Below are 72,089 nucleotides of genomic sequence, written 5' to 3' on the forward strand. Positions count from 1 at the left end.
GACAAATTTTAACACAACTGGTTGATGTGCATGCATGGATGTTTGTACGTGCGCACGCCTGAGTCTCCCATTACTGCCTCTAATCAGCAAAAAATGCAAAATACGCATTCATAACAATTTAACAGTTCATTTAATCACTGCAATTTAGTTTTTCATCCATCACAGCAGCTGTGACTGACAGTGATGAAGTATGAAACGCGTGTCACTGCCGCTGCCAAGACCAAACTCCGGCTGAAGTTGATAGATCTATCTAGCTGTGGGCTGGATGAGGAGTACAGTGTACTGTTTACACATCGGGCTTGTCGAGCCGGCATGGCCCAGGGGCTGAGCAGCTAATGTATTCGCGTTGGCATCCCAGCCCCTCAGGCTACAACCTCGACCGACGCCGACCGAAGTCCCCGTCAGCCGGCGACAACACCACAACCAGGCCTGTGACGGCAGAAAGGGACACAGCCGCCGTGGCAGTTTTTCTCTTTTGACCCAGTTTGAAGCTGTATTTAAAAAAAAAAAAAAAAAAAAGAATTTCTCACACACAGTTTTATTCGCCAAACTGAGGACTCTCATGTATGTTTTTCTTTCAGAATCACCTGTACTGCACTAGTATTACAAAATATCCACCAGTAATTTTCAAACCACAGGTATTCTGCCATGCTGTCCTTGGATGCATGTCATGGCCAGTATATTGATTTCCTTGAATGATGATTTTTTTCACACAGTTTCACATAGCAGACTCTTGAATGACTAACATAAGCACTGTCTGACCCTAAAAGGAACTTAACCTCTAAAATGACGCCTACTGAGCTGGGGAATATATGGTAAAAGCATCGCCAAATATTGCAGGAACGTACCCCCAATCAGTAGAGCGGACCAAAATGTGAAAACCCCCTGTGGCTGGCCTTGGGCTGGACCGCGGTGGCGTGTTGCATACCTTTGAAAACACAAGTGAAACCTATTCTTCTACATGTCTGGGGCATTCGATAACCACACTGTAACTCGTAACCACAGAAGCAATATAAAAAAAATAAATAAATACAAAAGCACAGGATATGCGTTTTGCAGCATTTTCCAGTCTGAATGGCAGCCATGGTGGACAAACTATCCATCCTGCTTTTGCAGAAGCTACATTAGTGTAATAAGGCAAGGTCGCTATCACATTCCCCGCAGTCAATTCCCACTGTGAGTGTCCTCGGCCAGAAAAGGACAGCTGCCAAACCATCTCATCCAGTGGCTCCTCATGTGTCAGGGCCACGCATGATGGAATCGGATGGTTGTTGGGAAGGCGGGAGGGTCGGAGGCGGGCCGAGTTACCTCACTGGAAGGCATTCCCTGTACAATCACGGCGGGCCTTTGCTTTTTCACACAAACTACATACTGTACATACTCCATCAGCTCTTTGGCTGACAGCGTGTGTGTGAGAGTGTGTCCCTAGTGGATGAGTGGTGTGTGAGAAGGGAGACGGGTGGAGTTGATGTGTGTGTGTGTGTGTGTGTGCATCCATCCATGCATGTTTGTGTACGTAAAAAGCACAGATGGAGTTTTAGCAACACTTGCACACACTTTTCCTGACATCTATACATACACTCTCCCTCTCTCTATCTGTCTCTACTCTCCACTATCTCTCTCGCCCATGCTCTCCTGACAGATTCAACTTGGCACTTCGGACTTTGTATGTGTTTTTTTTTTTTTTTTTTCCAGAGCCCAAGACGACTTTGTGGTTTGCAGCAGCTCAACATGACCTAGAGAAATGTACAACATAAAACACAGGCTTTCAAGGCCCTGAAGCATTTTTCTTTGTCCACTTCTGTCTCTCTCTCTCTTTCTCTCTCTCTCTCTCTCTCCCTCAATCGTTCTACCCAATCCCCTCTTCTACAACTTAACGAGGTGTGAAAAAGTCAGGGTGTGTTAGCTGGTGCTCAGAGTGTGAGTGTGATTGTGTGTGTAAGTGTATATATGTGTGCATGTAAGGTGAAATACAGCAGTGGAGTACTTGTTATGACAAGGTAATGAGTGAGACAGGCCAGAGGCAGCCGGTGCCGACCAGCATGGAGAGTGAAGTACACTCATACACACATACACACACACTTAGACGCACACACGCCTGTGCATAGACATGTACATGCAAAAACACACACATTCATGTACGTACATACATGACAGACTCAAATCATGTGCCCACACAGTATGTAAATGATACTGAGCACACAGAGTAATAAATAAGAACGAATAGAGAGATCTGGGAGCAGAGATGAAGTTTCTCTAATGAGAAAGCCAATACTCTGGCTCTACATTCCAACATGGGACTGAAATATGTTATTCAGCTTTCCAGGAGGGTTAAAACAAAAATGGAAAAATGATCAAACAGAGGAGAAGCGATGTACTGCCAAAGCCAAATGCTGAGGTACAGCAAAGATATCATAAATTGTGTTGCTAACAGAACCATAAGGACGTGTTGCAGTGTGCATATCAGTGCTGCCGCCTGCCTCATATAGGATGCTGAGTGGCAAATTTCAAGTGTCATTCGATTCAACACGTACTGACCAAAATACAAAGTGACGCTCAATATCAGTTAAAGAAAATCCTAAACAGGGAGGCATGAAGAAGTACATGTGGCCTGTATTGACAAACACCCTCATTGATTCATTAAAGGCCACAGAGGACTGCGGCTCCACAGCAATCCAGAATGGCCACCGTGTAGCACAGCTCTCAGGAGAAAGTCAATGGGCTAATGAGAAGTGAAGGGTAAATAAACTCCCACAGCGGTGAGACAGGACAGACATGTTGTACCAAAACCACCGCTCAATTCCTCTTTCAGCACTGTGCACATCGTAACGAAGGCGAGTTACCATTGAAATCTGTCATCAAGTCTGTCATCCTCCTGCAGTCACTCGTCAAGCACGTGTGTGCTTGTAAAAAGCACATCTACACACACCTAACGATGACTTGATGATGGTAATGACGACCTACCAGACATGAAGTGAGAGAAACTGCTCATAACACACATACACATGCACAAACACATGAAACTCGTGCATGCAAGGGCACAAGTGCACACAGTCATATAATGCTGCACCTTCTCTCCAAACAGGCACCTACACATACATCAGATGTCATTGACACTGACGGAGCGGATGTGAGTCAGGATGAGACTAGACAGAGTAGCTGGCTCTCCCATTTGGGTAGCAGTGGAGGAATGTCAGGCTAAATAAACAGGGTGTCTGCTGGAGAACTGAACCAGCCCTCACAGCTCCTCTACACTCCATACAGCCATGAGGGGGAGGAGGGTGGCAAGCTGCAGGCTGAGAGTCACTTAACACTAAACAGCACTTCATATGCACACACACGTCTTCAAGCGTGTAGATGTATGTGCCAAGTCTTGACCGATATCACCTTTAAAGGCCAGTTATGCTATTTTCACAATGAGGTTGCTAAATAGACAATATTTTATATGAGGTGTTTCCTCAGCCTTCAGCTCCATGTTCCCTTATATTTCTTGTTCCCTCAGCCCTATGTTCCCTGAGCTCTACATATCCTCAGCCATCCTTCCTTCCTCAGCCCTATGTTCCCTGAGCTCTACATACCCTCAGCCCTATGTTCCCTGAGCTCTACATACCCTCAGCTCTATGTTCCCTGAGCTCTACATACCCTCAGCTCTATGTTCCCTTAGTTCTACATACCCTCAGCTCTATGTTCCCTCAGCCCTATGTTCCCTTATCTCTATATACCCTCAGCCCTATGTTCCCTGAGCTCTACATACCCTCAGCCCTATGTTCCCTTAGCTCTATATACCCTCAGCTGTATGTTCCCTCAGCTCTATGTTCCCTTAGCTCTACATACCCTCAGCTCTATGTTCCCTCAGCCTTATGTTCCCTTAGCTCTATGTTCCCTCAGCCTTATGTTCCCTTAGCTCTATGTTCCCTCAGCCCTATGTCCCCTTACCTCTGTATACCCTCAGCTCTACGTTCCCTCAGCCCCTTGTTTCCTCAGCCTTATGATCCCTCAGCCTCATGTTCCCTTAGCAGCAGAGAGCATTCTAACAGCTGATATGCAGTTCCACCATAGAAACCATTGCATTTAGGAGAAAATTACTTTAAACAGCTGTCCACTGTAGTGTCCGATATGCACCAAAGTGTTAAATGGTCTAAACTCTTGACCAAAAACTGGTATTTGTAGTAAGAGATAACATTAGAGTGTAATATTTTACACAGAATAAAAAGATGCACTTTTAATTTGTTTATAAGTTAGTGATTAGTTATAACAACTTCATTCCTTGTTACAAGCACTTCCTAACTCAAACTGAGAGAACTGAACCAAGAGAACAGTGGGCTGACCCCTTTTGAGCATTATATATCATTAAAATTGGCTCTGTTCATGCAAACAAAGTACAAGAATTTGGTGCTTCCCACAGAATTGCATTCTATTGTTGAAAAACCTCTGAAACAGCACTTAGACCATCATGGCACACTAAAACTCTCCAGACAAATTAAATTATGTTAGGTGTGCTAGCAGCTCATTAAGGCAGGGGAACCCACCACACAGATTCATTGTCAGAGAAACTCTGGGGAACCGTTGGCCGTTAAATGAAGAATTATATGACATAAAATATTACTCAACCATTAATTGGATAAATAAAATGTGCAAGAAAATACTTTAAGCAGCTGTGGTCAGGAAGGAACCACAATGACTGGCCAGTATCAGATATTTAATCAAAGCCAGTATCAACCCTTTAACCCTTGCACTAACACATGTTGTTTGAGATAAAATACACACACATTTCTGTGTATTGTATGTACATGGTTGAAACATGAGAAGACTAAGAATATGCATGTGAGCGCACTCCAATCCAAACCACTCTGCCACTACCATTCCTTCTAAGTACGAAATTGTGCATGCACTCGAGCCCAAGTGCCAAAACCAACCAGATTCCTACATTCAAATGCATTTGTGCATGCCCAAGAAAGGAAAACTCATCTACACACAACCACATGCACACAGGGAGAGAGACAAAGACACGCATGTATGCACACACAAATAACAAACCAAGATTAACAGATGTCACTGAACGCAATGGCGTGTTCAGTCTTTGGTGCATGGATAATGCTCCCATCTTCCAAGTTAAAAAAAAAAAAAAAACTAAAACAACATGCCTTGCCCTCAATACAGCAAATACATACTCCAGAATACACAGAGCACTACAATATATCACCCTGTATTGTTTTACAGTGCACATAAAGGGAGATGGCAGCTGCTCAGTAAAAACATAGCTGCAGATATCAAACACACATTTATCTCAAACACGGCGTCTGTACATTGTCTCGACCCAGCGGCTCAAACTGACTAATTTTACCAAGATAGAAAGTTAAAAAGACAGCTTACGTGCTCTGCTGTGAGAATATGTCGTCTCGTCATTGGACACGGACCTCTGTCTGTGTATGAATGCCTTAATGCATATGTGTTTACATACATATATGTAGTTAGGTCGGAGGTGCTTATGTGTGAGGTACATGTATAGGTTATCAGTGTGTTATCAGCATGTGTATTCTGGCCAGAGGGTCGCAGTTTTCTCCCTGTTCAACTCCCACAGGACCGGCTCTCTCTCCCCTGCTTCTGCTTTGTGTCTCTCTGCCACAGGCTGACATATTTAGGGAAAGTCATGACTAATCGTCTCCTTGAAACGTTCGCTGAAAGGGTGTAAAAGCTCAAGGCAGAAACATTAGGAGGAGGAAAATGAGGGAATTCACCAAAACACTGGAAACAGAGAGGTATATATGGATTTTGTTATGAGGCAGGGCGAGTGTTGTTACTATCCCTGCTGGTAAGTGCTTATAAGTGTATGTATATGATATTGAAAACTGTATCCATTCAAAAACATGTGAGCTCTTACAGAACTGTAGGTCTCTGTAAATGTAACGTATCGACTGCTGGCTGGGATGAAAAGCCTTTTTTTTTTTTGTCTTTCTTTTACTTGTAGCGTTTTTATTCTAATGTAGCTATTCTGTGCATTTGCCCTTTGTTGTTTTTTTTTATTATTTATTTATAGTTATTACTAAGATCTAAATGCATCACTACCTGTCTTCTCCCCACCATCTTGCAGGTATGAATGATACAAACAAAAGAGGTTAATATAGAAAAGTCGAGGATTTCTGCAAGTTGTTGATATATGACATTTAGAGGACAGAGAGCAAGGAAGTTTTGCCAACAACTAACAGTAAGCTGTAAGCATGTGTATTCTGGCCATCAAGCTGTAAGCATGATGGGATCTATGGCCTGTATGTCTCTCTGTGGAAAACTGGGCGGAGATTCAGCAACACTGGGTAAGTGTAGGTTAGAGAGTTTTTGTGCCAAAAAAAAAGAAAAGAAAAAAGAAAACAGGCCAGAGAATGAGTTCTGAAAATAAGTCTTAATACATGGTGATGTAATTGTTGCTTTTTGTACCACTCTCTGTGTAAAATGCCTAATTCGTTTTAAAGGTTTTACAAAACCAAACAGTTTGCCCTGCAGTACATTTGTCCATATGGTGATGAGAGGGACGCCAGGGATCCATGAGTAAAAAGTACAGGGCCATTTCTTAATCCCAGCCAAAGGAGAAGAAAAAAACAAACAGAGGAGAAGGTTAAAATTTGAACTTGGCTCAGACATGATGAATTCCAAGTGGCGACCGCCCTTCCTCAACTCCTAAATTAAGTCTTCACCTACAGTTTGCCTCGGACTCATCTTCATGACACTAAAACCCAGGACGAGGCGAGGCGGAAACACCCCTGAAGCGCACTTTCAGCTGCCTGCAATGAACAGATAAGCGAAAGTAAGGCCGCCAAAAGTGAAATATGGGTACAGTTGACATATAGGGTACAAAGGAGCTAGGTCTGCACACTGTTAAGCTCCCAATAAATCATTTTATTCACTTTTTGGAGGGCTCAGAAAAGAGAAAATTATTTGTTGGGAGTTTAACAGTGATTTTCTCTTTTTGGAGCCGCCAAAAAAAAAAAAAAAAAAGAATACAATTATTTATTGGGAGCTTAGCAGTGTGCAGACCTCACTCCTTTGTACCCTGCATTGAAACATTTTTTTTTCTCTTGCAAGCTGATTAATTTGCCTGAATGTGCGCACACTTGGTCCCTCATCTACAGTTGACATGTAACCTGAGCGAACGTCTCTGAAGAGCCCCGCTGGACCGCTGCCCCGGGCTGCACTCAACAAGGTGAATGGGAGAATCCTAATGAAGCTGTACTGGACTCAATCAATACGAGCTCAGGAAGGAGGGAGGAGGAGGGGGAGTCTGGAGACTGTGTGTGTGTGTGTGTGTGTGTGTGTGCATGCTAGGCAGTGTGCAGAGTAATGCAAAATGCAAAAAGATGGAAAACGAGCAAAAAGCAAGCAAGAAAGGAAAAGAAAAAAGCAAGAAAGAACAACACAGGGAGGCAGAGAGATGGAGAAAAGTGAGGGAGGGGAAGCAGGAGGGAAGGAAGTAGAGAAGGGGGGAAAGGCAGAAAGAAAGAACGAGGAAAGGGAAGAAGGAGGAGGGAGAAAAGGAGGGACCAAATGGAAAGGGAGGAAAAAGAGAGAGAGAGGAAAGGAAGAATGTGAGGAGAGTGAGGGAGGGAAAGTGAGAGTCAGTGAGAGAAGGGGAAAGAAATAAAGAGGAGTGGGGAAGAAAACAAAGGAGTGTGAGGAGGAAGGAGAGGTAGTGCAAGAGAGAGGGAGGGGAAAGGGTAAGAAGATGGAAAGGGGAAAGAGAGACAGAATGAGAGAGAGAGAGAGAGAGAGAGAGAGAGAGGCTCAATCGAAGACACTTAGAGAAAGCCCATTGATTGTGGTCATGGCTGGCTGGGCCCTCCTATTTGGTTAGTCATCTATTTCTCCTGTATGCTGAGATCAAGGCTTCCTCCTCCTCTCCTCCTCTTTTATCTCTCCATCAGAGATGACTGAACCAACTAGACCCGCAACTTTCTATGGCGAGGAGGGCAAACTTATAATTACTACCTCAAACTTTCTATAAGCAGTTCTGCAGAGTTCAGTCGAGGCCTGTGGAAGGTGAAGAATTCAACCAAACTGAGTGTGTCGGGTGTGTATAGAAACACACATTCACACACACACATCCATGCACAATCATAAATACACAGCGGGTTAAGACCAATATGCCATTAAGCTGATATGTGAAGACAATATTATGATAGTTCACCCCTTGTTGGTGGGAAGCACTTGGCCTGAAAATTTTGATCAGATTAAAACATGTGCAATATCTCTTTATCATTGTTAGAATTTATTTAAATTTTTTAGTAGTAGTATTAGTAGTAGTTTAAGTAGAGCTTTAGCATCTTGTGATATTGTCAAAAAGTGCTACAAAGGATTTTCACCCCTATAAATTGTATTGTATTTTTTTTTTTTTTTTTTTTAAAGAGTTTGGCATGAAACTAATGTTGGCCTTCATATGGGTTGACCCACACAGCATACACACATACTGCAAAAATGTTCAGCATTTTATCATGTGAGAGTCAGGCTTCCAAGCAGGCTCACAAATAACCAAGAGGAAGTATAAGAAGCCACTTCATATGTAAATTGAATGTCTTTATTTTGCTTATGAGCACTCTTATTAGGCGCATCACAAGCAAAGAACACAAAAAGGACGCTTTGTCACGTCCTTCTGCGTCTGACACCGAGACACAGTCAAGACACAACACACCGGGCTTTCTCGCTTTCCTCATGTCTCTGTGTCGCTTGGTTAGGTTTAGGCATAAAACCACTTGGTTAAGTTTAGGGAAAGGTTAGGTTTAGGCATATAATCTACCTGGTTACGGTTTGGGAATGGTTAAGTTTAGGAACTGACACAGTCCTGGTCACGCACATCTCTGAAATGGTCTCTGGAAATCAAACCTGCATCTTCTGCTTGAAGGTCCTGTGCCTTATATGCCTGCCGACCTTTCCAACCCTTACTTTTTACACCATGTCACCAACCCTACGTCTCATCGTGACCCCAAAGGTTGTCATTGGCCTCTAATAGTTGCCTCATTCGTCTGTATTAGACACCAAAGGGTCCCTTTGGCATCGGTATCTGATGCAGAAGGGGGTGACTGAGCGTGGGTGTTTGATGCCCTGAGATTGAGAATGCCCTGGCTTTTGTCAGCAATTCATTTCCTAATGTTTTTCTAATGTACAATAAATCAAATAGTTTCAAAAAAACAATAGAGTAAAGGGTAATTCTCTCAGTGGACTGACCTGCGCTATTCTGATTTGTTTCAAGATGCTGATACAATAAACTTCTCACAACTAATGACACTACCACTGGGAAATTGGCACTATCTCCCGCTTCTATCAGTTTTTTTCACTTGTAGGAAAAATGAGATTGTAATACGACTAAATGACTTGTTAAGAAAGGCACTTTTCACAGTGCAAGTGCAAACAAACAAATTAGAGTGCAGAGGCGAAATTAACTGTTGTGAATGAGAACATTTCAAATCACATATCCATAGACTGAAATGTTCCTGGGGAAAACGAATCACTGCTTTCCTGCTTCCGTGCAGTGATGTTTACAAAGGCAGATTGGGATCAAAGGACCAGAGTCCACTGTATCCCATCATGAAATCATCCAATTAACACCAACAGGACCCTGCGTTAGGCAAGGGGGAACGAACGGACAGAGGAAGTAAGATGGATGAGAAAAGACAAGTAATATTAAGAGAGTAAATACAGCAAAGACAGTCGGCAAGGGCACTTGTGGTAGAGTGGGAAAAACGAAGAAAGAAATTGAAAGAGAGACGCGATCAATAGAGGGAGAAGGTGCGAGATAAGAGGAGAGACTGGATCAGAGGAGGAGGAGGAACAAAGTCAACAAAGACGAAGAGGCGGGAGACAAAGTAAGAAAGAAACAGAGAAGGTGGGCAAGTACGACCGCACTACCAAAGTCCAATACTGAAAAAAAAAAAAAAAAAAAAAAAAAAATCATTCTTGGTTTTTTATTGCTCAAGAAAATTGAAGTGTCAGCTATTGAAGGTTGTCAATTATAGATCCCATCTTGACTTGACAGGTTGGCGGTATCGCTGTTGTTGGAACACACACACACACACACACACACACACACACACACACACACACACACAAATACACACACTTACAAAGCGTGAATGAGCCTGTAAACCTCCTTCCCTCGCCTTAATAAGCCTTTGATCCCGGCTGGATGAATCCACGTCCATAAAACCCATGATACTGTGTCATGTGGATACTGAGGCACTTAGCCATCTGAACCGGACGTAAATGGGGTGGAAGGAGGGTGGCTGTGCATGTGTGTGTGTGTGTGTGTGTGAGGAAGAGGTGGTAGTGGGGTGGGGTGGGGGCATCAGTTGAACAATTCAAGGATAACGCGGGTGATGCCAACTGCGTGGTGTATGTTACTCACACTCCAGCGCACACACCTCTGCAGACGAGAGAAAAACCCATGAAGCTCTGCAGTCCGCATTACTGCGCCATCGAACAGGCACTATGCACATGGGGAAATAGGATTAGCAAATCTACACACACTCACACACACTCACACACACACCCAGTCCGACTGGAGGAAGCAGCTCAGCAGCTACATTGATATACAGCATATTATATAACATTCATTTCCTTATTAGCAATGCTACAGTAGAGGTGTTAAAGGAGAGGGTTAAACCATATTTTTTTAAATTACTTTTATTAGGGCTGCCATACTTTGGTTTTTCATAGATTTTGTGAGTGTGTGTGTGTGTGTGCGCGCGCGCGCCTGAGTGTTATGTGCATTAATGGTGTCACTTAAAGTGTGCTTGCCACAGTGCATTAGTACGGCTTGTAGTGTTTTAACACCCGACGCTCCAGCATTAAGTGTCGATGAGAGATGATACGGCTAATACGTGTTTATGTTCTGTCAGACAGTCTGGTGTGTGAGTGTGTGTGTGTGTGTGAGAGAGAGAGAGAGAGAGAGAGAGAGAGAGAGAGAGAGAGAGAGAGAGAGAGAGAGAGAGAGAGAGAGAGAGAGAGAGACGGGCGAGTAAGAAGGGCATGAAAATCCTCCATCCAAACTATGTCAACTATTTAATTCTGCTCCTCTGAGAGCCAGGGCATCTGTCAAATAGAGAATTCAGCTGTCCTCTGCCTCTCAAGCTTTTCCCAGAAACCCTCCCTCCCTCCCTCCGTCTCTCTCTCTCTCTCTCTCTCTTTCTCTCTCTCTCTCTGTCTCTCTCTCTCTCTGCTGTTGGACATTCACTATTTAACAAGACCTGCTGTATGTGTCTAGAATAAAGTGCAGCTCAAGCATGTGCTTTGCCACAGCATGGCCAGTTCCTGAGAGCGGCGGCTGTGGAAACCGACAAAGCCGCGGAGTGACACCGCACACACACCCCGTCCACTCAAGCATAATTACTTAAAGGCAGCCAAGTTTACACAAGCGCCAAAATCTCGACGTGTTCCCATTCCTGAGGCGACATGTGCGCGGCGTTAGCTCGCCGCTCGTGTTTAGACATGTACATTCAACATCACCCCTTCCTACACTCTTTATTCACCCGCCGTTATTACTGCGGTGTGTGTGTCAGTGTTAATGGTGTTATGTCTTATAAGTTTGATTTGTTATGATGGGAGTGTAAACTCTGAGAGGGAAGAAGAGGTGGGGGCCTGGGAAGGAAGGAGAGGGGTTACGTGGCCTTTGTGTGTGGAGTGTGACGAGAGAGTGGTTGTGTGTTTCTTTAAGCATGTCTGTGTGAATAGTGCATGAGCATCTGTCCTTTTAGATATGTGCTTGTGTGTGTTCACTTTGTGTGTGTGTGTGTGTGTGTGTGTGTGTGGCTTTGGGACCTGAGTGACAGGCGGATGACTCACCGTCAAGAGACGACAGGGTCAGGACTCTTCCAGCGAGGGATGATGACTTCATTACCGCCTGAAAGATAGATGAAAACATTCCTCCATGCTCCCACCCCTCCCTCCGCTCCCCTAAGAGTAAAATCGTAAACGAACAAGGGAGCAGCTATTGAATCATGCTAATCATGATACTGCATTATTTGGCTTGACCTATGCTGGGGACTCCACAGGGTGCGCTTTGTTTGCCATTGCCATTGATTTACTCTCATTGTTTCGACAACCTCCCCGCCTCCCAGCGCCTCGTTTAGCGGCGACAGGGAAAACAAGAGCAATGTGTAGGTAATAATAATTCAAAGCAGCATTATGGATTTCTGCCACAAAGCCAAGCTCGCCAGCCGAATTGAGACGTATTGATCTCACACCCGTGGCGCCGCTCGCCGGCATCGGCGACAGAAAAGAGCATCGCATTTTTATTTGGCGGGGGTTGAGATGAGCCATGCGGAGCCGTGCCATTTGTCCTCATCTCAGTTGTTCGCTTTTCACGCTCCCTGTGTTGCCCTCACTAACCATTTTGCCTTTGCCGAGCTTTTTTTTTTTTTTACCTCTTGTCACATCGCAGCGCTTCCCGTCTCTTTTCTCGCCTGTCAATATGAAACCGATATTCCACGTGCAACATGTGCAGTCTCACACATGCACCGTGCACAGGAATCCTCATCAAACGGGTGATAAACTTCTTGGTATACTGCGCACACAGTCACGTTTCACTCTATCTGCATTGCCGTCATTAAAAACCACAGGAACAAAAACAAATATGACCATGTTTTATTTTATCTGCGGCGAGTGTTTCGAGGCAGGCTCAGACACATCAAGGCAGCCCTGCAACAAAAGGCTCATTTGAGTGTTTGTGTCCAAAAAGCAGACAGAGACAGAGTAATCGCTGCGAGTTTGAGGCGAGGCAGACTCGAAACAATTGAAACCGTCAAGCCTGGAACTCGGAGATGATTTCAAGGTGAACGAGCCGCTGTCTCCGGGAGCTGACTGGCAGGCTCATTAAGGTGCTGCCTCTGCCTTGTTTCGTCAAGATTAAGATAGTTTTGACCCATTAGTCTGCTGCGTTGATATGTGACCGCTGCCTCTTCGTGCTTTTACTTGGCTCTCACTTTTTGGCGACCTCAGTTGGACTCGACACCTTTTCCTCATGTTGCGAAAAGGCGTTTCTTGCTGAGATGTCCTTAGTTTTAGTTTTAGTTTTAGTTTTATTTGTTTCACACATGTACAAATACAAAGAGAAAGGCGGGGAATGACATAAAAAAACAACAACAACAAAAAAAAACAACAAAAATACGTGTGAGGTGTGGTTAGAAACCTATAGAGGCTTATATGAAAACCGCACCCAAGAGATATACTAATGTTAAAATACACACAATACAAAACTCACAAATACATATTAAATGTTCAAGTTGAAAATATCATGTAAAAAGAAAAAGAGGGAAAAAAAAGAGGGATTAAACCATAAAACACCTTTCCACTGGCATCCCTGCACTTCCTTTTACCATATTCAAAACATCATCGGCCATCCATCCACTACTGTTAGCATTCAAACATGTCTTAGCGACCGTATGAGAGCATGCCAACGTATGATTTAAATCTCTTTTAAATGTATTTTTTGCATTATTTTTCTCTTTGAGTATTTTATTACCTTATCATAAATCTTATTTGACTCTTACAGTTATGCTTTTAATGCACTTGTTTCATTTTATTGTCATTTTATCGGATTCTGCCTTTTATTTTGCTGTCACTTTGCTCTGTGAGTGTGTTTTGAAAAGTGCGATACAAATAAAGTTTATTATACACAGTGTATTTTTCTTCCAGGCTTTAGTGAACAACTAGTAAATGCGGCTAAGATGTTTGTTTTATGTTTAATATTTAAATTATACTCATCATTTCACATAGAATGCTATTATATGTTAGATAGGATGTGGTTGCATGCTAACAATGGCTTACAGATGACCATACATGACCTTTTCAGCTTTAAATATGATCAAAAATATGATGAAATTATGTTTTGTACTCTCTGGGGAACTTGAAATGAATGGAAAGATTATTTTATATTCAATATTTAAATTATGCCTACCATTTCATGTATAAGCCTATGCTGTTTTGCCTCAACATATGGTCATTATCTATTGCTTATTAAATTTTTGCTTGGTGGGGAAGTAGTGAAATTATGTTTTGTGAGATTCCTAATGTTTTTATGAAGCACAGCCTGAGGCACAGCAGGATGGGAGTGTCCCTCTGTTTTACAGAAACTGAGCTTTCAATCCTCAGTGTGACATAAGAGTTAAAAATATAAAAAAAATAATGTTTATATTCTGAATTCAAACATGTCCTCATTTTGTTTGGGACTGTTTTTATTTGCTACATAGATACTTACCTTGTGGAAATACTGGCCGTTCTAAGTATACCAGATATCAGACTGTCAGTGTTGTCCTCTGCTCACATGATGGAGCCTCCTCCAAAGTAAAACCATCAATAAAAAAAAAAAAAAAATGTTATTTACGTCTCCGTCCCAGAGTTTCACTGCCATTGAGTCGGTGGGACGGGCAACCCTGCTAACCCACGTAAAAGAATTTCATTTGCTTTCAGCAGAGTTTTAGTGGCTCGTGATGGTTTAAATGTGGATTTAGGGGCTTTTCCACCCTTATAAGAATTTTGAGAATGATTTTTTTTTAATAAATAAATAAAAATGATTCGGCTATTTCACTCTGAAAATACTATCTTATCTCACTGGAGCAGGAGAACGTTGCAATAAAAGCCTGAGCCCATACACACGAGTGCAGTTTGAATGTCAGGATGTATAGAGTCAGTTTCTTTTTGGGGCTTTTACATTTTATTGTCTCTGCTGAATACTCCAGTCAGCATGAGGCAGCCGACCGTAATTCACTGGTTTCTGCTGGTGTATCGCCATCTTGGCCCGAGCCGGCTGAGCTTGCATTAATACAATATTTGTAATTGGCAAAGAAGTCTCTGAGGACCCGCATATCTAAAATGCCACTCTGAACAGGGGCGGTGGAAAAACTGTGAGAACATTGAAACGGCGATGAATATTGGCATCACGCTGCAGTTTACACAGCAGCGGCGACATCATCCTGTGTATTTTCACCTGCAAAGTTATGACGGCAAATTTGTTCCCCTTTTGTTGCCTGGTTACACATTTGACAGAATTCACATAATAATCTTATTAATGCTGCCAAACTGTATGATAAAACACAGACAGGCTGGAAATTAGATGAAGAAGTTCAGCACCTTAGCATTATGTATATCTTAAGCCAGTCATTTAGTCCTATATCAATAATTTGATCGCTTTGTTTAAGAAATGTACAAACTTTGATTTAAAAATATAATTGGTCGAATTGGGGGATCAAACATGGCATATGCCATAATACGGAGAAATAGAGAATTCTCTTGACACTGGAAAAAAAAGGAGAGCAATTCCAAAGAGATTTCAGGAAATGGGTTTAACACAAACCAATTTCTTAATTAAGGTTCATAATTATACTACTGTGCACAGAATAAAGAGTAGGCACGGCACAAATCCTGCGCTTCTCGTTCACTCATGGATTGGATTAGTGAGCGCTTAGCAGACAGCGAGTTCATGGCCCAGGTTACAATGGAAGTGGGGGATTTATACCTGGAGAAGAAACGGCTGAGGGAAAGTAGGATTTACCACCGCGTTTTGGTTTGTCCCATGCATCGTTTTCATGGTGAGCTGCGTTCAAAGTACACTCACCTTTCTCTCTTCTAGTAATGAGCCACAGCAGAGTGTTGTTTCTTGTTACTGTGATGCATCAGGCTATTTAAAACTCCCTGCTTTTGACAGATTATATCAGCCTTTGATGCTTTTACCGTGTTCTCCCAATTAGCAGGGGGGCGGTTTTACCTCTTCCTGCATCCACAGCTGCTGCAGTACACTGTTTACCCATCATGCCCCCCTCGCTGTCCCGGGACAGCAGCAGCAGGTACCAATATATTGTTTGTTAAACAATGCAAACAAGGCATTCAAGATAGCTACTTTAGTCTACCCAAAAAACCAAGAAGGGTGTGCACCTACTCGTTTGTTCAACTTGTAGTTTGCATTGTTTTGGGGTTTGCTTTTGCAAGCTGTTATTTGCCCCCGGCTGTTTTGTGTTGTAGCCCTCTGATAGCGCATATTTACATAAGTGTTGCCAAGTTAATGCTTGACCCATCGAGACGGACAGCCCTGCCAGCTCCTCCTAAAAGTTCCAGGAGCTCAGATTTTAGTTTCACCTCCTTAAGATGTGTTGTCGCCAGCGGGAGCTCATGAAATAGTTTGTACAGCACGGAACGCTTGGCCAAGTTGTTCCAGTCGGAAAGGGTCACCGGTGAGTATTCTGATGCAACTGTGAGAGTCCCGAATATGCGAAACACACGTCATCGCGTGATGTGTGTTGTAATGCATCACTAACATCTAGAGAGCAATTAGGATCTGCGCAGATTGTGATCCCAGTTCCTCTGTGGCACCTTGGAATCACACACAGGGTACAAAAGTACAAAAGAAAAATGTGCAAGGAATTTTTAGAGCTCTCTCTCTCTCTTTGTCTCTTTCTGTCAATCTCTCTCTCTCTTTCTCTTTCTGTCCGTCTCTCTCTCCCTGTCTGACTCCGTAAGAATGAAATCAAGGTGGCTATATTGGCTTTCTGGAACACTCCTGAGCTTAGAATGGGAAAGGTCACCCACGGTGTGGACAACAGAGATTCAATTTACAATCTGTACCGCTCACTGAGGACCTCTCACTCTGTGTGTGTGTGTGTGTGTCTGTCTGAGAGATGGAGGAATAGCCAGTAACACACACCCGTGTTCACAAGCCACAGTGGTGCAGTACATTCTCCCCATATCAAGAACAGGTCGAAATGAACACACCTGCTCTGAGTATTAAATACACTCCTTTCACTCACATCTGATGATCACATCTGTGAAATGTCAGCTTCCTGGAAATAAAGGGGGAAAATATTTTGTTTTCAGCTTGACCACAATGCATTTCTGACATTACCCGAGAGGTTTTGGAAGACTTTCGTAAGCACAGAGGCCAGAGAATTTTCTCAACCCATTAAGGAGCATGTAATCCTTTAAATGAAGTAAAATCTAGGAAATTACCAGAAGCTGAGTTATTGAATTTGTAGTAAATGTATTGTACAACACAAACAAAGGTATAGGCCCTGTATTATGCCACACAAAACACAAGCCATCCATTACTCATGAACACAAAGCATACTAACATACACACCATCACCACCCTTCCACAGAGCCCAGAGTGGCGCCGTCCGGGGCCGTGGTGGAACAGGTAGTGTCGCCCATGGGCCAACAGGGAGAACGCCCCCCCGTCAGCCAGGAACCTGTCCACAAAGACAGGAAGTGGAACCCTTCCACCTGATACCGCAGCACCGCAGGGCCCCCGGGGGAGAGAAACATTTCAGCGTGACGCCCCTGATGGATTAGCTGCTATTCCTAAAACGTGTTTACCTAGGCGCGCGCAGACGGTAGGCAGCCTGCCGCACATACAATGGAGGCAAACAGGGGAAAACATAGCAGAGGCTGCATGGCAAAGAAGGAGGCCATGCTGCAGGGAAATTGCGAGTTTTGAAAAAGTGCGTGGCCCGGCAAGGGAGCGGGAGGCGGCGGGAGTCATTAGTCATTGTTGTGTGTTGTCAAATGAAATTAACCCCTTCATCTTTTCAAGCCCAAACACCCACGGAGCGTTTCTTCACTTTAGTGACAGCCTTTGCTCTCTCTCTCTCTCTCTCTCTCCCTCTCTCTCTCTCTCTCCGTCCCTCCTCGTTCACCTTTCTTCTCTCTATGCTTTGATGCGGTTCCAGTCCACCAAACAAACTCGTTGTTTGAGAACTGTGGGCTTTCATCAAGGGGTTGTGGACTTTAAAATCGACTAGAGTGCCCTGTTGATCAGCACACTGTAAAGGACACATGCTCATAGCATTGTGGGCTGCAGCAGCACAGGAGCTTTTCTCGCATGTCACTTTCCATCTTCATCCCATTCCTCTTGTCTGGCCTCTCACTCATCTGTATAAATCGTCTGAAATACCCTCAGCGAAGGATGTTATAGAATTATGGAATATTACAGCAGGTTAAAATGACACGCTCAGAATAAACTCACCACTTAGTAACACACACACAAAAGGGATATCTACTAGGCATATACAAGTCATATTAGGACCTTACGAGCCCTTTTTTGACTTTTTTGTCAGCAGGTGTGATCATCTTTGTCTGTCACAAATATTTGTTGCATGTGCACAGAATATGTTTTGGTAGTTTTGAGGTTGAGGCTTAGTTATCCCATTGCCATGTTAAAGACTGTAAAAAATGCTCTGTAAACCTAAGTGTAGTGGTGGTGGCCACTGATAGGCTGTAAGTTGCACCATGGAACGAGGAGACACATTCTTTACATGGAAATTAAAAATGGAGCGCATGGCCCCTGAGCTCAGCATCCTGACGAAACTGAACAGCGAGCTTTTATGCTCCAGATAGGCCTCTCAGTCTCACCGGAGCACTTTAGAAATTAACACGTGGACTTCAAAACATCTTCAGGCTTTGAACACAAAACACATTTAGCATCCATTCACAAATCTGAAGTGGTTATTAAAAGTGTAACAGTAATTTTAGCAAACACATGCCGTCTTCAGAAGACGCAATTTTGTGTGTGGCATGGTTGAAATTTCACAGAGTATTTCACGTTTTGTCAACATGAATGGGATTGAGTTGGGATACGTTAGCCTTAATTTAGCATATTACCACAGCATATTCAGTACATACTGCTGCAACCAATATTTATGACAGGCAGATAGTCCTGCAGTTACAACAGCTGACAAGAAATTAAACTAGCATGGGTATGGCTCTTTAAAAAATATAAAAAGTACCACAAAGCCATTATAAACTCACTATAAAGCATTAGAGACATGAGCACATATAAGAATACCAATAAGCCGTCCAACCCGTATGACCTAACCATAACCGTAACTCTAACCCACAATCTCAAGAATATTGTGGAAATAGAAAAGTGCCACCATAAGAATTACAAAAATACAATAAAATAGGCTTAATAAAGGTCACTATGATTCCACTATTGAGAATCAGACACACTATGCTTCACTGTAAGAGTAAAAGCGATACCATAAGACATTAATACCATATAGAAGCCTGAAAATGTCATAAAGTAGCCTACAATAACATCACTGCGATGTCACTATAGAGCGTTACAGACACATTACAAGTTCCTGTGGGAATATTACAGAAAGATTATAATGCATTTCCCTCTGAAATCACATTGTCTGACAGAGCAACAATTTGGTTATTCTCAGTTCTGCTGTCACTCTCTGACCACGTCTGTCCCACTTGCTCTGATCCTCCTCCATCTGTAACTTTCCACTCGCTCCCGTCTCCTCTCTGTCTCTGCTCTCTGTCTTTCCACGGCCTGCCGCTCTCCTCCTGTCGTCTCCTGTCTCTTCCTCTCGGCAGCACGTTGTACAGTCTGGGTGTCTCTCCGGGGACTGCTGTCTGTATGTGCTGTGTGCGGATGGCAGACAGGCCTGACCCATTTACCAAAGAAAGACACACTTTTATCCCCACCCTCCTTCACTCTCTGTCTCTCTCTATCCATCGCTGAGCTGCTGTGCATTTGTATGCGCCTCTGTGTCTCTCCTGCGCTTTGCATGTACGTCTCTATCGCTCTCTCTCTCTCTGTCTCTCTCTCTCGCTCTTCCTCCTCATACTGCACCCGTCTGTCCATATCTCTCTCTTTTTTCCCCTCCGTCTGTTTTCCCCTCTTCGGTATCTCTCTGGAGTGATGAGGGGGCCCTTATCCATTTGCATGCCGAGTTTGTTTCCTTGGACCCCCCCCCCCCACCCCCCACACACACACACACACACACAAACACACTCACACACACACATACACTTACTCTCCCAGTTATAGCCAGACACACACTCAGACATTTGCAGTGTATTCCCCAACTAAAGATAGACGTGAAAACACACAGGCAGGTGTTGACTGGGGGGGATAATAAAGACACAAATATCACCAAGGACAGGCAGGAGATGGACATGAGGGTGTGTATGTGTGTGTGTGTGGGGGCTAGTGGCTGAGTGTGTGGCAGACTGAGAGCGACACACACACTTGAAAAGAAAATGTTCATGGAGAGTGTTAAGAGTGAGGAGGGTTAGAAACAGAGATGCACAAACAGATGTACTGGGAAAGTGTGTGTGTATGTGTGTGTGTGTGTGTGAGTGTGTATGTTGTGATGGATGAGTGGCTCAATGAGCCCTTGATAGAGGAACGAGTCAGTAATGACCAAACTCAATTAGCCCGACTCAGTGCCTCTATGTGGGGCTAAGCCTCTGGCCCGGCACTTACAGCACTGAGAGACTCATAAATCCTGATTATTTTAGCTAACGAGAGCTCGCACCCGTCTCAATAAATCACACACACACACACACACACACACACACACACACACACACACACACACACACACACACACACAAACACACACATACATACACACACACACACACAGGTGAATGTACACACTGAGCACACCCCATATTTGAGTGAGTTCAAGAGCAGTAAGTATACACAAGTCATCTCCACACACACACACACACACACACACACGCACACAGTAGGTAGCCTGGCTGTCCATAAGTGCCCCCCATACCGAGCTGCTTGTTTAAGTAAAGGGCTTAATAAATCCTCACATCTGAGAAAACACACCGGCAGTGTAGTCTAGACACTGACAGACAGCACACACACACACACACACACACACACACACACCCTGGACCCCAATTAGCTGACCCTTAGCCTAACACTCTCTCTCTCTCTCTCTCTCTCTCTCATGTACACACACACACACACACACACACGTCTCTTCCATCACCTCATCTCCCAGAAATGTCTCCTCATGTTCTAAGAATATCACCCCTCCTTGCTTGGGAGGTTTTGGGGTAATTTGGCAAAACACTGTAGGAATTCTTTAAAAGACTTAAAGTCACAATGAAATGAAACAAACCTTTTTTCCAACTCGAATACTGATTTGTTTAACAATAACAGAATAAATATCTATCTATCTATGTGTGTATCTGTCTGATGTATCTATATAAGGTTAAGGTTAGGCATAAGTTGGTTACGGTTAAGATTAACGAAAAGCTGTAGAGAATGAATGTAAGTCAGATAGGTCATAACTTCGTCATCCTAGGGGAAAAGAAAAAAAAAATGACTTCCCGGAAAACAGTACGGCTGTGTCCCAGCTTAAGGGCTTTCTCGTTCGCAAGTTGCATTTCCACATTGCATATGCCATCGTCGCTCAATAAGGCTGCCTCAGTCCAAAGTGTCCTCCTAATGCAGCCTAGAAATGCAAACTTGCTGTTTATTATTGTCATCCATTTTTAACGACGAATACATGCAAAATTAAAATATGGAATTGTAACCTCAGCTCGTGTTTTCGCTGGCCGCAAAACTAAGAGCAAAACATTGATTTAAAACAAGGAGTAAAAGCTTCACATTTTTGGTCATATGCATTTTTTGAACATCAGCAGACACCTTTGTGGAGAAATGTTTCATGGTTTAATGGTTTAAGGTTAATGAGTAACAAGTAACAGCTGTTTCAGCTCATGGCGAGGAGGTGTAAGAAAGCTCCTTTATATTCAACTAGGAAACAACACTAAGTATATGAATGGAAACTGAATACTGTATTTTCTCATACATGATTTCACACCAGTAAACCAACTCTCTATCATAAAACTGAGCATGTGTTGTTAAATTAACCGATTACAAGTGTTACCTTTTGATCGACTCTTGGAATTGTTGCCACATTCAGCTTTACTTCACTTTCCAGCATGTGAGCACTTACAAGTCGCACCGATGGGAATCTGTCCAACCCCACCTTCCTTCCCGTATCAGGTGAGCACAGCTGACTGTATAAGCCCTGCCTCGAGAACAGTTTCAACATTTCGATATAACTTTAAAAAGTCTTGATGCAGGTGGCATTGTGAGTATACATTAGTGGTTTCGCGTGACCGACCCCCCAAATGGACACGACGACCACAGAGCCATTTTTGGTTAAGACTTTACGCCAGGGTCCATCACGTCTGAAGGTTTTTATTGCCACTGATCGAGTATTGTGTAACTCCTCTGTCCATGGAAAGAGAACAGTGGTGAGAGTGAACCCTGTGATCACAATGCTCATTCTCATATATGCTCCAGCAGGGTGGATTGTATTGAATTATAGTGAAATCAAGCCAGGGGACTGCCTGGATCCTCCTCCGGGACGCCTGCAGGTCTCCAAACCTCAGTTTGAGAACCGCCACATTCTGCATTGTGGCAGTGGCATCAGCCTGAACCCAAACTGCTTCCTCCGGTCAACACTTGTCTCCCTTGCCTGAGCCTGTTTGCTTTCGTTCCACCTCCCGTGTTATTTCAGCCCTCCTCCTTCGAAAACCTCTCCACAACACAAAGTCAACTCTCTCTCTCTCTCTCTCTCTCTCTCTGTTTCTTTCCACCAACCTGTGGCTGTGACTGTGGTTTTGGAGACAGGGAGAGGGGATTTTATTCCATGAGGTTAATATGCACCATAACCACAGCCGCTCCCTCCCTTCCATCTTCCCTTCTCCTCTGCTTTGACCACAACACTCCTCTCCCACTGTCTGAGCTGTCAGTCATCTGTCTTCCCTTCACACAACGCCCTCCCCCTCCCCCTCCCCTCCCTTTCCCTCTCGCCTCCAGCTTCTGTGTATTGCTATTGATTCAGGATGTTCCTGGGTGTGTTTGGAAATCTATATTGAGGATTTGGGAGCTGCACTGGGTCAAGTGGACATTGTGTTGTTGGAGTCAGGCAAACAGGCTAACGTACACAGTGAGGAGAGGGAGAACACACACACATGCATGCACACACACCTTCACCTTGATCTGTCGCGCATACGCACACACAGACATCAGTATAAGCGAGGCCAGAGGCAGCAGAACAACATCAAAGATCGAGTGAGTTGCAGCAAGAGGAAATTGCTGCTCCGCCTCGGTCTGGTGGGGTGACGTCAGAGGCATGTTGGTGGTGCAGGGGGTGTCGGGCCCTGCAGGGAGCAGTGGGAGAGGGCAGGACGGGGGGTAGTTTGGCGGGTGTGAATATAGAATATTGGCTGGCCAGGGAAGGTTGGCTCCTATCATTAACAACCCTGATGTCATGGCCTAACATGGGAAATGGTGTGGGAGAAGTGTGGGATGTGACTGAGGAAAGTTTTGGAATAAATTTGCATAGGTTTATGTGGTTTGCATGAACTTTGGGATGGAGATGTGAGCTGAAGTTTAGGGTGTGACTCAGCAACAGAGAAGGATGTGATTTACAACCCACTGGCCGTATGACCGTCACAGTTTACGTACATGCTGCAGTTTACTTATTTTCACACTTTTTACTCATAAATGTCCACTTATTGTTGTCTTGTGATGCAATCACCCATTTCCCCTATCCTTATTTTTAGTCTGTTCGTCGTGGCTGCACTTGCTGCTGCAGAAAACCCCATTTCCCCACAGGGATCATTTAAGTTTAATCTTCTTTAATCAGAAAAATCTGTGGTAATGTTCAGTGTCTTTACAAGCTAAAAGCTCAGTGTCAAGGTCACCGCTGCCAAAAAATAAAATTCAGAGGCACACCAAATTACTGACCGCATGAAAATGTCACCTAAAGATATTTATGATCATTCAAGATTCACAGGCTAATTTGGTGGAAATTGGTTAATTGTAAGCTCTTTAACATTCAAGTTTGAATTCTCTCCATCACTCGACAGCATATCTTGGCAGGGAGCATCATGAAATAAAAACCCTTTGCCCAGTAGATGACATCTGTAATCTGTCTGCTGCATCGTGTACCCTTTTATTTGGTAGCAAATAGTCCCACTACTGCCAGGACAAATATCATGTCCACATACTGCAAATGTAATTTACCAGACCCTCTTGTTATTGCATTTTTTTTTTCGGTCAATACTGCTCGGATTCTGAGGTTTTTGAAAGGGGAAAAAGCTGGCAGGGCACAGCAGAGCACTTTCGAAAATGAGCTGCACAATTGATATCTTGTCAGCGTTGTATTATGTTCCTAATGAAGATGATACATGATTTGTCTAGCAGTGTGGAATAGGCACTCCAGATTTTTTATATTTACATGACTGTATTGACTATTTGTTCTGCCCATGCACCACTGTTGACAAAGTGGATAAATGGGGCAGATTGGTGGAGGTATATGGGACTAGACTGCCATCTAGTGGTAGATAAAATGTCACAGACATCTATGTAAAATAGATCTTACAGACTCATACATGTGGCCGGTAGATTTTCACCTACTCTATATTTTACAGTATTTAGTAGTTCATAAAATAAAGACAAGAGGGACAATTCATTATCTCTTTACTCCACATGAGTTTTACAGTATAAGCATGTGTTAATGAACATTTTATTCAACTTCAGGAACCTTCAAACAAATTTTTTATACACTTAGCTACCAAAGTGGAAAGCTGCATCAATACTTGATATAAATACAGTAATTGCCCTGATGAACTGTAGTGGAACTGTTTGTTTAACAAGTGTTACAAGTCTCAATTTAAAAAAAAAAAAAAAAAATGTCACTTTGAAAGTACCGTAACAATTTCTTTCCCCAAAAGGACAAGAAGAAGATCCAAATCAATAAAATTATAACAATTAGAGGATAATAGAGGGAATGAACATTAAAAATCAGGGTTGTAAGCCTGAAAGGTGGCTATAGGTGGCATAATATGGTGCAAAACATCGTCTTCATTAAAAAATCTACTATCTATTTACACCAAATGTTTTTCAAGAATGAGTAATCCAGCATAGCGTGCCCAGTTTCAGTATTCCCTTTTTCTTTCAAGTGTTTGGGAATACAGGAATTTCTACATTCCATGGGTTTACAGAATGTAGATTAAAGTGGCCATGTGCCATACAGTTTCCCTTGGATTTCTTACAAACCCACTTCAGAAAACATACAGTATTTTAAAATGTTTGTAGAAAGGTTTACAGCTCTAGTTTCCCTGGTGATTGTCGTCACCACATACTGTAGCTTTCACCAGAGAGGCAGTACAAATAGCTTGTAAAGACCTCAAACCAAGGCATGATGTGTGTATGTGTGTTTTAGTCAAAGTCGATTTGTGCTGAGGAATGTTAAGAAGTACTTGTACAAAACGGTGTAAAACTTTTAAGACACTATGAGCAGCACAAAAGTGCACCGTAAGTAGGAAAAAAAACCTGAACAAACAAAAAAAAAAAAATTACAACCATCTGCCACCTATTACCACTCGTCTCTTGCATTCATCCCTCACGCTTGTAGCAGGCTTCCTGGTAAGATGTAGCATTGACAGCACTGAATATGTCTCTTCTGATGAAAGACAGGAAGTTCTCCAGGGGACAGAGTGGGTGGCCGGCATGGCGGTTGTGGGAGCGACAGAATGTGGTGTGAAACGTCACGTCCTCGCCGTTGTACAGCACCCTGATGAAGAATCCCCCGTCTTTTGCCTTTGATTTCTCACTTTTGCCTGCCCCCTTCTTGGGCAGCTCGGGCGTGTCGGGGGGGCTCTTCCAAAGCTCAAAGACCACCCTCGCCGCAAAGCGTGGGAACTTGGCGTCCTCCACCCCCAAGGCGCTCAGCAGTGGCGCCACGGAGACATCGTGCCCAGAGGAGAGGGTGAACACCTCCTCACCACCTGCTCGCGGCCGCCGCCCTGCCTCATTGGCTCTGGCGACACGTTCCATCTTGGCCGCTGTTCTGTTGAGGTATGGGTACATGGCCAGGATGGAGTATTTATGGTACAGTCCCGCTTTCCTCCTGTCCACCCCGTCCTCTAGCTGCTGACGGCGAATCACAGCAAACTCGGCTACAGTCAGACACCCGCCAGTGCCACCATTGGCTGCGGGCACACACGGGAATGGCAGGCCATGGCATAGGTGGCACAGGAAAGAGTCTATGGGGTTTGCAGCTCGGAGCTGACGGGTGGACACACCCAACGTACGGGCCATGTCGGCATAAGTCCTCTCCAGTTGGGTATCGGCCACTCGGAGCTGATACTGCCTCCTCTGCTCCTCCTCCAAGTATCTGTTCCTGGCGGGGCAGTCGCAGGCCGAGCCGCAGAAAAGTGTGCTCCACTGGTGACGCACAGTCAGCCTCGTCCAGTCGAAGTCTGGGAGGAAGCCATAGAGGAAGGCCAGCCCGCTCTGTAGGGTGCGGCTCTTACTCGTGGTCTCCACCCACAGCTGGCGGGGCGACCAGTCAGTGGGGAGGAGTTTGTGGCGTTTGTAGGCTTGGCGGAGGAGCTGGCCATTGCGTAAGTGCTGTACCACACCTGCACAGGGAGGACATAAGATGAAGACTGAACTTGACCATAATGATGATAGAAAATCAGTCCATGATTTTCTATCATATAATTTGTCCACATATCAGGCACATCCAAAATCAGATACCAGCCACTCAGTGTTGTCCTGCTTTATTTACTGTAGACAAGAAATGGTAGTGACAATGACAATGACAATGACATCTACCACGACAGGGTCAAGTCACCCTGGGTGTAACATTTTTTTGGGTATGTGTGATGTTTGCTGTCTGAGACACTGCTCCATGAATCTCAGGAACTTTTATGCCTGTTGGTGGCGCTGTGGTCGTCAATTGGTTTCATTTTGTAAATGCTAGATATCAAAGTAAAAACACACCATTCCCCAAAGGTTTATCAAATTTGATCTACTGTGTCTGAGACACTGAGTGTCAAAGCTTAGAGTCCTGTTGGCTTGCTGGTGGTGCTGTGATGGGCCCATCAGGTTTATATTCAAAATGCTGCACCTCATGTGTCAAAATCCATTATTCCCTCAAGGGAATAATGGAAAACAGGCCAGCAGGTGCTCAGAAATCACATATGACTGACAGACAGACACAAAGAATGCAATCCATAGCCCCATCCATGAATTTCAATCAATTCAGTATTACAAAGGGTGCTTTTGGAAGCTTTTAATCCAAATTAATTCCAATGCAACATTTGGACTGGATTACACAAGCATGAAAATGTTCATATTCATCGGTTTAAAAAAAAAAAAAATCATAGAGACTGAGTCCTCTTAACTACCAAGTTCAAGTTCAAGTTTATGTATAGCCTTTATATCTTGGTCACTGTTTACAGCCTCAATGGGCTTTACAGACCTGATTAACAGAAAACAAAACAAGAACTAAAAGCTGTCCAGTACCTCTCAACAGATTGCACTTTTGACTTATTCAATGAACTGTTCTGTTTATCCCAAGGCTATTTGTATATCTGCTGGAAATGAACACTGAAATACTAGCGTTGGATGAGATTATAAATGAGATCGCCCGTGGCTACCTGTTTGTGTTAGCTCTCCCATCTCACAGGCACTGTGGTTGGGCAGACGGGGAATCGAGCCCAGGGTGGACTCCCAGTGGCCACGCCCTCCCTGTCCAATGTGACTGATGAAGGCGTTCAGCTGGGGGTGGGAAGGTTTCCTGGGAGAGAGAAGATAATAAGAGAAACAGGAGAGAGAAAGACAGAGAGAGGTGGTTCAGTCTAATGAAGCAAACGCAGCCAGCCATCACAAAACCACACAAAAAGCATAGGCAAAACCAGCCTATTTCCAAGTGAACACAGTTAATGGGGGTGTCAATCTTTCACTTTTCCCAACCCAGACTATAACAGCCTGTCTGGGGATTAGCAGCCTGTGTCTATCCTCCAGACTGCAGCCGCCTGATGTCTTGACCTGAGAGCCTGCTGGAGATACAGAATGAGCAACCATCATATTCAGTCTGGTTTAACCCTTTGAAACTTTTTATTTGAACTGTCCAATACAGTTATATTGGACAGTTTACATTTTTTATCTTTTTATTATAAGTTATTATTTTCTAGTAATTTTCCACTAATTTCCTGTCATTTTATTGAAATATAAAATTTTTTTCTCAATTTTTTTTCTTTTTCTTATTTTCTGATGGTACTTCTCTGGAATTTAATGTTAAATATGTCATATTTTTGAAAGAAATTAAGTGACGTTACAACTGCAATAGTCATAATGTATTTATTATTTAAAGATAGACAGACAGATTTTTTTTTTTAAATGTCATCACAATATGACAAAAGACAACATAAGATGTCATATTTATTGTTGGATCACCGAAGAAGTTGCCCACTTCAGTAGGGACAGACATGGATGTTAACTTTGTTGTTATACTTTGAAAGACGTAAGACAAAACAACAAATGAAAAGCCCACGCCCCGGAACACTGTGCACTGCACACTGCGGTTCTTTTGATGCCACTCCATGCCAGGACTGGGCACAGAGTGACCATAAATTACCTGCTGAGAACCAATTTGATGCTGAAAACACAACACCACAACAGACACTAGCAAGTTATGCCAATGAACCCATTTAATAATCACAATGTCATGTTTAATATTACATGAAAGCAGCACATAAACCATGGAAAAAAGGAAACTATAAATATATGTATGTATGTATGTATATATATATATATATATATATATATATATATATATATATATATATATATATATAAACAGTTAGAGGGGAAACCTAATGTGCTAAAAAAAAAATTGTAGCAGCTGCATGTGTGTTGCCTATAATCCTGTATGCCACTACAGCAGACCCAATTTCCCCTCAAAGTTCGATAAAGTATCTCGTATTTCAAGGCTGCAATAAAACTTTTTTAAATATAGTTTTCAGGATTGATATTACAATATTTGGTTATCTGCTTTGCACAAGCATCCTAAAAGTGAGTTGTTGCTCCCTACTTTTTCTGGAACCTTTAATGTGGTGCCTGCCCTCTTCTGACAAAATGTGTCTTTCGCCTCTTTCTCTTTCTGTGCTGTACGACTCAACAGGATCTGTAATCGTTCTGCAATGCACTTCCCAAATCTACCACCAGGTGTCTCTCTAACACTGCACTACTGGTCTGCAGTGCTGTCCAACATGTGTGGGTGGGAATATGGGAGATTGAGATATAAAAAGATGAAAGAATTTGTTGTCTTGGGACACGTGCGCACACACACAGACACACACACACACACACAATGCACACAGCACGCACACATGCAGACATCAGGGCAGGGAGAGGAGCAGTCGGTGATCTAATAGATTAGAGATGATTGAAGATTACAGTTTAATATAACAAATCTGTGGGAGCTGCAGCTCAGCTGTCTCAGATTAAGGGAGCTTGTGAGGGGGTTGGTGGACACAAGCGCACACACACACACACACACACACACACACACACACACACACACACACACACACACACACACACACACACACACACACACACACACACACACACACACACACACACACACACACACACACACACACTTTCTATAGTGATCAGGAAATGGTTCAGACACGCCATCAGAAACGACCTACTATCAGTACCCTTGAATCATGCTCACAGTTGCTGCGAATGACCACACGGTAAACATAACCTTAAATCTACAACCACCAGCCATCTGTGACAGTCATACAACTAAATACAAAATTTCTCATCATTTGTAAAAACAAAAAAGGCTTAGAAAAAGGTTGCAGGCTTCAAAGCAGCATCCCAGTCCTTTGATGGCAGATGTCCTTTGAAAACACTGGCCTATATCGTGTATTTTTGAGGGTGCATTTTCTTTTTTCTTTGTTGTGTTGCATCAGCTGCAACTGTCAGCTTCCACTCGCCTCATTCTGAATTATCACACTTGCATATTCATTCGAAGTAATCTTAGCAGGCTTTGCAGCACTGGGAAGGAATTGGGCATCCAAAGCAACACAGAGAGATATAATGCGTCCACCAGTGTTAGAGTGCTGAAGTCTACATTTTACTTCATCAATCAACAGGCCAGGCTGTATTGGGTAGGTGATTCATGTCCGACTGGCTGTAGTGGGAGAGTGAAACGGCGTCATGTCAATACACAGGGCTTCTAATGTGGACAAGGAGCCAGCCAGACTGCCTATTAGGCTGATTGTTGTTAACCAGAGATTAGAGAGCCCAATTACATTAAGCAGGGATTATTATCACTGGATAGGATGGGGCAACATATCAGTGAAGGATGGAGAGATGGAAGAGAGAAAGAGACAGGGCAAATGAGTGGGAGGACTCAAGAGAGGAAAAGTCACAGGGTGAGCGTTAAGCAAAAAGAAATAAAATGAGAGGGTTGGTAGAGAATAATGAGCAATGATGGCAGGACAAAAAGCGTATTGGTAGAAGAGGGAGAGAGGGAGAGAGAATAAAGAGAGTGGAAATATTCCCAGCTGAAGAGAACTCAGTTAACCGCAGACGGAGACAGTGGGTCGGTGAGCTGGTGCCAACACACATGCACGCATACGCGCACAACATCCACACACATAACGGAAGGCTCCTGCCCAGGGCATATGCTAGTTAAGAGCCCAGCAATTACACCCTGTTCTAAATAAAAAACAGACCTAGATTATTCCCAGGACATGAGCCCATACAAATAAGCAATAGGCTTTCATGTTCTATCTCCCTGCAAAACATGCACACTGAAACTGCAGATAATCCAAAAACACTTTATACCTCAACTACTGTGTCCTCTGTGTTAGCCATGCAATATGAATCCCGCATAAGTCTCATAGTCTCTACCTCCATCACTTTTCCCCCCCTGTCAGTTTCTCCCTGCCCAAATTCATCCTCCTTTAAACTCAGCTCTGCCTTGGAGAGCAATGTGGCTGCTGAGAACCAGATGGTACCAAATGTCAGACGGCTCAAACAAGAGAGAGAGAGTGAAAGAAAGACAGAAAGAGGTGGGGGGAACTGGAACACAAGGAACGAAATTGAAATAAGAGTCCAGGGTCAACACAGGGCATTAGGAGTCATGAGAAAGGAGAACAAAAAAAAAAGACAAAAGACTTGTAGAGAGACTAAGAGCCAAAAAAGTGATTTGCAATTTATGTAATGTGCAGGCAGGAGACAAAATAAACACCTAACACTACTAGAATATCAAAAACATAAGATTGAACCAAGGCCACCATAGGGCCTCAGAAGAGTTTCATTCCACCTTGTAATATGGTCATTCTAGTCCAGACCTGCATGTAGTGATACTGGATGTTTTTCCAAAGGGAAAGACTCAAGTTCTTTATAGGATGAAGGAGATGGAAATTTACTGACCATTGAGCACAGATGGTCAACTATGTGTTGAGGAGGGCTGGGTTTAGGAAGATTTTTGTTCACTAAAAACTATTTGGTAATGTTACTGGTCAGCTCCTCTACTTTGCTTGAACTGCCTGGTCTTTAGCTAGAATGACATCTGCAGAATCTTGGCCCTCCATGACACATGGGTTGGACACTCACCCGTTCAAAGATTTAGTGATGATTTGGGGGTTAGACTTCCTCCTGGTGCTAAAGAATCCTCTCTTGAATATGTTTGGCATTGCGTACAGGGGCACCGTCAAGTTGAAGTACAGGCACATCATTAGGAGCCAGTGCTTTCACCCCAAGGTGTTCCTGGTCCTGTAAAACAGCCTCACGCTGCTTGACTACCATATGACCATGCAGACCAATCACCAGACCTAATGTCTCTCATTAGCTGGCTGCCCATACCATTACACATCAGCTTTAAAAGTTGGCAACAGACATTACGGGCTGAAGACATCATTTGGTTTTCTCTAAATGGAAATCAGTCTAGATGTAGGAAGAAGAGTAAAGGAAAACAGCAGCTCACAGGACCTTTTTCCACTGCTCACGAGTAGGCGTCTAAGTGTTTTACTCTTTAAACAACTTTATGCATCCTCGCGCACCAGCCTCAGCAGCATATGGTTTCTAAATGGCAGCACAGCCACACTGTGCATCATCTCTTTCTAAACTCTCCAGACTGCACTATAAACCAACATGCACTGTTTCAAGTATGATAGTTACCACTTATCATCACAAATGATAACTTGCATTAAACTGTGATCTCTACATCCGGATGTGTTCCTTGGATAATGAGATCTGTTGTCAGAACTTACATTTACACCTTGTATTAACATGAATTGTCATATTTCCTTGTCACGCAGTAAAGCCTGGCTGAGTGTAAAACTAAAGCTATATTGTAACTAACATCATGAATATTGTAACTAACATCATGAACATAAACATTAGTTAATAACTTAGGATGACCTAATGAGTGGTAAATCAGTTTTACATTATGTCCATGTGTCTGCTACAGCCACAGGAAAGCAAGCCATGGCAATGTTTTCGATGTATGGGCAGATTTCATCCCCCAAATGTGTGCCAGCTGTACGGATTACATTTACCCCTGGCTGAGATCAGATCAGTATTTACATCCTTGTGATCAGATTGTGTTTTGATCACAATGCATTCTGTATGCATTTGCACCTTGTATTAATATTAACCAATTTATTACCCAATATGACCCAATTTCCCCTCAGTGATCAATAAAGTATTTTTGATTCTTATAAACATTTTTCATTTTCTGGATATAGATTGCATGTTAATGCAATGAAGAAATGAAGCCTCTACCTGCTGATCGGTCAATAGTAAGATGTTGGGTTCTAACACCAAAAGTAGCTAAAAAGACATTGCTGGCTTTATTTAGCCAGAGACACTTGACTGAAATGCATTTTGCAGCACTGATGATTAAATGCTTGCTCAAGGGCACATCATTGGTTAATTGTCGAACATGGTGATACTCTCTCATTGACAAGGGAAGAAAAACAAGCCTGCAGTTCCAACATGAGCAGAAATCTGAAAGCAGCCAAGGTTCCCAGTTTGTAAGAGGCTTGTGTGCAGGATGGCCTCGCCTGGGCTTGAGTTCAAGGATCAAGGGTATGTAACTTATCTAAACACACAAATACGTGACAGGTCAACTGCATCATGCTAATCTGAAATTAAACTGGCTGCACACAACACCAGCTCCAAAGATTACAATGTGCCTGCTGGGTCCAGATGTTCAAGGCTCATCAGGTCACAGTGAAAGATTTGTGCAGAGTTTAGCCAGTGGCCAGTTCCCATATACACACTCCAGAAACAGGGATTGGTGAGAGGGAATTTATTGACCATATGGTCAAAATCATCAGCAAAGGAAGTGTGATTGCATGAATCAAAAACCTCTCAATTCTTCAGGAGAGATTAAAAAAACAATGCTGTTGGTGATCACTGCATGTGTGTGTGTCCACATGCAGGCTGTGCACGCATGAACATGCATATGTATACAAACCGACTTGAGTTTGAAAGTGCCAACATTATTCAGACTTCTGAAGCTTAACTATGGCAGCATGATTTGTTTGGCTATGAATAATGTCCTATCAGGAAGTGCGATCTAGTCAGCAGCAGAGCCTATACAAACAAAGATATACTGGCAATGCTTAAAAGAAAGGAAAAGGGAGAGAGACAGAATAGAGAATGGGAAATAATGAGCTGCAGGAGGTTAGGAGATAAGATGGTATTAATTTGAGTGTGTGTGTGTGTGTGTGTGTGTGTATTTTCCACCATACTTCAGTAGAGAGAGCCTGGAATGGTGACAGTTCTGCTTTACCAGAGCTGCTCGGGGAGCATGTTGCTCAAATTGAGCGAGATAACAGCGCCAACAACTCGGCAGCCTCGGCAGAGGATACATGCCCACATATGTGTGTGTGTGTGTGTGTGTGTGTGTGTGTATCCATCTGCACCAAAGCACAGCAGAACAGATGTAGCAAACCAAGCCCACCTGCCACTGCTGACACAGACAATGACAGTCAACAGTGGAAACCAAAGGAAAGAGAAGTGAGAGCAATGCAAGTATGAAAGCCACTTTCTCCTCACTGTAGAGCTGTACTGTTTTGTTCATACCAGTCCTGATAGATCACACAGACTGGTCATTAATGCTATTTTCTGAGAGGATACAACACACTGAAACCAACTAGGTGTTAAATGACCTCTTAATAATTAAAACTAATGAGCCCAGGTTGATTTTTTCTATAAAGTGAAACTGGAAGTTAAAGCTAAGTATCAAATGTGCACACAGACACACAGACACACACACACACACACACACAAAACACTAAATCTAATGGTGCCATTGCTATACACACCACGCTAGCGGACCCAAATGTCAGCCCATCCACATCTAATGAGTCTACAAATTCAAACCCAGAACTAGCACTGCCGCCTCCTACCTCCCCTTCCACACTATTTTTCTTTTTTCTTGTTCCCTGTTAGCGTTCACAAATTTCACACTAGAAAAGAATGTAGAATCATTTTATCTCCAGACAAATTGAGCTCATTTTCAGAGAGCTGCTATCAAGCCAGCACTTTCTGCAGGAGAAAATCAAAAGCTGGTGCAATAATTGGTTGTCTCTCTCTCACTTTTTCTCTCCTCAAGCTTTCCATCTGGCATTCTTGTTAGCAATGAGAGAGAGAGAGGGAAATGTATGCCTGACTGGGTCTTATTTCATTTTTATTTGGCTAAGGGAGAGAGTCTATGCTTGCAGCAAGCCATCTTGGATCCCAGTGGCATGTGGTGACATTTTGTGCCTTTTACTCTGAACTGATTTCACAGACATTGCAAGTCCATAATCTTTTGATATGACATTTAAATGAAAAATGTGTTTTCCCCCACATATAGCAGTAGTATGTTACCAGTAGGGGTCAGGTGACAAGTAGCAATATGCTCTCTGAAACTGGAAAAATAGGGCTTATGGGAAATATGGTCCTGCTTTAAACACTAACAACACAGCCCCAGCAAGACAGAGGCTATCAGTTGCCTGAACTTTAGTCCCATTTTTAGTAGTAATTTTACCAAGATATCATACGTCTTTTGACAATTATATATCATCTTGTTTAGATTTCATATGACACTGGAGTGTGTGTGTACCTGCTGGGGGACAACATGCAGTCAATGGCGGGACGTTTGGTCTTGGGGATGGAGTAGAGGGGATAGCGATCCCCATGGCGAATCATCACCTGGACAGACAGCAGCTTGTAGTCGGCTGGACTGTGGCCTGGAAGGGAAACTTTCATTATCATCAACTTCATAATCATCATTATCTGAATTTCCTTTATCAGAATTGCAGCCCTTTTAGTAAATATTGTCCAGCCTATGGGGCATTACTTCTGATTTCTCATATTTACTCTGTAACTGTGTATTGAAAACTACGAGTAAGACTATTACTGAGGTGAACAGTTTTTTGCCATCAGGGCTTCTAGACTGTGGAATGACCTGCCCTGGGAGCACAGGCTGCTAAATCTGTACCATCTTTTTAGCTCACTTTTATAAACTTCCTTTATAATGTAAAGATTAATTTTGATGTCTCTTGTTTTTCATTTTTTTTTTTTTTTGCCTTGCTTGTGTTACTTCTAATGATCTTTATGATTTATTTACTCTTATAAAGCAATTTAGTGTGGATTTAAAGTGGAGGATACAAATTTCCTCACAGAGAATATCACTGACCTTATGAACTTTGGTTAATGTAATGGATGCACGTTAAAAGAATAAGATTAGTACTGTCCAGTATAAAATACACAATGCATGACAATACATTGTGGTCAGGCAGGATATAAAACTGACTCAATCCATCTAAAACGCTCAGTTCAATAGCCCATCTGTCATCCTCAATTAGGATAAAAATTGGCTAATCCTTTTTTCAATAAATTACTGAAATTCTGAGATATCTGTGTGAGAGATAAATCTGGCCAAGACTAAATGGATTTCTTCTAATTCACATATTTGTAAAGTATATTTTGAAATAAAAAGAAGACTGCCATTGTGCCCCTTTGTGCCCTATAATCCAAAAATCTCTTAAGCCCCCTAAAAGAAAACAAGTTTATCCTGTTTTTCCAGCCTGGTGAATAAGCACCCTGAATCATTGCTCTTCCCTTCACTGATCTATTTGCCAATTTGCTCCACTGATTAGTGATGCATTACAGCAATATTACTAATTCGTCCAACTTAACAAGTAGTGAAGTGAATTAATTCAATTTCAGTGAAAATGTTACCCTTATCAAAAAATTAAGCTATTACTTTTGTTACCAATCTTCTCAATATTAGAATAAAGTGTTATTATCCAAAAACAACATCCAAACCCCATCCCAATTCTTTGCATTGAAACTTGACATCCTCATATAATAGACTGTTTACAAATGGAGGTATATCCACTACTTTGACTTTGGCATTGGACATCAATGCTATTTTTTTTAAGGTAACCACATGCAACTGTGACCTTCGGAAGAGTAATGGAAAAATAATTGCTAATTGGGGGTATGAAATAGAGTAACATGTATGGCATGCTACTGTATATTTCAATCAATGCTAATAGTTATTACAAGTAAGATTGACATGAAGCTGTTTACTTGGAGATAGGAAAAAGTGCACAAGGTTTTTTCAGCAAATATTAATTTAAAAACTAAACCTTCTAGTCATGCTATCTAAGCTGCAGCAGTACATCAAACAAGTTTTTTCATCTCTCTGTGATTGCAAAAAAAAAAACCTGCCTGTGTGTGTGCCTGTGTACAGTGAAGGAGAAAGGGGAGAAACCAGGAAGCAAAGGCTCTAGTTAGACAATGTGAGCACAATGTAGGCCAAAAAAAAACCCAAAAACATACACACACAAAAAAACAAACAAAACAAAACAAAAAACAAGGCGGATTAAATTTCAGGGATGACTGATAAATTTATTATTCTGTTAAATGTAACAGAATGCACTGAATGATTACTTTGTATGGAAAAACAGTCATCCAAACAAGTTTAATTAGAGCTGGTTTGTACAACTTGTTCTTAGGCAGTGGAGAATATTAGTGTGGTTGCCTTGGGCTGCCTTAACTTTTCTATGTAAGAAAAACCAAGTCTTTGTACTGTGGAGTGAAAGCTCTGCAGTATTATGGATGATGCAATCAAGTGGAAATGACTTGCGCACGATTATCACATCTCCCGAGTCCTGACACACTAAATCTGATGTTATTACTATATTAAGTATTTATATGCTGTCCATCACATCAGCTGACTAAAAGTAGAGGAACTGGTGTATATTGGTTCTCTAATGCTGCAGAATAGTGATGCTGTGCTGATGCTTGTAAGATTGGTGCAGTAAACGAAATGGTACCAGGGTTAATGCTAATAGGGGAACTGCTAAATGGGTAAGTCTGTAATCCCATGGGCGTGACTCATTGCTAGAAAAAAAAGAGGGCCTAGTCGTCTCAGTGAATTTTCCCTGGATAAGTAAACTTTTCAAGGAGGAACGGTCCAAACTGATGGCCAAATGCTGAGCTTCACTGGCTCAGAGGCACACTGCCCTCTACATTCCCTCCCATGACCCCCATCAGTCCCTCCACATCATTACAAGTCTTCCTTCCTGACACATTTGCTCGACATGTTCCAACCTTTCCTCTCTTCCACAGAGACCAGCGTTAAACCTTGACATCTGAACTGCCAAAGTGACTAGCAAACTACTGTGTGATCGACTGTACTGATGGCCAAGTTCCCCCAAGGCAAAAAAAAGCCTTGCTTCCTTAAAAAAAAAATGCATAGATGTTGTGCACATATTTGTGGTCCTGAAATTTCCCGGTGGGGAGAGGATGATGCAAGGATGAAATGTGGTAATGATTTCCTTTTGTTATGCAGCTGTTCAGTAAAGAACAGAGAAGATTTGCAGAAAATGAGTTTAACAAGGGCTGATCTATGACAATGTATGATGTCGTCCAGGTATAAGAGGAATTAAGTGTTTCACTCCTGAATGGCTGACCTACCGCTACCTCTTTGTAGCCATGGCATCTTGACAAAGAAAGCAGACAAACGTGTTATTAAGAAGTGAAGTCAGGCGTCATTTCTTAGCTCCAGCAGGTCGTTCAAGGCAGACCATCAGTCGTGGTTAAAGCTTGGATTGGACTGATGGCATTTATCATCTATCGAGAAAAACTGATAACTGATTGTGAAAGACACTAATTAACTGTTGGTAATTTAATATAGTGATTTAACTGAAGGAATGTAAGTAATAGATGTTGTGTACTCTATTAGAATAGAACAGAATTCATTCTAATTTATTCTCAGTCCAAAATTGCCTGGTTCACTATATCTGACAAGCCATTGCACTAACTACACCTCTTACAGATTGTTAAAAATACAGACTAGCTGGATGCTTCTTGGTTACCCTTGTTGATCTTTAGTTATGTTGTTACTTGCAAATAGTAACATAATTTGTTTTCATCTACTCACCTTCATGTCAGTGCAAAAACTGGTGATGTTTTTATGTTGATATAATACATACTGAGTTTTTAGAAACACATAGCTAACCACTGATGCCTCCCTCGATGTCTCAGCACTGTGTCACCCAAAGTGCCGAAGCATTATAAGGTTTAGGATACATCTTGTGAATGTATGCACTATGTTTATTGTATTGTGCTGGCTTGTGTGATTATAATAATGTGTAGCTTGTACTTTTATTGTTTTGCATTTCCTGTAGTTGGCATTGATTGCCATGTTATTGTGTACTTCCTGCCCAGGGACTAAGGATGAAAATTAGTTCTTCAGCTAAATCCGGCACAACCGAGTAGTGCAGGGACCCAGATAAATAAACACAATACCAATTACAAAACACAAAGGGGCTCTATACCACTTGGGTTCTTAAGTAGCATAAAAACTGTTATATTTTGTTCAGGGCTCTTTTTTATGTAAGTAACTGAATATGTGATGAGTTGTATTTATAACTTTAAAACTTGGGTTTGCAAACATTCAGAGATTCTTTCACGAGATCACAAGGAGACCAGAGCCTTGTGAGAGGGGGAGTGATTTTGTAGTCATTTTTGCTGTTTATTCAACTCTACCAAAACAGCAGCTTCTATGGTGTTTGAGAAGGCTGTTTTTGAAAACTAATTCTGAGACAAAAGTAACTACACGGTAATGCCTTTATTGAGGACTCAAACAAGGTTGGCTGCACTAAAGCTGCATGTCTTTTATCCCTGACAATTTATACAATAAAAATCAATAAAGGAATCGATGAAAACTTGGACTGTGAGACACAAAAATGGTACTGCTATTGGTAAAATCCTAACAATACCTTGCCATGGCTAAACACAATTGTTTTTACAGGTTTCAGTCAATGTCAAAGGTGGAGTCAGCAGTTCTGGACAAATACTGCTGATATTTGAAGTGAACAGCCAGATGTACCGTCCCTGTCGCTCACATTGCATCCTTTCCTCTGCCTCCCATCACCCACTCCTTCACCCTGTCATTTGTACGAGCATGAACGCCCCCTGTTGCTGACTGGCTGAACTGGCATTGTGTGGCCCATTCCAAACCAATGCTTCCCATTTACAGAGCCAGGGCTGTGTACGAAGACCGGATGTTTTTTCAGTGCACACACAGAATGGGCAGCTAGTGGGCAATGAGGGGAAATTCACTCAATTCACTGACTTAAAATATCAAATATCATATCGCTGACTCCACCTTTAAATGGCCTACTGTTAGTCATATTCATACTACATCCCTGTAATCTTACTCATGCAATGTCACTACTGGGATACAGGACTTAGCTGGAAGTGTAAAGTGTATGTGTCTGTTGTGCACTAGTGTTAGAAGATGTGCAAATCTCACCCTCCCAGGCCTGTTCAGTGCGGTTAGGAGTGTTACAGTAGCTGTAGGCTTCAGATACAGGGTTGGGGTCCGGGGTGTGGAGCACAGGGAACACCCTCTTCCTGCTCTTCCCCTGGCCCATCCCGACTCCTCCATCTAGCACCCGGAAGGGCTGCTCCTCCAAGGACGGGGTGGTAGGGATCAGGTTCACTACAGACAATGAAGGACAAAGAGATAGAGGGAGGACAGAGGGAGGAAGAAACAGAAAGAAAGAAAAATGAGAGAAAAGAAATACTTTGATTAACTGCAGTGTATCTCCAAAAATGATTTGAAGCTATAAACTGATAAACAAAAATGAAAAAAGGCCGATAAGTAAATGAATGATTCAAAATTCAAAAAGCAGTCATGGAAGAAAGGATGAGGGAGAGTCAAATCCCTGCACTGACACTGCCTCCCCTCCTCAATTTCAACTCATCTCCATGTCAACAGCTCTGTACCCCAAAAACCCTCACCACTGCCGGGGGGTTGTCTTGGAGACTGGTGACCTGTGATCCCTGCTAGAACTGCTCCAATAGGAGAGGAAGAGGTGTGGGAACTGCTAAGCCCCTTCTGAGGGGCAACTCTGGGGAAAAAGAAAAGCTAAGCCCATGTGCCCTGCTGGCAAACCTGATTTCCACTACCAAATCCTCCTTCACTCTCTCTCTGTCACACACAAACACACACACACAAATCAGAAATCTTGGCTGACCTGAAAGCAGCCAGTGGACTAGGTAAATGTTGCATCTCTCCACAAAGAAAGAAACCAAGGTGCCTTCCTGTCTCATACAACGTAGGGAGCGGATTGTATCATTTATATAACCAGCCTCAGACTTAAATCACCTACTCAGGGTTTTGGACAGGCGTACACACACTGTACACATCTCTTTCTCTGGCATTCACACACACACAACAGTTTTCCATTTCCTCCACCATCCCGCTGAGCTCATAAAGTCCACAGTGTTGCAGGGAAAAGCAGTCGGTCATTCTGCAGCAGAGTATAAGATAGCACTGCAGCAGGCAGTGAAAACAAATCTACTGAGTGGGTCTACATCCTCAAATGATGTCTCGCCTTAGTTGTACAATGTACAAATATCCAGTTATTCTTGCTCTACAAATTTGCTTCGAGGATCATTGCTTATTTAGTCGTTCAGTTATCACAAACAATATCTCAGATACTAATCAGATTTGGATATTGCATCTCATCACTGTGTTCTGGCATTCTCACAATGTGGCCAATTGGCCAGCTGGGGGGCACTACAATTATTGGCCAAAATTAGAAGTCGGAAAGTGTAAATTATATGGAATTGGGCGTGCATATTCAGCCGTCATGTTATATAAATTTACCTCCAGGACCAATAATGTACTGTAAACAAAACTACATTTTACATCATTTTGTCTTTCTTGAAATAATGACTGCCCAACAGGAGACACTGCATTACTTGTACAATCAACCAATATGAAAAAAAGAAAAGACTGTTGGAAATGGGTTACCAAAATGTATTTGCATTGTTACATAACAGATTTTTTTCTTCATTTTCACATTTGTATAATTTGTTAGTAATTGGGTCAGCCCTTTTCAGGAAAGAAAAACCATGCATAGGTGCTGTTGAGAGATGCAGAGGACCTTGATGATAGAAACTAAAGGACAGACAAAGTGATCTAGATAAACTGTAAACTGGCACCCCACCCAAAACACATTTGAACAGGATCCTGAACCTCATTCCCCATCAACATCATTACTGTACTTCAGCTTAACAGCAGACATGCTGTGCTGACAATGCAAAATATGCTCTGCTGTTTGATTTTTTGCACCACTAAATGAAAAACTGGATTGAGTGATCTTAGTTAGGACTAGGCATCAAAAGTCTATGAACAGGAACCGTAATCTGGGATCTTTAGCCACTTCAAACAAACAGATTACCTTCATACTCAACGCTCAGTCTTGAGTGTGACTGCTTTGCAGTAATACGAATTCTTCTAAGCCTAGAAAAAAACTCTTTAGAGACTTTCTTAAAGTTTACAGTGGTTTTACTCTGGAAAAAGCAGAAAATTTTCCATAGTCACACCAGCAGCACCAAATCTCTTAATTTAAAAATAAAAACTAGATAAAGATCACCATGGTTTCTGGATGTCAAGTAGCAGCCTCTGTAAAAAAAATATTTTTTGATATCAGTTGGTGTGCAGAGGTTTCTCTGTAAACTCACCGGTGATGATGAGGAGGAGAAGGTGTGTAACAACAGCAGAGACCATTCTGCTAGGTAGCTAGAAGTCCAGCAGCACACTGGAGCCCATTCACAGCCACAACCTGTTCCCCTCTTCCCTCTATGACCACCATTCCCCCTCCCACATAAACTCACACACATACACATACACATACACGCCTGCGCAGACAACCCTTTGCAGGCCAGCTCAGTCTTGGTAGCCTACACAATGGGGCTTTTGTAACAAGTTGCCTAACGCTAGCAGCAATAATGCAAAACACATAGCAAACACTTTGGCCTACAAACTCACAGGCTCTCACACAGGACATCAGCACCAATTCATACACCCACGCAGCTCAATATGGCTGTAGTAACAAGCTGGTATACGGACACAGTACTTAGTGTAGGAAAATGTCTTCTAAAAGCCCAGGGCATCCACCTACAGACTTAGATCTTGCAAACAGAGCAGCTCGCAGCCCGCTGAATCACATGTTCACACAGCACGCAAGACTAATATGACAACCCAATGAGTTTGACGCAGATAAACAATGTTACAAACCTTGACAGCTTTTTTTTAACGCTTCATATACATATACACACAGACAAGCACGCACTCATATACACACAAACTCGAAGCTAAATATAGTAAACCCTCTCAAACAGCCTGTCAGCAGACTGCCACTTATCCCAAATTTTTCAACTCCTTGTCTGTGAGCCCATCATTATCAACACTGGCAGGCACAGCTCCACTACTGTAGCGTCCCTGAAGGCATGAGCAAAAAGCACACAAACAAATTTGTGTCAGCTATCGCACCAGAGTAATTAGGTGTAAATATATACTTGCAGCGTGTGGTTTGGCTTGAAACACAGAAGGTGGGCTCCACACCACCTGGCCTGTGGTAAATAGGCCCTTTGGCAACAGTGTCCACAAGTGTTAACACAAGCTGGATAAATACTGTCTGTTGATGGATGTACAACGTAACCTGCAGGTTTCCATCATGCCCGCAAAGACTTGCACCTCGTCACATGATTGTCCGACATTTTACATTCTATACACAAAGCTGTTTTATCCAGAGCAACGTACACTGAGTGGCCTGGAAGCCATTGCTTTAATGAATAAGAGCTTTTGGAATTTGAACATGGTGGGTATAAAATGCCCCCAAAAAGACTTTGTTGGTAGATTCAGGCTGTACAATATAAATTCAATGGAAAAAAACAAGCTGGCAAAACACTCAGTCCAAAATCCATGCTTTTCTGTTTCTGTAATCCAAGGTTGATGCCTTGTACAGCGGGTTGATGTACACTGCATTAATTATGACCTCCTCCAAGATCTTGGGTGTTTGCAGCCATTTTTCCCAACTAAACAAATGCCTCAACAGATGGTGATGAATCCATCCAGAGAGTTTAACTCTGCTGAACTTCCTGTCTATCACAACTAGTGCAATTAGCTCAGTCCTGAAAATCAACATCTTTCACTGAAAAGTTAACTAAAAATCAAACACATGGACAGCCGGTTCAGCTTTGCCACCACCTAGTTTTAATGTAATTGGATCTAGCAGTGGAGAGCTAACTGCTAGACATCTGTTATGAGACAGGTCTCTGCCTGCTGCATACAGATCCTTGCATTCTTCCAAAAAATTGGGACAGCTCCTCCCAACAAGTCAAAGCCGGCTTCAAGGTAGGGGGTACGAATCACCAGAGTAACTGGAAATATGATAAAAAGTTACATCACAACATTTCACCAACGTTAACGACAGAATCATGATACAGACAATACAGGTTCTGCCCTATGTAATATATTGTACTATAATCAGCTATGATATATCACAATATGATATATCATAGCTGTAAATGAAGAAGAAAAAAATACCCTGGAAAAGACAAAATCTCACTAGATGTGGTGAAATACTGACTGATTATCAACTATGACATTAAACACATTTTCAAAAGGAGCATTATCCAGCACCAAGAGGAGGCTAAAGACATGTATTATGGAAGAATGAAGGCAACAAAATCATCGAGACAGTGCTTGTGCTTCCACAACCACTAAAAGTAATGAAGAGCAGCATTTTAAATGAAGGAGTTGTCTCGTGTATACAAGTTGGCTATAATTTGTTTGCTGTTGGATCTGCATGGGATTAAGAGAACACAGGATGTGTTACAGGATACAAAGAGGAGGCTACTGGCAAGGCAATGAGCTGGGGGTAAAATGTATAACAGATCTGCCTACTCACAACCTCAAAGGTAGTCATTAACTCAAAGTGATCTCTTCCCACGTAGGAGTTATCAGCCTGACTACTCACAAGTAAATCTTACCTCTTGCTCTCTGGGTACTAATCAAATAAGAAACTGTTTACAAAATATAGAAAACCAAGCTATGCGGCTTTACGTATACAATCCACAGCCAAGCAAACCTCATCTAGCCAAAGAGAGATTAACATCATCCTCAACCCACACTTTTAATTAAGCACTTATGCTGGCAATGCAGCAAAAATAAAAACAAACAGCTTGATAACACTATCCTGTTGTTGCTGAGAGCAAGTTAGTAAGTGACAGACAGCTGCTGAGTCTGTTGCTCTTTCATGCCTGATCAGTGCAATCAACACAGAGCCATGATGTTAAGGGAACAGCAACATGTGCTGAAGGTTTGAGAAGTGGTTATGTGTTAAGATGACAGCCAGTGCGTCCCAAATGAGGCTGCGTTTTCTGTAGACACATCGTAATGTTAAGCATGGCAAAGGCTGGCAAATCTAGCTGACCTGTTGTCTGGTAAGACCACAAAGTAGCACAACTGTAAAGCTTTGACTCCACGCCACTTATACAAGAATAAGAAAATACATAACATCACAGATTATTCAGCAATTTGAGTTCTTAGAGCAGGTACTAGTGACAGTGGGACTCTCTGCATCAAATGTCTGACTTTGGTTTGCAATGTCAGCCTATACTAACAGGTATATACTAAAAAATATTTTATAGTGCAATTATTATTATTATTTTAATTCTAAAGCACAAGCTAATGTATTGGTCAGCATTTGCCCAGTCTCTCAAACACTTGGAGCTGTACTAGGCAAAATGTTTATTTAAAAAAAAAAAAAAAATACACCCACATATTAGTTAATGAATTAATTATAATACATTAATTATTAATTATAATACATAATAGCATCTCAATTCCCCTAAGACCCAGTAGATTTGACCACTTTGCCCAAATGACATTCTGGAGTGGGTTGTGTGACACTGACAAATTGAAGTGCAAAATGCAGCCTGAAACAGCAGTGAGTAGAGCTCGGTCCAAAGAAAACTGGACTTTGCAACATTAGATTATCTTTTGCCTCTCTTCACAAACTAGTGGGGTTGGGCTTGTTTGACCAAACATGAGCTTGCGTCTGGAGTTCTGTGTTAACAGGAGGCTAGCTGTAAAGTGATTCTGACCACAATGTGGGCAGTTCAGTCACAGCTTTGGAAGTTGATCCAGGGAAGAGAGACATAACAAAAACACACTGCAGCAGAACTGTGAGCAACAACATGAGCACTGGCTGTGTGAGTGAAGCCATATACTCTATTTTAGAATTGAAAGAGAATCTGTATAAAAACTGACCTCTAATGTTGATGCCACCACCCATAGAGCAACACCAGGTGGTGGCATCACTTGCAACCAATGACCAGCCACCCTACTTTTCACCATTAGATGTCAGGCTTCAGAGATTTGGATTTACTCACTCTTTAAAGGGGTAAATGTTATGCATGCTTTAATTTAAGGAGGAAATAACCACACTGAAAGCATCCCTTTCTGAGAGGACAGATTTTCAATTTTCAACCTAGCTGATGCAGCTAATAATAATAATAATGAAACTTTATTTGTATAGCACCTTTCATACAAGAACTGCAGCTCAAAGTGCTTCACAATAAAAAGAAGAACATTTGAAAACACATTAAATAAAACATTAAAAAGAATAAAACACAGCACAGGGTGGAATTAAAAAAGAAAAGGCTAAAAACGAGAACTCTGAAATAAAACGGTACCTGATATCTAAAGGTAGTGTGTTCCAAAGCTTAGGGCGTAAGTTACAATAGCCAAATCTGCTTGAGATAAAAGCATATATTAGTTTTTCAGCATCTTGTTGATTTATAAATGCTCACACTTTAGCGATGTTTCTAAGGTGGAAGAATGATGTCTTTGTCACCTTATTAATGTGGGACTTGAAACTAAGATCTGGATCCAATACAATGCCAAGACTTGTAACCTCAGATTTAATCCTGGGAGCCAGTTTCCCCAAGTTAATGGACAGCATTTCTCTTTTTGTTTTGGGGCCAACTAACAGGATCTCTGTTTTGTCTTCATTTAACTTTAAGAAGTTATTGCTCATCCATTTGTTCACTGCCATGAGACAGGTAGAGATGGAATTTATTGCTGTAGCATCATTTGGTTTGGCAGAAATATACAGTTGTGTGTCATCTGCATAACTATGAAAACATACATTGTGCTTTCTGATGATGTCACCGAGTGGCAGCATGTATAGTGAGAAAAGTAATGGACGAAGGCAACTCCCTTGTGGAACTCCATAGCAGTTGTCCTGTTCCCCAGAGACATGATCTCCCAGTCTGACGTAAAACTTTCTTCCTTTGATGTAAGTTTTAAACCAGTGTAACACACAGTCAGAAAGACCAACCAATTTTTCTAGGCGATTGATTAAGATGTCACGGTCAATCGTGTCAAACGCAGTGCTAAGGTCTAAGAGGATTGAGAATTGAGAGAATATTAGCGGGATCTCTGCCAATTAAGTCTGTGTCACATTCAGATGGTAAATAATCTTGTGCTAAACTAGCTAAGCCATTGTTTATCAACTCACCTAGTGATGCCCTGAAATAGCCATCCTTTGACTTTCTTTTGGCCCCCACCTCCAACAGAAGAAAGGGGACACTCTAGCCTCCCAATGCATCATTTCTGTGACAGTACATACTGGAGACGGGAAATGAGGTATGACAGCGCGGCATGAGCTGGGATTCATATCTATGCGGTTGAATGTACATAAATCTCACTGCATACTCAATAGATAACCTTCAGGAAGCCGAGTGAGAGAGAGAGAGGACTGGGGATGAAGCCTGTCATCAACCCATCACCTCGCTGACTATTCCTCCTGGCCTGATTCTCAATAGCTGACTCACAGCTCACCTACTCCTAAGTGGAAGGTTGTGTCTCCTCTGTCTCTCTGGTTCATGTCTCCTTTGCTTCATCCTGGTTCTTTTATCCTTGATATTTTACCTTGATGCCTCTCTCTTTCCACTCAGTCGATCTCCCTTTGTATTTCTCTCTTTATATCCTTACATGACATTACCCTCACAGCATGAATCTACCATCGTTCCTGCTGTGCTCTGCTCCCATCATGCTCTGTTTCACCCTGCCCTTGACTATCACCGACATGTCCAAATCCCTTTCTCTGTGTTGCTGCGACTTCATGTCCTTCCCCTTTTTCTTCCTCATCCCTCTCCTGCCGTTATCCTTTCTGCACTTGCTCCTGGAGTCCTGCCAACCTCCAACGTCACTTTCCTCTGGGAGTCCCCACATGTCAATCAGCATGAAGATCACGGCTTTGCTGCTGTGTTTGTAGCTATCCCCGTTTCAATTTAAGCCTGCCAGGAGCCTGAGAGAGGTATTTACTGCACCATCAATCACTGTCGGTCCAAGTGTCTTTCATGGAATTGGTCAACACATAATACTACAGTTGCATAGAGGGGCATTTTTTGCACTCAAGTGGGAAGGGTAAAACCGAAGATATGGAGGAGGCATGCAGAGGCAGACAGACTGAAATAGAAAGAGCACAGAGAGCAAGGAGATGATCTGAAAGGAAAGCAGACAAGTGAGCAATAGGAGCAATGCAGAACAAAAACAGAAGCTGACCATCTATTAAACATGAGGAGAAATCCCATATGCGTTCTTCCCATGGTTCTACGGGATAATGGCTCAAATCCTACTGTGTGTGATAAATAAATTATGACAACAGTTTTTCACCAACAGTAAGAGCAATACTGAAAAAAAAAAAAAAAAAACTGAAGAGAGGGCAGTTTTCAAAGTAAGGGTTCCTCCCAAAAACAGTCCAGTCCTCATAATTGGGAAGCTAGCAAATCAAGTGTATTTTCAATTAAGGAAACACGACAGTATCAAATTTTGAAAGCCTGCACTTCCAGTTATGAAGGGACAGTTTAATTTATTATAGACTCTTTTCATTGCCTCACAGGCTTTTACAAAAAGGAAAATTACAGGGGTGGAGATGAGAGAGGGTTTGATAGTGAGACATTAATTACAGGTTACACAAAGACCTCCTCGTGCACAGACAAATACACATTATCATGTGAGGAGGAGGGAGGGGAGGGCTGCTGAGAGAGGAAGTGTGTACTTCGGGTCACAAAGTACAAGCCCTCTAGAGATAAGTAAGAACCTAGTTTATCTCCATCTCTCTCTCACTGTCTCTCTCTCACACAGATACAGAGCATTCCTATCTTGCTTGGCATTTGAAAACAACTCAAGGCAAAATGCAGCAGAGAAAGAGAGAGACAGAAACAGAGAATGCTCTCAGCACCCCAGGCTTTTATGAACAGCGCCTGTTCAGTATGGTCAGGGTTCATGTTTGAAACAGCGGACAGCAGAAAAAAAAAAAAAAATAAATTCAATAAAAAGCTCATGGAAGGCGGCTTGATAAATGTTGGCAAAGATACAAGTCCAAAATACCAGCTCCATCGTGTTAAATTCCACTGTAATCCTGTGTGTGTGTGTGTGTGTGTGTGTGTGTGTGTGTGTGTGTGTGTGTGTGTGTGTGTGTGTGATTTATGTGAATCTAATCCTATATGCTTGTCCGGACAGAAGCTTGTACTCGCCAAAAACACTTCCACTGCACAAGGGGATTTTCATGAACCCATAACAAAATAGCTTAAATCTGCACATTTCCCACGTACAAACTTGTACCGCGTTTGCACTGCACGGCCCGCCCGCCTCATCATCTGATCTTTCTCCAATACTGCTTGTGAGGCTTGCAAATTGCATTCAATGCAGGGGAGGCTGGCTCCAACTTATTGAGCGGCAGTTTCCTTGCATTCACTTGGGCTGGCAGGGACATGCTGTCTAGACAATACCTACGGGAGATGCTAAACAATGCCTTAATGGGAAAAGTCACTGCTGTGTACACCTTAGCATTCAACAGCAGATGTGAGTGTGTAGCCACAACGTCTCCAAGGGAAGCTTTCAGAGCATCCAGGGGCCCGGAGTTGGTGCTGGATATTTATGGGATGTCTACGGGGGATTGGGCTTTGTTTTGGCATGAATGGGGTCTCCTGCTGCGGAAAGCAATGGGAGGATATGCATGTATGAACACATAAACAGACATGCATACAAAAACACGCAAACATACAGACTGACTGACTGACTGACTGACAGGACAGCTCCAATCCAACAAGAGCTCTTTTATCTTGAACTTGTTTGATCATTTTGCATTAAAATCTGGAGACTGACTCATGATCCCAAACTCCAAACACATAAAACATACACAGTTTACTTACAGAACTGGAGGCTGAGGCTGATAATGGCCAGCACTGCACCCCCAACCACCACCAGGAGGAGGAAGCGTTCCTGAGTGACCATCATGTCACGTGATTGGCTGGCGTCTCTGTCCGTCAGCCATCCACACAGTTCACCATCCCTGCAGTCTGGACACAAAGAAACTGCACATAATGCCATGAAAAACTATTTTTCTCCACTATTAAAAAAGGTGTACACTGCACGCATACAGACCTAAAGGCAGTCAAATCTATCCACAGACAGAAGGAAATCTATCTGAATCAGAAGGAAACCTCAGTGACCGCCTCATTCTGGAGGGTTTTTATGTGCACAAATTATAGTTTTGACACCTACACATGCACCGGCAGGCTTTATCCCTCTCTGTCTGACTTCCAAGAGGATTATTGTGAAGTTAAAAAAAAAAACAAATCATGGTTTGCTCAGAAGCCCAGAAGTATGAAAATAAATGTTTAAAAATTGCATCATAGAAAGGGAATCAGAGAGGAAGTGCTTACCAGCAGAACCGACAACAAGGCAGGAAATACTGTAAACGCCTTTGTAACCTTCTGAAAGAAAGGTGTCTTCCTCTGGGCAAAATCCCACCACAGACACTCTGACGCTGCTGTACATCATCAATTTATGAAGCATTTCCGAAGTTATTTTGTGATGAACTGTTGCAATTGGCTTTTCCGGTGTACTCACTCCCCCGCCACCTTCCTTTTCTACTTTTACTTCTATTGAATGCGTTTTAAAATCCTCATGGCAAAGGCATCTGAACTTGGTGGTTTTAAATCAAAGGGGGGGTGCATGTGCCACTCAACAAGGTTGCAAACACTGGGCTGTATCTATGATCACAGCTGCACACCTTATTCAAAAGCAAGTCTTTGAGGCTACTGTGGGTGGTGCATCTGTGTTTCCTGTAATGATAGAAAGCCAAGAACTGTTTGGAACAATGTTAATATTTTAGGGTGGATGTTTCCTGTCAAACTAAGAAAACCCTCCACATTGAGAGCATGTTCCAAAGAGCTGTCAGTCTAACAAACACCACAGCATCTGAACTCTGTATCATCCAAAAGACCCCACTATGAAGATTACTACTGTTCATATCAGTACTGCAAGGTGTTTATTATAAGTCAAGCTGCATTTACTTCAACATCTGCACAACCCTGTGTAATGTCACACTTGAAACTGAGCACAATAACACCTTGCATATTTCACTCTCTCAGTCTGACTATACATTTGGCCAATGCACTGAAGGCGTCTCACTGCATTTCAAATTATAGCTGCAAATACACTGTAAGTCAAGCCTCTCCAATCAGAACCAGAAATGGAATCAGAAATACTTTATTGATCCCTGAGGGGAAACTGGGTCAGGTGCAGTTGCTCAAATTCTCAACAGAAGAATTAAATTATAAGAAATACAAAAGGAGATAAGAAATATAAAAATATGTGCCTTAGAAATTTGTAAAAGAAAAAAAGGTATGTGAACTATGTAGAAAAGTCTACCTATATACAGCTTATCTAAACATGGATATTGCACTACTGAATTGCTGTCAGGTCCTACGGGTATAAATTTTTGCACAGGTAAATGGTTAAATAAAATTTAAATAGCATACAAATGTAATGTAAAGTCTATTGTCTCATATTTTGCCACTTGTCTTGTGTGTGTAAATGTATGACATGAAACCTAAAGGGGTCAGTTTGTTGAACATGAAATGTCAAGTGGGTCAGTCAATACTCCATGTATGGGTGATAAGCCACCAACACGAGAAAAACAACATGCTAAAGTAAAACAAGCCATACCAGTTAGGCTCGTTAAACACAAATAGTTACAGTCCTACCAGAATGAAATGTACATTTCAAGTTAAATAAGACTACACCTAATTCCCCTACTGTCTCTTACACTCAGTGCCTGTCTGCACCATCTCCCTACATATACGCAGTGTTACATCCATGCATGGTCTGGTCCAAGGCAGGGCTTGGAAGCTAAGCCTACGATGGGAGGGAAAACCTAAAACCCTGCAATAAGCGTAGTCTGGCACAATAAACCCTACCATTATACAGACTAAAAATACTGCCAGCCCCAAGTGTTTTAGTTTATGACTGACCGAGGTAGAGCAGTGCCTCAGGCAGAACTGGACTAGCAACTGTATCATTCTCGGAGCGCGCACTAACCTGTAGCTTCGATGAATCACACCAAACACCGTGCCAAAGTCTGGCAGGTTCATGTCGCTTTGCTTACCGGCAAAAGCACAGGCTCCATCAAATAAGACTCAAGCCTTTTCTGAGTATGGGAGACACTGGTATATTCGGCATGTACATAACCCACCAAGCACCACATATTTCACTAAAAAAAAAAAAAATAAATAAATAAAAAATTAACTTTTACACACATCGTTCACGATGCTCGCTACCACCCCCTTCTCTGTGAGTTTTGGAGGCGGAGGATTGTTGGGGGGAAAACCCCGGAGGAACCGATTTTGTAAGTTGAAGTTTTACAGATAAAAGTGTTGCTTGGTGTATTAAATGTATGCCGAATTCAAGAGTGCATCGTGAAAATCAGAATACATCTTGAGTCATGTTTTACCGGTTATGTGCGTTTTCCGGTAAGAGAGTCTATGTAAATTTCGCTTTTTTTCGCTTGACCGTTTTCACTCACTGGTGAAAGTCACGTATTTGACCAAGTGTCAGTTGCTCCCCCGGCTGCTAGTTAACTAACGTTAGCTAGCCACTTAGCTCCATTAATCTTGACAGTCGGTGATAAGTAGCTCACCGGTTGGCGTAGGAAAACACCACAAAGGACGTGATACTATCAGGCATGTCATTGTATAATTTTGCTAAATTTATTACCGACAACTTGTTGCTTCAAACTAAAGGTCTCGACTCGAGTTAGTTGGTATTGTTCTGTAGCTCGGCATCGCTATACGCCGAGCTGGCAACTGTGTCTAGCCAAAAAAAAAAAAAAAAAAATGCCGTATCTACAATTGCATTCACTGCGAAAGACGAGCAAAGAAATGATGAACAAATCAAAACGTACATGCACGGACGGTCAGTGTATCGCTTAATGATATGTGCAATTAAAAAATAAGTCTTACCTGCTGTAATACTGTGTTAGAGTCTCGCACAACTGGGGTTAAACACTTGAATCCACCGCTCCGCTTTCTCTTGTTTGACTGCCGACCGAGCGGCCAATACCACAGTCAAGCTACACAGAATATAAGAGAGGACATCCGGCCAGGATTTTCAAAATAATCTGTTTTGCGGCGTTTTTTAGCACTGCTGAATACTCATGCTTGCTATGTACAATTCCATTTAAGTGAACGGGGAGGTATCTGCCTGTGGCTTGAACAATTAGTGCAGAACACACCCAACCCATAACCTTTCCTAACCTTATTGTACAGAGGCATGGCGGCTTGATGCATGGAGCCATTTGCCCCTTTAGCAACATCTGGCAAAAATGAACATTCACGCAAATATACGACTTCCCGTCATAGACCTGACTCATTGTTGAATTAGGTGCTTATCCCTCTTTTCCGTCGGCTGAGTCAACTCTTAATCTTATAAAGTGCACCTTTGAGTTAAAGTAAATATTTGAAGCCTACTGCATGGTAGGAATTTGCTGCTTCATGATAACAACAGCAAAAAACATTTCTGCATTAGCCACTTCGTGTCCATGTAAGTCTGTATAATATGCCACACAAACAGCCAGGGAGGAGGTAATTTGTTAAGCATAATAGTAGACTGGAGGTTACAGAAACCGGTTTGTATACTGTGCACTCAAATATCGCCTTTAACATTTCTGCACAACTATTGCCCTTGAGTAAGATGCATAGTTGGATGCATCAGCAAGGGTGATGAGGTGGAGTACAGGACTACTGTGAGCAACTTTGTCACATGGTGTGCGCAGAACCATCTACAGCTCAATGTGACACAGACCAAGGAACTGGTGGTGGACCTGAGGAGGACCAAGGTGCCGGTGACCCCTGTTTCCATCCAGGGGGTCAGTGTGGACATTGTTGAGGACTACAAGTACCTGGGGGTTCACATTGATAATAAACTGGACTGGAGGAAGAACACTGATGCCCTGTACAAGAAGGGCCAGAGCCACCTCTTTTCTGAGGCGGCTGAGGTCCTTCAACATCTGCAGGACTATGCTCAGGATGTTTTATGAGTCTGTGGTAGCCAGTGCTATCCTCTATGCTGTGGTGTGCTGGGGCAGCAAGCTGAGGGTAGCGGATGCTAACAGACTCAACAGACTGATCTGCAAGGCCAGCGACGTTGTGGGAGTGAAGATGGACTCTCTGACAGTGGTGCTAGAGAGGAGAATGCTTCACAAGGTGAAAGCCATCCTGGACAATGTGTCCAACCCGCTCCATGACGTGTTGGTCAGACACAGGAGTTCTTTCAGCACCAGACTGATCGCACCATGATGTATCACAGAGCGACACAGGAAATCATTCCTGCCTGTGGTGGCCATCAAACTGTACAGCTCCTCACTCTGAGTCAGTGGGCTGGCCCCATAAACTAACTCTTGTGCAAATTCCCTCTGTGCAATAATCCATATTCAATACCATACTTATGTGCAATAACCTATAGTGCAATAACTCCTGTCCATGTTTGCACTTGTACATATATTTTTTCTTTTCTTTTTATTCTATATATATTTATATTTATATTTATATTCCTTTCTTTATTTTTCTTGACTATTTGCTCTTTTTACTTGTACACTTGGAGTGGGAGTTGTTATTGTAACAAAAAGTAATTTCCCCCTGGGGATCAATAAAGTATTCTGATTCTGATTCTGATTAAGATGGGTAGAATGCAGTCAAGCAATGCAGATACACCTCTCATCTACACATCGACTACAACAATGCTCAAAAAATAAGCTAACCCATCAATGTCCCCTGGATACAAACTAAAATACACCGATAAACAAAAATAAATTTTTGCTCGTGTCTTTTATAGGAGTTCAATACTTTGCTCTTATTTTGGAGGTAACCTATTAAACATCCGGTATTATTTTGGCTTTCTCAGATGAACTTGACAAAACGGTGGCAAAGCCGGTCTAGCTGTGTTGTGTGGCCAGAGTCAACTCATCTACATTTCCAGCCTCACTGCGCCACCTACTGGATCGCTTACAGCAATGCATTCAGACATGCTGCCTTAAAAGTCTCCTCGGAAACTGGCCAGGTCAGAAGTCGAAAATTAGACCTCATGGTGCATTCACGTGCTTCTGATTGTAGGTAAGTTGAATGCATTAAAGTACCACACCTTTCAAGACGTTCGGTGAGAAATAGGTTAAGTCATAGTTCACAAATCTGTGGTGAGAAGAAAAATAATTTAATGTGAGAAATAAAAAAAAAAAAGTTTGAGTGTGCTGTTTTGTAAGCACACTAATACCTCTGAGAAGTTGCTGACCAGCAGAATTTTAAAAAATACTTAAGAGTAGAGTACTAGCAGGTTGCAAAAGCACAGAAATTACACAGCGGGAAAAAGTTTATATTCTGGAAACAAAACAAAACAAAACAAAACAAAACAAAACAAAAAACAACAACAACAACAACAACAACAACAACAAAAAAAAACACCATGAAATATTGCACTATAACTCAAAGTAAAGTCATGGGTGCATGGGTGCTTTGGTCCCATAGGAACAGATAATATAAATTTGAATGAGTGATTTTCAGGTTCAAAAGACACATATAATTAAAAAAAAAAAAAAAAAAACTATAATCTATGATTTTTGTTTCAACAAGAGTTCTCCAATACAATTTTCTTCCATGCTATTTCAAATAGTAATACACCGCTGATTAAGTTTCTATAGGTGGTGCTCTTTTCTTTGTCTCTTCAGTCACGGTGGCCGTCACTGTTCACGCTAACATTTAGGCTCCTCTTCTGTTTATTCCAGACAACCTCCAAACACAAAACTCACCACTTAAAATGTTCCAGACGATTTTCCCCAGAAATGACCCACCAGACACCGAGCATTTTTAAAACGGCAAATGGAAAAGCTCTCATAAACAGGACGTGTGTTGAGTCACTATACTGTTACAGCAGTCAGCAGTAGAAAGCTGAAAACATATCTAATTATATGAAAAAGTCATGGAGTATCACCTCAATTTATTTTTAAGCATCAACCTTGACTCAAAATGCATCTTTAAAGCCATACGGCTTTCATCATCTCCTCCATGAATTCTGATTGAGTTGTTCAGTCTGTGGAATAGGTAATATATTTTACTGTGAAAAAAAGTTTTCAGCCTTATTAATTATTGTTATTAAAATGCAGTTTTGGTTCAACAGCAACCACAATGGCTCAGTTTGACATTAAACCACCAAGACTCGACTGATTAGATCTTGTTTCATGTGCAGAGTATACTGTGTTTCGCTGTCTTTCAGTGTGCATGGTGAAACACACCCAGAGTTCATTAGGGTCACCATCTGTTATTGTTTTGATCACGGGCCTGTTATCTGTATGGCCTGCACTTCATTATCTAATCTTTCACTTATCTTTTAATGTCACTTTTTCAAAGAACAAACTGGGATAATGCAGACAATCCAGGACACTATCTCTGTGCCCTGCGCGCTCTGCATGTAGTCCGCACACTGAGCAGTGACTTCCTCATAGCTGGAGCTGGCATGCCATTCCTCACCCAACTGCAAGAGTGGCACCCAGTGGAAAACACGCCAGTAGAGTGCCAATGTCTGGCAGTACTTCGGTTTCACTCCAGGATTGCGTTTATTGTGCAAAAGTATTTCGGTTTCTATCTGTGTGGCATTTCTTGAATGTCACCACACCAAAAAAAAAAAAAAAAAAAAAAAAACACCCATACAAGTGAAGGTATTTTCTAAAGGGAGAGAGAGAGAAGATGATGGAGTGAGGAATGTGTGTAATTATGAGAATGTGACTTGTTAATCCGAGTTGGGTTCGGACATAAAAGTCTGTTTCAGGAACATTGGAATGGGAATTATCCAAATGGCTGCTTCAGGTTGCCACAGATTTCCCGGTGTCCTGCAGTGTAGGGTGGGCTGAATAAAATTATATGGGTTAACAGGCTCAGAGTCTGAACAGAGGTAAATTTAATACATTAAGCTAAGCCCTGGCTGGTGAGATCAGGCTTCAAGCTGCAAGATCCTTAAAACATTCTTGTCTTATCAGCTTAAATCACATAGAAGAGCGTCTCTCCTCCCCTTTAATACTGTTGTCACAAATGCTGGGAAATTTCCATGCACAGGAGAAGTGATTAATCATTAATCAAAATTTAAAGGACCATACCAGTGCGTGTTTATCCTAATATCTATAAAATGTATATATACTTCATGTTTCTGCTGATCTTTTCCCAAAGCAAGCAGCCGCATTTAGAAATCAGATATTATTTTTCCTACTTATTATCCAGCCATTGATTTCTATTCATTCTACTCCAATATGAAAATGAACTTTCAGAGGCTTCAAACTTTCTTCACACCAGTATTCCATCACCATAATAAAAATCGTCCACATTAGCTTTCCTAAAAACAGCAGCACTTTATTTATTTATTTTACTTTCTCAGGGACAATACATATTAATAGACACTTTCGTGTAAATATGTAGGATTGTAGCGAGCAGCTAATTTCCATCCTTTTGTCCCTAGGTTGATGTTAACATTGTAGTTGATAAAACAGAGATACACTAACACTAAAAAGGTGAGAGGTACAATAACAATAAGAATGAAAGGTACAGTACATAGCATAAACAGACAATAAACCTTGTTACTCATGACAGACCAAAAGTAAAGTGATTATTAAGTGTTAAAGTGCTGGAGTGCTAAAGTGATGTAAGTGCTACACTGTTGTGTTTGATGGCGTGAAATCGAGCAGAGTGATGCAGTCTCTATGCTGGAAAATAGTGCAAATCTTCAAATTTGAAAATTGAGGGATTTTGATTATGAGTTGTGAAATCTTTAGTCCCCTGCATGATTTGCAAAAAGGTTTGCTGCAGTGTAAAATGTGTTTACATTGTAGTAAATGGGTGAAATACTCAAAATCACTGGTATGGTTCTTTAAGAGTGAAATAGAAAATGTCTCTTTAACAGTCACTCCAACAATTGCTCCATCCAGTGCGGCCTCAATAAAGTCATATCTTTTGCTTCTCTCATGCTTTGATATAATTCATCGGACAGTAGCCATGTTGGAGTTCAAATTTTATGAGTTCAAATTTTGCAAAAAGCCCTTGCTACCTTTTGAAGCCACCAACATGAAAAGCTGCGTGGTAAAGCTTAAAAACACTTTTGACAAGTTCCCAGAAAAGGAGTTTGAAAGTCACTACTTGATCGGAGTGAGCTGAGGGGTGTGTGACGGCTGGAAGCAGACAGCGTCCCATAGCCTGCCGTCTGGTGCCACTAATCAGTGTCACTCTGCCGTCAGCACACCACGGTCTGCTCATGTGGTTAGCAAATTCTGCAAAAGGCACTGAGTTTACTCACTGAGCCGGAGCAGAGCAACGCACTGAGATGTGACCCAAACATGGACAGAAAACAAAGCTGCTAATGTTGCTCCGTTACCCAAAGTGCAAAACACTGTGACATAGTGCGTTCCTAGCTGGCCTGCCTGGTTTAAACACAGTTAGTGGAAACAATCCTGCCTCAGGTGTGATTCCACAGCATTGTGTTGGCAGAAATTGCAGGAAAATCAAGATATTTTTTCCCCTAAAACTTCAGTGCTTAATTGTCAGTCAGAACACTTTTACTTACGTTTTCATTTTCAAGTAATATCTATGAATTGTTGATACAAGGCTTGACATGAGATAGGTAAGGATATTCTTTACATATATTTTGGAACTGCTTGTTTAAAACTCATATTTGGAATTAACCTCAACAGTGAAAGCTGGAATTTGATTTTCCCTTTACCTACATATTTACCCAATAATTACAGATTTGCTGTAGGTTTACTTTGTTGTTCTTATTATTTCCATTTGTCAATCATGTTATTTTTTCTTTTCTTTTGTTACTATACGAGCTGAGAACATATAGTATTGATATATTTGCACGTTTCAGTGTCAGATGAACATGTATGGAGGTGGTGTGGTTATGTGGGTTATTTGAAATACTGGATGTAGGATGGAGCCCTGTATTGTTGTATTATTTTTGTGCTTTTAAAGAAAATAAATAGACATTTGAACACAAAAAAAGCAAAGAAACATAAAAATCAATTTCCAGAATTTGGAATATAACATGTTTATCATCAAATAAGGGCCACACTCATTAACTTCCATTGTTGTTTGATGTGTTACCAGTGATTGCATATTCTTGAGAGTATGTCGGGTTTTTCTTTTTCTTTATTGCTATCCTGCAAAGCTTTTCATTGGCACAATTAACTGAGTGAGCACTGTTAATGCAGAGCAGCAGGCAAAGTTTTGGGCTATCATTCCAGATGGTGAATGATGGATCCTGTAGACAACTGCAGCTGACCACAGCTCGACTTACCTTGCATCCTGTCATGGGACTAACCCATGCCTTTATTAATCACACTCCCTCTGACTGTGTCATTATGTAACTGTGTCTCCAAAATCCAACTTACTACAACTGCACTATTCACAGCAATGCCTTCACTGGTGTCAAGAAACAGCTGACATTGCTGTGGCTCATCATGACATGTCTTCCTTTGAAAAGTTTGCATGGCCCCTGATTGGGCCCAAAATGGCACCTAAGCCGAAGGGTCAGGGAACAAAGGCTGGGTCTGTGATTATTGAAGATTGAATCAGGTGTCCCTGAGGATGCTCCCAGGCCTGCAACAGCTCGTCGAGCAGCTTCCTCCCTCCGCTCCCACAGTAATATCTGAGGGTACGGTGGTCATATGAGCTGCTGAACGTGCATCCACTTAACTTGACTTTTTCCTCCCCAACTCACTCTGCACCAATAAAAGTCATGAGACAGGGAGGGTGTGCATGATTGGAAATAGTGTGTGTGTGTGTGTGTGTGAGAGAGAGAGAGATAGTGTGTGTTGACATGTGCAAGCCAGCAGTTCAAAACTCAATGGCTATTATGTGTACAAGAACATATGTACCTGCGAGATTATGTGATTTGTCTGAGCTCCATCCCAAAGTGCGGCCTCCATATAATATGTTTAAGCTGCATAGTGAAGCTTAATCAAGTGTGTGTTGGGATAAATGTGCGAGAATTCAAATCATGCTCAGCAGCGAGATGTGCTCGAGTGGACATCACGGGATACTGATATACCCGGAGTCTAGTTCATATCAGGCTGACTGGCTGCTTGTTAGCTTTCTTTGAATTTCATTCAAGCAGTCATGAGTTTGATCTCTGAATATGTGAGTGGCCGCTGACATTTGGTGACTCTGGTGATGCTGGGGAACATGACTTATGCTCTACATACATGTATACATGTATCTAGGCCTTTGGTGCTTCCACAAAACACACTATATTTTCAGCTGGTCACATTCTGTAATGTTTGACACCAAAAGCGCACCTTATTTTGGAATGTGGAAATACAGAGTTGAGCAGTAAAGTGTCTGTATTTCCGTTTCGTGTCTAGATGGTAACCCTAGATTTGCAAAACTCTCACACATATGTATTTGATTCAGCACAATTACTCTTCCCTAACCTTAACCTTAACATCCTAATCCTAACCTTAACCCTTAACCTTGATCCTTAACCTTACCACTAATCTTGACCTTAATCCTAAACTTTAATTTTAATTTAACTCTCAAGAGAACCTAGATTTTCAAGAGTGGAGTTACCATCTAGACAGGACTTATTTCTGTAAAAAAATAAGGTGAATAATTTAGTGCAAAACAAGACATGGATGTTGCTTCATCAAAAAAGTTGCCAAAGTGACAAGTGGACATAATCCTTCCATCAATAGGTTATTGATTACATGCATAGATTACACAGATTTTGTGGGGGACGGAGGGGCAGCGGGAGAAATGTCTGTTCATAAAGACCAATATCATGAACTGCTGTACTTTATAGAGACAGCATAGCATTGAGATACCTTATTTTTTCCAAGTGGAATCAGAGCATTAATGGTTATTATAGTTGAAACAACAGTATTTCCAGTGGTGACAACAACCTGCTGTGTGGGCGAAGCATGCAGGTGCAGGAGAGATTCTATTATTAACTGAAAACTTTCCACGAACTGAATGAACTCTGAACCTGGGCTGGTGCATTTAGGACACCAAAACACACGTGATCAAAGCATGGGTGCTGCTCAGATTCCAGCCAGACTGGCAAACTTTCTGAGGAAAAACCTCACACCCTCTAAAAGGTTAACATTTAACTATTTATTCTTTTTTTCACACCGTATTTCACTTGTTTGTGTATAATAAGTTATACACATATCACGTAATGCAACCTTTCATGACTGTTGGAGCCAAAATACTCAGTTTTACATTTATACTGGCACACACACACACACACACACACACACAGGGGCACAGAGTATTAATGGTAAGGGCTCAGTACAAAGGTAAACTCATTTTATCAACGAAGGAAAAAAAAATGCGTAGCCCACATGATCAAACATTAGTTGATCATTGATGCTGTGTTTGCCTATCTGCTGTTCCAGAAAAATAAGCATTTGAAAGACTAATGGTGTAAAGAACCTTTTTAAATCAGCAGTTTTCACCACGCAGGCTGCACACAGGAGGCCGTAAGAAGTGGAACATAAGTTTTTCTCAAAGCATGGTGTTCTGTTTTTTTGTTTTCTTGTGTCACGAATAATGCTTGTGTTAAAGATGACTATCATTCACATAAAGTGGCCACTCAGTCTCCTTGATGATGATGACAGGATAGTTATAAATGCACAAAACCAAGACAGCTTTCCTAAATTTAATGAACAAAGCTTGGTCTTAACAATAAAACCATGCATCATAATGCCTCACTGCTTCTTCGGTGTGTAATACTGGATACTGGATCACTCATGGTAGTCTCCTAATATGGTGACTGTGACACACAGAGACTTCAGGGATTACTTCACACCAAGGGATTCCCCAAATCAATTCCCTTTATAAGGGAGCACCCTAATATGGTCACCACCTGGCTACACATTCACTCTCTCTCCCTAATATAGGAAAGAGGAACCTCCATGTTCAGGTCAGTGGGACATACACAAATGTCAGGTACACTTAACATCAGATAACTTAACAACTTAAGTGTAATTGCTGATCACATGGCACGTGGCGTTTTGATGCCGACCTATTTGCATGAGCTTGTTGGATTTATTCAGTCAGTGTAGCTATTAAGCCGCACACATCCCTAAAACAGCTGTGGTCAGCACTGACCCACTGATTTTTATTACAAAAATATGTATGAAAGTGCCCTCTGTTCTACTCTTCACGAGAACTGCAACATTTTTCCACATTACACTTGAAGTAAACGAGAAAATAAGAATACCATGAAAAGAAAAGAGGAGGCAGATCTAATTAAAACTATATCAATGCAGAGTCTGCTGATCCTAACTGAAAGAAAAGCTGAGGGCTTCCACAATTTTGCATGGCTGGTTTTCATGAGCCATGAAGTCAAATTTTAACCATGGCAGAAAAAATTGTTACCATGAGTATGTTTATCATTAAAAAAAAATAAAAAATAAATCATTTTACAGCCTCATTGAGATCTAAATTTCGTTTATAAAAGAGACCGGAATAACCAAACCAGACAAGGTGAAATACAATAATGTGAATTCCTGGACATTAGATATTCATCTGCAGTTTTCTGTAATGATGCCAGTAACATTTGTGGTTAAAGTGTACTGAAGTAGCACGTCACATGGCATGGTTAAGCTGCGTTTGAGTCAAAACAAAACAAAACAAAACAAAAAAAGGTTATAAATACAGTTTCAAGAACAGTACTTTCCGTTCATATCTTGGGATGTTTGATTTGAAAGAGAACTTATTTTAATTGTAATTATAACTGTTCTAATTGTGTGTTAGCTCCCCCAGCTCTTTCATCTGCTTCTGTCTGCGGATGTCTCTTGTTTTTCTAAGACTCACTCTGTATTGAGTGTTTTGTCAGAGTGATTGTTCTTTAATTGTGTGCTGTTCCTCATGCCTCTCAGGGTCTGGAGAGCTGTTTTCTCTCCTCCTCTGCTCTATGCTGAACTGTTAAATTGCCCCATTTTTGATGTGAAATAAATTTGAAACAAGCTGCAGTCAATGGATAGACAAAATGGTCTGTTCAATGAATGAAGTTGTATCCAAAGTTGTGATTCCATGACTATGTTAACCACCATTACTGTGCGGTATCACTCAGTCTAACTTGGATCACAGAGACAGATGTGTTGGTTGGTCTGGCTCCGCCATGCAGTCCAGACTCCTAAAACTGGCAAAAAAAAATGTAATACAATCTGGTCACATTTTATCAACCAAACACTCAGCAACATACATTAGAAAACTTGAAAATCAAGCACGTCTAAGCAAAGATTGTTCAGGATCCTCGCTGGTAAAACCAACAGCCAAAGTCCTCCCATTGCAAATGGATGCTCTCCATGCCATGACACATATATTTTATGTAAGTGAAACCTGGTCACACATGAACTTTGGTCATTGGAGATTTCAGCAGCATGTGGTACATCAAAAATAACAAAAAATCCTGGACAAAACAAACCTTGGCTGCCAGATTTGGCTTTCAAGCTGTTTGTTCTCAGAGGCCAACCAAAATCCCTGAAAGGAATGTTTGCTGTCAAAGTTCAGACTAACTTTTTGTACGACTATTTACCGACAGACCTGCATGGAGGACACCAAGAGCTGGCCTCTGCCTAGGCTGCCAAAACAAACACCACGCCAGCTGACCGAAAATACACTTCACTCACAGACACCCAGAGTTTGGCTCAAGTCAAGAAGTTCAGTTTATTGTTTATTGATGGGATAGCCCCTTGAGATGAATCATCTTGTTTTCAAGGGGGTCCCAATGCGGCCACTTCTTGCAACAAACAACCAAAACTCAAAAACAACCAAGTTCTTCCCATATTTAGATGATGAAAAGAACCAAGGTATCATCACAGTAGTAGTATCAGTGTCAGGGTTGGTATATAAAAGTCACTTGGATTCACAAATATCTCATTTACTGGAGTGTTTTGACAGTTGCAAATGACAAACGTATCGGCACTCTTTGCGTTGATGTACATTCTCTGATGTTCTTATTTGTTAGGGAAAAAATAGCTGAATATCTGAAATAGCTATTTTGGCTATTCCTATTTCGGCGATTCTGTCACTCATTCAAATGTCTGTTGTTGTCCTGACGACTTCATGCCTCATGTCACTGTTGTGTTTATGTCATAAGTTATCAGTGTAACACGCCATGTAAACAATTTCCCCCAAAAGCACAATAAAGCAATCTAATTCCTTGATTCTTTGTGATGCTACATTTTCAAAACACAGGGAATCACTGGCCATCAGAAGTCAATATCCACCAGCTAATACCCATAAAACCTTGCATTTTAGGGGTGTTCCCTGCAGTTGGTTGAGATTATGTTCTTCTATGGATTTACATGGAATTTCATTTGTAAGAGGACCAAGACCCACAGAGAAATGGAAAAAGAAATAGCCTAGTTGCTCAAGGTCCAAAAAGAGGCAAGAAATATCTTCCCACTGCAAGTTCTCAAGTCCACTTTTCAGAGATCGTCCGCATGAAAAACCTGGCTCTGAGAGCAGAACCAGTTACATAAAAGTGGTAATGAGCACCCACACGGACAGAATCACAGTGTAATTACCTTATGATTTATTAGTGTCATTAGGCCAGGGTTTATACGCTGCACAGTCTGATGTACTGTATGCAGAGGATGTTGGCTAGAATAACCCCATCAGGAGTTGGAATGCTATTTTGTACTAAACACCAGCTATAAGCTGTATATTATACACCAGGTTAGGCTGCATCTCACAGAAAAGGTTTAGAGCAAGGGGGAAAAATTTTAAAAATTAGAGCAAGAAAAAAATAGTTAAATGCCAGACAAAATTTGCAGCAAGAAATGAAGGAAATACTGAGATATCAGCAGTAAAATTTTGCTGTCCTGTGCAGAGGTGATGACTGACATTTGTATTCAGCGGTAAACATACACTTGACAACAAGATTTATATTGTTAAGAAAAACTGTTATTTTCTGCTTTCACCGATTCACCACTTACCTTTCCATTTGATTCCAGGTGTTAAATCTATATGAAAAGTGAGTACATCTGTCTCAATTAATTTTCGCCTAATGCAGACATCAGTTCAAGCTGGTGGCTATCAAACAAACCCCATGGGACATTAGTTGACCCTGGCAACAAGCAAACATCTTGACTCTAACTCGAAACAATTAGGGTTCTTAAAAGCCAGGTCATAAAAAATGCCATGGGGGTGATTGGGAACCTATTTCTCCTGCCAGGCTACACCCTTCACCTTACAGTCCCTGTTGAGATGTACAAAAGGGACTTTGTATCGGACTCCCTATTAAGAAAGGTACAATTAGAGCAAAGAAAATGTATTCAAAATATCTTATTATATCCTAAAAATACATAGTCATTTATGTTAAGAAATACTGAGCACTTGTTTCAATGCTACAGTTTACCCCAAATGAGAAAACTGATTTAACAGATTTTTACAGATTTTGTGCCTTTTTAAGGACTATGGCAGTGATTCTGCATGTGTAGTGTAGGGCACAGTGTTTGCTGTGGTGGCAAGATCCACGGCTCTTTGCACAATGAGGAGACCAGCATCACCTGGGTCATGGTATGTCGGACAGTTCTTCTGTAGGAAACCACTGAGCTTGTTGATGAGCTGTTGCATGTTTGTGTCGCTTGCAAGGAACTTGTTTAAATTCATTGTAAGAGTGATGTCCTCATCTATGGTTACAGTTGCTCCAGTCCTCCCACCTGGATGCCCCCCCCGATAATCGTCGAACACCACAACTGCTTCTCCATACTTTCTTGTGATAAAATTGCTTGCTGATGTCCTTGTATGTGGCTCCGTGTGTCCATGGGATGCACTGGACAAGTGCTCCAACATCCAGCATATCCTGAACATGGCCTGTGACTCCTGGAAGGTCAGGTGTGAGGAGTGCCCAGGTGGTATCTGCTAGAGCTTCTGTGGCTGTTGAAGCAGTAGGGAGGTGCCACACAGTGCTGGAGGATGACTGCACACCTCACACTTGACGACTCATGCTGGGTCTTGTATGGTTTTTTGCAGCAGTTGTGAGTCATACTTGTGATTTTTACCTGATCCCTCTGCTTGAATGTGTACTCAAAAGTAATCTGTCCATTCAGGAGGGCCAAGATGGTGTTTCTGATGGCCTTTGGCTTATCAGCAGTCACAGAAGGGTGTGCATAGACCCCAGTCGAGATATTGCACAAGCTTAGATCTGAGAAAATGGGGTTTCTTTCTCGGAGAGAGTTTAGAACCATGAGTGTGTGCTTCATGTCACATAACCTACTTGGCTTGCATCTGTCATGTCCTCATTCTGTTTGCCACTGCCGTGGTTCAGCGTAAACTGGCATGGAGAGCAGCCATGTCAAACACTGAATCTCCATCATCCCTTGCCCTCTCACGAGGCACTCACTAGTTTTCATACTTTCATACATGTCAGCACCTACTCAATGACAAGATCTACAGACAGGCCAGCCCATAGGCGATCACTCCGGCTGACTACATGGAATCCCTCTCCAAATCTTTGGTAGACATCTGGATGTTCCACCTAGAGCTTGCACATCTGCTGCACACAGATCTGAGCCAATTTCGTGTAGAGATTATGCCCAGATGCTACCATGAAATGACACATTTCTGATATTACCTCAAGGTGCAGTTCCCAATTCCTGCTGCATTCAGCACTCAGAAAGTGGCAAAGTATGTATGTATGTATGTATAAAATATCCATACACTGCATCCAGAGTACAGTGGTCCTGCTAGAGGATTTCAAGATTTAGTTTTGCTTTCGAGTCGTTCTCTTACTCTAAATATCACATCAGCAGTGCAAGTCTTCTCTGCAGACACTGATCCTTCCATCAGCTGTGCAGAAAGGACAGCAACTTCATCCTGATCAGAGTTTCCTGTTCCATCCCCAGCTGGGGTATCTTCCTCTGATGATAGTTGTTCATCAAACTCTTCTATATCTCCTGACAGTGGAGGGGGAACCACATCTTCTGCCTCTCCTGGTTACTGAATAGGGAGAGCCACACCATGTGTGTGAGACACAATCAGGCCATTCAGGACGCCTTCCCTTTCGTCATGTTTACCACGGCATTGGTTGCATAGACAGACTCCATCACTTTCTGCCACCCAACCATGAAATGCCCAATGGGCCCGGTGGAAGTTGCAGGACTATGTTTCTCAAGTCACTTCCCTACAGCTCATCTCTGATGATCAGCAGGGCCTTCCCGCCAGAATGGTTGGTCAAAATTGATGATGGAGATGGCATTGTGAAAGTGGCCATGCTCATATAGAATAACACAATATTAAAATGTACTTTTTCACACAGTAGTCACAAATGAGCAAATATATTGTTGAAATATATCAATTTGATGAGATCAAATATTTTCTGAGGTAAACAAAATTAAGATAATACTTACATTTATCAGATCTTGTGAAACAGTCTCTCCACTGGGAAATGGTCGCCAGAGAAAAGTTTGCTTTACATTGAGAGTGATCATTTCTGTTGTTTATGAACAGCGGGAGCCGTAGAAGCAGAACATTACAAGGCGGGTGTTTCCACCAAAAAGTCTCATTTGAAATTGGAGGGATTTTTATTGTGTGCTGTGAAATCTTTAGTAATTGTGATAAACAAGCCAAACATCCAAATAACTTGTACGGTCCTTTAAAGGTTAAAGGTTATAACAAGGGTTTACATCTCACATCACAAAAAAATACAAGCATGAAAGCCATAAAATGATGTGCTGTGTATTTCTCCACCAGCACTCCTTTTGGGGTCAGTGGCCACTGATGATCCTCTCTTGCCATTCCTGTATTTCATATGGAAGAAAGTCAGACAGTAACGTGATTAGACAAACCGGAGTGACTCATGGCACATGACCTGGCCTTGTTAAATTGAAGCTCTAATTATGAAACTAAGTGGCGTATGGATTTTATTCTGCTGCTCAAATTGGTAAACCTCATTTCCCTTGTAATACACGCCAGGAAGTCTCAAGACACCTCCCAGTGTCAAGGCTTCACCCATTTCTTCTTCTCTCACGTTCACTCACATGTGCATGCAAAATACACACAAGAACGCGTGCGCGCACGCACACAAACACACACACACACACACACACACACACACAGTAAACACCATTATGCCAATAGTAAATACACACAGACCTTATATATGACATATCTGGGTCAAACATACTAATATAGACTGAGGTCAAATCAATCAATGTCTACAGGTTGCAACCTTTTTTTCCTCAGTGCCCAATTTCATCATATCATACATGTCAGTCATGGCTGGATAAACTGTTGAGAGGCAGAAACAGTCTTTCCTTTCTTTTGAAACATTGTTGATTCTTGCCAAGTCCAACATAGTTACATAATGTCTTTCCATGAGAGAGGTTGGGAAAAGCCATTTGTACTACCTAGCCCATGGGTGTGGTGTAAATATGACATTCTGGCTGTTATAAAGAATGATGTGGCGTAAGGCCTGGGAAGTCATAATATGAACATTACAGTCTTTTCAGGCTGTGACCCTAGGCTGACAGTTAACCTGACACAGGACATGATCTATTCTCCCTTGCAGTGTATAGCAGCAATGCTCAAAGTGGGGTCCTTGGAGGCGATCCAATGGTGGTGCAAAACAAAATGAAGATTAGTTTGATGTCACTAGTATTGAATTCATTCTACTCACTCTAGGACAGTCTCCTCAATGTAAAACAAAAATCCTTTCAGGCTGAGATTCCTGGGACAAACCCTTTATGAAATGGTATCCAGCTTGCCAAGGTATATCTATTTGAAAGTCCTTTATATCCTATATATCTATATATCTATATATCTATACATGCACATATACATATAGTGATTTAATTGGACTCTGTGTATTATAAATCATCATCTATTGTGTATCACTGTAATGTAGCTGCATTTTCTACATTGTAACAAACTTCGCTAACATAATGTAAATGTATATGCAAAGTATAGTGGTGTTCGTCTAACTCTGAGAAAACGAAGAATGTCTCCATATTACAGCATGTCTTCTGTTACAAAAAAAAGTGCTACTATTGGCTGGAAATGGGTTATCAAACGTTAGTTATTCGCATAATAGCCTCCTAAATAGTTGCACACATAACCAAACCACAGCTTTAGTACTTTTATTTGAGATAACCAGTCTATCGACACCTTTGATCAGAGCCCGGATAGCTCAGTCGGTAGAGCATCAGACTTTTAATCTGAGGGTCCAGGGTTCAAGTCCCTGTTCGGGCGAACGTGCTTTTGGCGGAGAGTTAATTTCTGCAGACGTTCACTTGAACATAATGATAAATCTTCTATCCGCTTCAAAGGCACTGCGCGTAGTTCCTTGCGCCCTGACCCACTTGGGAGAGGAACACGGACAACTGCATATTAAGGATACACCTGGGCGAGAGCTAATGCACGTACCTGTGTCCAGCAAGGCGACTAAATCTCTTTAAATTAATCTTAAAACACACCTGAAGTGATGTTTAATCATTTTTGGACTATATGGCCTCCTTGGATTCGGAAACATCTCAATCCGAAAGCCAAAAATTCACTAAAATCCACAAAGCACGCCTTGCATCCGATATCATTTACCACTAAAACTCCAAAGCCAAATTTATGTGATGAGGTGTAAAAAAAAAAAAAAAAAAAAAGATATTTTGAAAAAATGTGAAACTTCGTAACCTAGACTGCTCCAAACTCTGACTGCTGTAGTTACGAAGCCTCCAGACATGAGTGCCTGCCACACCTTACCATTTACTTTCTTTGATTCCAACTCTACAACTCACATCTCAACATGTGATTTTTGTCCTCGGTATGTCAGCCATCTCGCCGCATCGTAATTCATAATCTCCGTCCTTCAAAATAAAAGCCGTATCACGTGAAACAGTAGTGATAGTGGGGCGGGCTGTTTGAGAAACATAGTGACACGCACCAGCCAATCACCGCCTATGTTTTGCGGCTTCCCATTCGACGATAAACATTGTGATCTGACCCGCAGGCTCTCATTGAGGCAAGGGGAGCTAGCGTGAATGAGGCCGAGTAGCTGCCACAGTCGCCGTTATCAATGCAAGGCTGGAATTAAACACACACACGCCAGCAATGGTGAATCATTATCCTGTCTGACAAGGAGGAGACGCAGATTCGCGGCTCCAACTCCGAGCTTTGCAACGGGAAACCCCGCTAGCGTTGGAAGCTAATGTTAGCTAGCTAGCTTTTGCATGTCCTCGTTTTTTTTTCCTTTGCTGGCAACTGACCTCCACCACCACAACACAGACGCGTTGAGTAACGTGTGCTCGCTAGCTTTGGGGGGTTATAATTCACCTGTTCTCTTGACGTCAGCGCCCCTTGTCCCCGTGTGGTACCCAGTGGACGGTTCCTGAATATGATACATAATGAGTCAAAGAGATACCCTGGTTCATCTGTTTGCAGGAGGGTGAGTATATGTAACTAACGCCACATACACCCACGAGCTGAGCTAGCTTGCTGCACGGACATGCTCGGGGTTAGCTCTTTGCTAGTCAGCATCTGTAACCTTACCCGTGATATTTGACTTGATGTGAGATCTGTAATGTGACCAAGAAACGCAGTTTGATTAGAAAGTGACTCAATCTTATCCATGCATGTGCACCTGTAGCTGTTTGCTCAATGTCACAAGTTGCACTGTGAGTCTTGAGCTGGTTGTTGGAAGGACGTCCTGTATTAATAGCTAATCAGGATTTAACCCAAACTGTGCAATAATGCATCTCTATTTCAAATGTCAAGTTGTTGCTGAAATGATCGGCTGTGTAGTATCAAGCTAAGACACGGAGAATCAAAACCAACATGACCATCACTCAAGGTTACCGCCTTACTCCAAATTAGGGCAGCACAACAAAATACCTGGATATTTAAGCCAGATGTCTCTATGGCAATACGATATGACTGCGGGTTCACACATTTTTATATTAAATGTAGCAACAGTGAAAATTGAGCATTATTCAACAGCATAACAACACCACATGGACCTAGAAAAGTATTTTATTGACCATTACACATCAATCACTGTCTTAGAAACAAATGTATTGCTGCAACCTCAGCTTCGACACAATGCTTCAGCTGTATTTTATAAAACGGGATAATAATACAAAGTGGGTGTAGAAAATGCACTTATTTCACTAAGTATTTTTTTTTTTTCCATCAGAAGAGACCAGTCACTGTCTAAGGCTAACCCTAACCCTAAATTTGATATCATCTATATTGTTGCCTTTTGAGATATTAATATTGAGCATATTCATTTGTAGATAACAATATGATAGCAATATACAGTTCAGCCATACTCCAAATTATTGTAATTAATTGATATGAGAGAATACAGAGCAGGTACAGTCTATGGAAACCAAGGCACAGGTGTGACCGTATTAGCCTAAGTGACTTATAAAGCGCCTCCTTAGTGGTTTTGTTTGGAGTGCAATCCAATCTACTCCCTTTACTACTTGTGTGCCAGCTCTGTCAAAGGAGCTGTCTCAACAAAAGTAGCATTCATGCCAGCTTGGAACAGCTGAGTGACTGAAGTTGTCATATGGGTATGTGTGTGTTTAGTTAGCCAAAACCACAGTGCATGGGGCATCTCGGCGTCACCAGCTCAATTTTTGCTTGCAGGTGCTCTGCATCCTCGGAACACAGATGAAATGAAATGTTCATGTTTTTGGCAGGTCATTGGCAAAAAAACGAAGACTTACTTAGGCTAATGAGGCAATTCTGTGTTCAGGCAGACTAATTTTAGGTTGTGCAATGAGAGAAAAATATGACGAGGACAAGTGTGCACTTAACCATGCCATTGTTGATAGTTGTCATAATTATCATGTTAATGTGATAATAGCTCTTCAAATTGTATGCCTCACAGAGTTTACTATTTCCTATTACTTTGTGTGGCTGCATTGAAGGAAGAATAACAAGCTACAGTATGTGGATTGATAATCATACATAAAACATAAATATAATATGCTTTTTGCTCTATGGGCCTAGATATGTGAATTAATTGTGTTTTATAATCTATTATAATCAGTTATTTTATAAGCTAAGATAAGGTATTTTATAAGCTGTCAAATACAGGTTTGTCTGCCACTGCCAAAACAGTGTTGGTAAGACTTATCTCCCACAGCTGTTATGTATACTTTAGTATTGATTCAGTATTAACCCTAAGTAATGATATGTTCTGTTTTGATAGCTTGTGCTCAGTCCCATCCCTGCCAATACAGTTCAGCTCAATTCCATTTCTTATTCATTGATCTGGTCACCAGATTGACTTCAGTGACACCTCACCAGAACAGGGCACTTCCCTGGAATTCATCATAACTTGATGCCCTAAATGTAGCTGACTGTTTTTAAAGGGTTCCTTACTCATAGGTTATAGGCTAGCCTTTATTTTATTTAGGTTTTGTGTGCTATTGTCATGTCTTTGCAAATGCTATCATAGTTTGTTTTATTTATTTTTTTATTTTTTATGTGACAGGAGGTGGGGTTTGATACATAGACCCATCAACTGAGCCACAGATTAAGATTACTAATAGAGCCATGTCTGACAAATAGCTGAAATAAAATACATGTGTCTGTGGGTCTGGGGCATGATGTGGTGTTGAACAGAAATGTACTGTTACTCCCTAGGAAGCACAAAGCTTTTTTGACTGGCTCTCTGTTCCCACACTGTGCTGTTCCACATCTACATGCCGGAGATCCTTAGAATTCCACAAACCACACCAATGGCTACTTGTTTTGC

At 41.9% G+C, this 72,089-nt stretch overlaps 2 protein-coding genes and 1 non-coding gene across 4 annotated transcripts in view; 2 read left to right on the plus strand and 1 right to left on the minus strand.

The window, feature by feature from the left end:
- Positions 1 to 24,267: 24,267 nt before the first annotated feature.
- On the minus strand, positions 24,268 to 52,422 carry pxylp1 (2-phosphoxylose phosphatase 1). Of its 2 annotated transcripts, XM_030067819.1 has the most exons (6): positions 52,313 to 52,422; positions 49,220 to 49,366; positions 39,450 to 39,638; positions 34,740 to 34,866; positions 27,253 to 27,392; positions 24,268 to 26,229 (listed from the first exon to the last, which is right to left on the minus strand). In XM_030067819.1, the coding sequence occupies exons 2-6, from the start codon at positions 49,302 to 49,304 to the stop codon at positions 25,202 to 25,204; spliced, it is 1,569 nt and encodes a 522-aa protein (XP_029923679.1). In that variant the 5' UTR covers positions 49,305 to 49,366; positions 52,313 to 52,422; the 3' UTR covers positions 24,268 to 25,201. The 2 variants fall into 2 exon arrangements, with proteins under 2 accessions (XP_029923679.1, XP_029923680.1); XM_030067820.1 differs by lacking the exon at positions 49,220 to 49,366 and having other exon boundaries at positions 52,313 to 52,420.
- Positions 52,423 to 68,508: 16,086 nt separating this feature from the next.
- Positions 68,509 to 68,581, plus strand: trnak-uuu (transfer RNA lysine (anticodon UUU)). Its single transcript has one exon. It is a non-coding gene; the product is annotated as a tRNA-Lys (tRNA).
- Positions 68,582 to 69,325: 744 nt separating this feature from the next.
- LOC115369838 (solute carrier family 25 member 36-A) overlaps positions 69,326 to 72,089 on the plus strand; it is a 14,152-nt gene continuing 11,388 nt past the window's right edge. Inside the window, exon 1 of the mRNA XM_030066528.1 lies at positions 69,326 to 69,767. Coding sequence (XP_029922388.1) covers positions 69,727 to 69,767 — 41 coding nt within the window. The 5' untranslated portion in view covers positions 69,326 to 69,726. The remainder of the gene's footprint in view (positions 69,768 to 72,089) is intronic.

This window comes from Myripristis murdjan, chromosome 13 (assembly GCF_902150065.1).
Source record: "Myripristis murdjan chromosome 13, fMyrMur1.1, whole genome shotgun sequence".
NCBI classification, from domain to species: domain Eukaryota; kingdom Metazoa; phylum Chordata; class Actinopteri; order Holocentriformes; family Holocentridae; genus Myripristis; species Myripristis murdjan.

Coding starts and splice junctions, on each gene's coding strand:
- pxylp1 (XM_030067819.1), bottom strand. CDS start 49,304: ATGATGGTCACTCAGGAACGCTTCCTCCTCCTGGTGGTGGTTGGGGGT. Junction 34,867..39,449: donor CACTGAACAGGCCTGGGAGG/GTGAGATTTGCA, acceptor TTTCCCTTCCAG/GCCACAGTCCAGCCGACTAC. Junction 26,230..27,252: donor GGGAGAGCTAACACAAACAG/GTAGCCACGGGC, acceptor CTCCCTGTGCAG/GTGTGGTACAGCACTTACGC.